The sequence below is a fragment of the Rhinatrema bivittatum genome, chromosome 10 (assembly GCF_901001135.1).
Source record: "Rhinatrema bivittatum chromosome 10, aRhiBiv1.1, whole genome shotgun sequence".
Lineage (NCBI taxonomy): Eukaryota > Metazoa > Chordata > Amphibia > Gymnophiona > Rhinatrematidae > Rhinatrema > Rhinatrema bivittatum.
Window position 1 is genome coordinate 118029795 of NC_042624.1, and position 72089 is coordinate 118101883.

Consider the following 72089-nt stretch of genomic DNA (forward strand, 5'->3'; position numbering starts at 1 on the left):
AGTTAATAAGCAGGACTGGTGTGGGGGAAACGGGCTTCAGAAGCAGATTAATGAGTTCATCTTTCGAGAACAACGAAAAGGAGTTAGTGGATGAATTGTCAGCAGAAAGCAAAACAGTGGAAAGGCAGGTAGAGCCAGAGGAACAGAGGAATGGATGATGTTAAACGTGTTTATGAAGACATGGTGGAAAGAAGCTCGCGTGAGAACGTGTTGCGATCCCCCCTGCTGCTGCGCTACAGGAGGTCTCTTACCTTCCTCCAGAGGCCGCTCTGAAGCCAGGGCCTCGCCTGCGCATCATCCAGGACTTGCTCCAGGGCCTGAGAGGCCTAGCCGCTCCTGAGGCATGCCGGTGGCTTGCAGCCTCAGTGTTTGGACTTCCTGTTGGGCGACGCCCTTCCCTAGGGGCTGGCCCGCAGCTCTCTACCCTAGTTATAGGACCAGCGGTGGGCGGTCCTGGCAAGCTCCTCCCAGGGAGTTGCCTTCTACCTCCAGTATTTAAGGACTTTCTGTTCACTGTGTCTCGGCCTTCGGATTGGGTTACACAGTTGCCTGTGGCCTCTCCCGATCCAGGTCCTCCGTGACGCTGACTCCTGCTTGTCGTCAGCCTGCCTTGACGCCGGTCCGTGACTCTGACTCCTGTTTGTCTTCAGCCTGCCTTGACTCCGGTCCGTGACTCCGACTCCTGCTTGTCTTCAGCCTGCCTTGACTCTGGTCCGTGACTCCGACTCCTGCTTGTCTTCAGCCTGCCTTGACTCTGGTCCGTGACTCCGACTCCTGCTTGTCTTCAGCCTGCCTTGACTCTGATCCGTGACGCTGACTCCTGCTTGTCTTCAGCCTGCCTTGACTCTGGTCCGTGACTCCGACTCCTGCTTGTCTTCAGCCTGCCTTGACTCCGGTCCGTGACTCCGACTCCTGCTTGTCTTCGGCTTCGGATTGTGCATTACAGTTGTCTGTAACCTTGCCGGTCCAGGTCCTCCATGTTTCCTGATGTCTGCCTTGACGTGTGCCTGTTGTCTGCTCCTGTTCCTGCCAGCCGAAAGGGCTTCGGATGTGAGTATCCCAGCATCGGAGTTCCTGTTCGCCTGGGTCTTCCCCGCGCCCTCCTTCTCAGCGTGGTCCGCGACCAGCCTTCCTAGGCTGTGTAGGGCGCGTCTGGGACAGGGTGGTCCGCGACTCAGTCCCACGGGCGGGCTGAGTAGGGCGCCCTGATGGACAGTGCTATGTTCCCGTCCAGCCTTGTCTTCAGTGTCTGCTTCAGCCCTTGTCCGGATGTCTACCTGTCTCTGCCTTGACCTGGTTCCTGAGCCTTCTGTCCTGTTGGGCCCTGGAGTGGCCAACAGGAGGGATTCGTCCCACGGGCTCTTGAGCTTCTGCCAGCCGAGGGGGCTTCGGATGTGAGTATCCCAGCATCGGAGTTCCTGCTCGCCTGGGCCTTTCCTGTGTCTCGCTTCAGCCCTTGACCTGATGTCTCCGTCTTGCTTCAGCCTGCTTCTGCCCCGTTTGATGTCTTCTGTTTAAGGACTCTGTCTGCCCTCGCCTCTGTCCGGCCTGCTGCCCATTGCCGTTCCCTGCGGCGGGTCCGAAAGGGCCGGGAACAGTCGGAGGACCGTTCATTAGTCAACTTCCCCGTGTTGGCTACCATGGGCATGCAGGTCCGGCTGAGGGTCGGACTCCCTGCTTCGGTTCCTGCCTGCCTGGCTCACCATGCCTGCTCAGCTCACCTCCCACGGTGTGGCCTTGGGCTCCTCCTGGGGTCCTGCCGTGGCCCAAGGGCTCACCACCCGCCCGAGACGACCGCGCCCGTGCGCGCTCGTAACAGAACGGACAGGATTGGAGGAGTTGTTCTGGGATTCGCTGTTTCTGGACAGAGAGTCTGAGATGCTTTCAGATTTGCCCCCAAAATTAATTTCTTTATACAAAAAAGAGCATATCTGCCCAAATAATGCATACATCTCAGTTTAATGAATTTAGCTGGAAAATGGTTCAAACATTTTTAATACCTAGGCATTAAGGTAGTTCATTTCAATTTTTAAACTGCTTCCTCGCTAAACAAAGCACTCAAAGTGGTTTACAATAGTACAACAATAAAACCAAATCATAGTAATAACATAAAACGGATAGAGCCTAATGATAATATCAGAGCAACATAAACAAAAACTTCACAAAATCTGAATACAAACAGCAGATTGTGAATGGTCTTTCCAGTCACATCCCTTTCAGACACCTCACCTCACACGTCTACTTCCATTAAAATAGCCAAGATTTATTGTAGTTTTGAAAGAAACCTAAAAATGTTTAATCATTCAAACATCCTTCAGGAGAATATTCCAAGTTTTGGGGGGTAATAACAAAAAACATTGATTTCTAGAGATATGTCCATAAAACATTTTTGGTTTGCTTTGTTCATTCGTTTCATTGGATTTTTATGGCTCATTATTTTTGTTTCATTATTTTGGTAGTTTATTTGTGCAAATGACACTTTGCATGCATAAAAACTGAATTTTATGGGCCTGATTTTCAAAAGCATTTATACACTTAAATCTGGGTTTTACACATGAAAATGCACTTTACCCATGTAAGTGGCCTTTTGAAAATTGCTACAATATATACCATTGAATACCCACTTAACTTGGGTAAGTTTCTTTTGAAAATTGCTACGTGTCTATCGCTAAAATGTATGATATATGAACACATCACATGAATGTAATTGGCTACCTATAATATTCATGTCATGATGTAAACCGTTGTGATCTTCACTTGGATCAATGGGATATAAAATGGCTAAATAATAAATATATACTATATTACTATGTTGCATTTATACACGTAACTCCTTTGAAAATTCACCTGTTAATGCATAGGTTGTACTTACATGCATGAAGTACAATTTGATGTGCCTAAAAAGAATATGGGGTAGATTTTAAAAGAAGCGCGCGCTCACATGTACGCCTGATTTTATAACATGCGTGCGCAGGTGCGAGCATGTTATAAAATCCGGAGTTGGCACACGCAAGGGGGTGCACAATTGTGCATCTTGCGCTTGCCAAGCCCACTCCAAGCCGCGCTACCTTCCCCTGTTCCCTACCCCACCACCCCACCTTCCATTCCCCTACCTCCCTCGCCCTTTCCCCCTACCTTTGATGACTTTTATTTTTATTTCAAAACTTACTTCAGCCCTGGGGCTGAAGTAAGTTGCGCGCGCCAGCTGACTGCCGGCATGCGATCTCTGACACAGCGGCACATTTCATATATAAGCACAATTGCAAAAAAATTCAAAAAATAACAATGACCTATGATTAAATACTAGCATAGTTTGGAATGCGCTTTTACACAAAATGACAATGCCCTATATGATGGTCATGATCTCTGAATAAGAGAGAGATAATTGTGCTGTGTCAGTTGATATTTCTATTGTTTAAGCTTTAAATGCTAACATTAAGAATTCAAATTAATGCATGCTTGAAAGGGAAGTCAATGGAGCTCTCGCAACAATCAGGAATTGGGCTTCCAAATTCTGGGCCATCTGCAGCCTCCTAATTTTGGGGCTGATGCAAAAAGCTGAGCGGTAAAACCATGCGCTGAAATTCAGTGCACACGTTCCCCATGCACAAGCTAAATGTTTAAACTCCTGATGTAGTAAACTAATGGTATTGCACTGCATCGGGAGTTAAAGAAAGCACGCAAACCAAGAAATAGGCAGACAGTAAAGTCAGCGCACAGAAAAACAAGTTTATGTGCATGTAGCGAGTCGAGACCCCTTGAGTCTCCACTAGATGGCCCTAGATCTCTGCCCTTGAATTTAAACAGCTAGGAGGAGAGATACCAAAACACTTTTAAATTCCTGCTCAGCCCAATGCCACAGTATAAAAACATCCTCAATATATCTCTTACACATTCCTCTACTATTGCACCAGTAAGAGGTGCTAAGAAAAGCCTCTCCAAAATGAACCACATATAAATTGTCAGTATCTGCTGCCAGGCTGGCACCCACTACTACCTCATGAACTTGCAAATAGAATTGTCCCTCAAATGCAAAATAGTTATTGTCAAACGTCAACTTAGCTAATTGTAGCTGAGGATGTTGTATGGTTGATTTAATAATCTAAATATAAAGAAGGAGCAGTGCTGCACTCCACAATTCGTAGCAAAATCCACTAAGGAGTGCAAGAAGACTCTAGGTCCAATAATTTCATATTCAACATTCTTTATTTATAATTTTAAATATTTCAAGGAGCCACTCCTGATTTCAAATAATGCATAGATAAATGACTGCTTCAGGGTCCCCCGACACGGACCCCGTGTTTCGCCCGAAGGCTGCGTCGGGAGGGACAGTCTATAATTTCAACAAAAGCTAAAAGAAGAACAAAACGTCAGTATTAGAGGTAATGGACCAATTTAAGGGTACAGAGTGTATATAATACCGCCGAGACACGTACCTTAAAGTCAGCTGAGGAATTCACACAGCTCAAAATGGCAAGGAGGGCGGGCGGCTAGACTAAACTCAGCGTTTTTAAAAGGATCTGTTTTGGCGCGTTTTCTACCACCAATCAGAGGAACGAATCAGCTAACCAATCAGGGCTGGACAACCTGCACGCTACAAAATGAGTGATGTCATACTACGCTAACTAATGTAGGGAAACACATAGATGAGAAGGTTTCTTTGGAAATGCATACAGAGGAACACGGAGAAAAAATATGTATACGGAGAAAAAATATTATGTATACGGAGAAAAAATATTTATAAATATTTTTGTTATTACACAAATTAATATAGAGAGAGCATGCAAATGAAAAAATAAAAAATAAAAATGAAAAAATGAAAAAATATGAAAAATATGAAAAAATATTGCCAATCAAAAAATTATTTATAGAAAGTGATTATGAAGAAATTCTGCCACTCCATCTCATACAGAGGAAAATTATGTGGTAAAATTATAAGAAATACTTATAAGCAGTATTTATAAGAAATATTGCCACTCAATCTCGTTATTTAATCCTGCCGGATGTAGGCTATTAAGAATAAAAATCCATTTCTGCTCTCTGCGGATAAGCATATCAGAAAAGTTTCCTCCCCGACTAGGAGGATGAAGCAGATCAATAACCAAAAACTTTAAGTCATCTTCAGAGTGCCCTGCTGTTTGCCAATGAGCGACAAGGGGAGCCGTGTCACGGCCAGTGCGAATATTGGACCGGTGCTCGATAATACGAGTGCGTATTTGTCTGGTGGTTTTGCCCACATATAATTTTGGGCAGGGGCACAAGATCACGTAGATTACTCCTCGTGAATGACAGCTGGAAGAAAATTTCAAAACAAATTTTCTGTGTGTAATCGGATGTTCAAAGTTATCGGTGGAGAGGACTAAAGGACATACTGAGCATTGTCCGCAGGATTGATGGCCAGAAAAAATATCTGGAGTGGTATTGAGATTAGGTTGAAAATGCGAGTGTACACGATTGGTTAAAGCCAACACGATTGGCTTTAACCAGAAATTATTTTCAATTCCAGCAAACCTTATACCAACAAGTTAAAGGCACTGCCATGGGGGCCACCATGGCCCCCAGTTTAGCATGCCTGTATGTCAGCAAGTTTGAGGAAGAAGTAGTATACATTTCTCCATTTTTTCAATTCATTAGTGCATGGTATCGTTATATAGACGACATTTTTTTGATTTGGACAGGGACAGACATACAGTTTTATTATTTTTTGGACTGGCTTAATCAGAGCAATCCTCATTTAAAATTTAACCATTGCATTGATCCTGTCACCATTTCATTTTTAGATGTACAGATACAGCTAAATGAAGGGATATTTAGTACGTCTATTTATCGCAAAAGCACAGACCGCAATACTTTGTTACAATTTGAAAGTCACCATCCCACTCCTTTAAAAATGAACATTCCAGCCGGACAGCTATTACGGCTTCGACGCCTCTGTTCATCTAAGGATGACTTTACAATACAAGCTAAGCAGATGATCCTCCGGTTCAAGGAAAGGGGGTACCCTCACCGGGTACTCCGTAAAGCCTTTAAAAGAGCACTATATGTAAACCGAGATTTTCTTTTCCTTCCACAAACCCGTACAGAGGATTCATGTATTAACTGTATTTTGCCGTTCTCCACTCATGTGTACACTATTACCTCTATTTTAAAGCGTCATTGGTCATTATTATCTCTGCATGAGGTCTTTAATTATCCATTACGTTTTTCTTTTTGCCGCGGTAAAAATTTGAGAAACATGCTTGTACACTCGCATTTTCAACCTAATCTCAATACCACTCCAGATATTTTTTCTGGCCATCAATCCTGCGGACAATGCTCAGTATGTCCTTTAGTCCTCTCCACCGATAACTTTGAACATCCGATTACACACAGAAAATTTGTTTTGAAATTTTCTTCCAGCTGTCATTCACGAGGAGTAATCTACGTGATCTTGTGCCCCTGCCCAAAATTATATGTGGGCAAAACCACCAGACAAATACGCACTCGTATTATCGAGCACCGGTCCAATATTCGCACTGGCCGTGACACGGCTCCCCTTGTCGCTCATTGGCAAACAGCAGGGCACTCTGAAGATGACTTAAAGTTTTTGGTTATTGATCTGCTTCATCCTCCTAGTCGGGGAGGAAACTTTTCTGATATGCTTATCCGCAGAGAGCAGAAATGGATTTTTATTCTTAATAGCCTACATCCGGCAGGATTAAATAACGAGATTGAGTGGCAATATTTCTTATAAATACTGCTTATAAGTATTTCTTATAATTTTACCACATAATTTTCCTCTGTATGAGATGGAGTGGCAGAATTTCTTCATAATCACTTTCTATAAATAATTTTTTGATTGGCAATATTTTTTCATATTTTTCATATTTTTTCATTTTTTCATTTTTATTTTTTATTTTTTCATTTGCATGCTCTCTCTATATTAATTTGTGTAATAACAAAAATATTTATAAATATTTTTTCTCCGTATACATAATATTTTTTCTCCGTATACATATTTTTTCTCCGTGTTCCTCTGTATGCATTTCCAAAGAAACCTTCTCATCTATGTGTTTCCCTACATTAGTTAGCGTAGTATGACATCACTCATTTTGTAGCGTGCAGGTTGTCCAGCCCTGATTGGTTAGCTGATTCGTTCCTCTGATTGGTGGTAGAAAACGCGCCAAAACAGATCCTTTTAAAAACGCTGAGTTTAGTCTAGCCGCCCGCCCTCCTTGCCATTTTGAGCTGTGTGAATTCCTCAGCTGACTTTAAGGTACGTGTCTCGGCGGTATTATATACACTCTGTACCCTTAAATTGGTCCATTACCTCTAATACTGACGTTTTGTTCTTCTTTTAGCTTTTGTTGAAATTATAGACTGTCCCTCCCGACGCAGCCTTCGGGCGAAACACGGGGTCCGTGTCGGGGGACCCTGAAGCAGTCATTTATCTATGCATTATTTGAAATCAGGAGTGGCTCCTTGAAATATTTAAAATTATAAATAAAGAATGTTGAATATGAAATTATTGGACCTAGAGTCTTCTTGCACTCCTTAGTGGATTTTGCTATGATTTAATAATCTGCAATGTCGGGTCCTGGGGGGAATATTTGCATAAAGGGCCTCAATATAACACTCAGCTGATGTCAATTGCCTAAGACCCTCTGCTGCATTCTCTATACAGGACAATTCTGCCGTATCCCCCTTCCTTTATTCATGGGTGAAAGAACTATCTCAGAAGGCTAACTTCTCATCATGACTGAAATTAAAATCTCTCTTAGAAAATCAAGATCACGTAAACTAATTCCTTGAAAGTGGCTTTGCAAGAATGAAAATCACTAGGCGGACCCCGCCGTGAGAGCTTTTTCACTACAGTGGGGTCTGCCTGCTCACAATAATTTTTAAGGGCACTAAGAGGCATACACAGACATCAACCTCCATACAGGAGGCAGCATGGCTTCAAGGAAGAGTGCTTGAAGCCTATGACATCATCTCAGATGATGCAAAAAATAGGAATAGTGGATATGTCAGGTAAATTGTTGATTAATATTCAGGAAGAAGTATTGAAGAAAGGAGTGGACTATCATTTTCTCCCACCTCCCTTCATGACCCATTTCAGTATTGTATTGACATACATAGCTTTATACAAAAATTACGAGTTACTGTCTGCCAATATGGTGGGTCCTGCATGCTGAGTGACAGTCGGCTTTCCCCCTTGTTCTAGTTTAAAAGCTGCTCTATCTCCTTTTAAAGTGTTCGCACCAGCAGCCTGGTTCCACCCTGGTTAAGATGGAGCCCATCCTGCCAGAATAGGCACCCCCTTCCTAACAAATCTAAATCCACGCATTGAGACTGATGTAAGTGTAAGACAGGGTAGAATGCAATATTTATTCTTGTTAATCCTGGCTCCCTCGGGGTAATGCCTCCTTCTGGCCAACAGATGTTCTGCCACAGTAAGACATTCCAGCTGTTATATTTTCTTAATTATCAATTATTGTCCTTTGCTTTTTTAATAACATTTAATTGTTATCGTTCCTCCGTAGGCAAGAGATGGAAACTTCCCACGGAAGAGTCTGCTTGCCGCAGCCTCCCGCAGAGCGAAGAGGTGAAAGGGCGCGAGCTCCTCAGTAAACGCAGAAGGCATTATCATCTCCACGAGGCAGCCTCTTCCTAAGTCTCAAGGTGGCCACGTTGTGCCAGCCTAAAAAGAAAGAACAAGAAAACCCGGATAAAAATGCCCTGCTCTTCCACATAATCCATCTTTTGAGATCGCTCCTATGCCCCCCCCCCCCCCCCCACACCGGTCCGGACTATGAATTACCCCTGTGCTTGGGGTGGGGAGGACCACATGAGAAATTATATTCACTAATACGATTTACCTTTGGGTTCATAGCCTGAGTGGGGGATGAGGCAGGGTCCCGGTCACCCCGATACCTCAATTCTGTGCCCTTCCCAAACCACAGAGCAGATAAAATCATCACAGCAGAATAAAACAGTAATTAACCCTTGTACTAGTATTGTGTAAGCAGACAGTAAATCCAACCAGAACCTTACATGGGAAAAATACAGTAGTGAAGTATAATATAAACCTGCAGTTTTCTTATTTTAAATCAAGCAATGCAGAAACAACACTGGGTGTGGCCTGTTAGCCAGGGCAACCAACATAGTCATAAGGATAATAAAAAATAATATAAGGAACGCTAATAGAGAAAGGTGAGGGGAAAAGCAGTGAAATACACAGCTTTCTAAAATTGTCTTTACGGGGGGAAATCAAGATGGCGTCCTAGAGGCAGGATGTGTGCACTCTGTGCTTTGCTGGCGATTACAGTATGGAGAGTCTGTCCTCCTCCTCCAACCCAACTCCCGGCCATTTGCTCTCGTCAATCTGTTGTACCTTTTTGCATCCCAGAGTCTATGGCCTCCTCTCTGCAGCCAGGGCCTCTTGTTGCAGGGGTAGAGAGAGAAGCCTCACCGTGGTCCAAGGCCGAGGTGCCCCTCAGCCCGGAGCAGCATGCGATTCCCCCACAAGCGGAGCTGGGTTGGCGACCTCCAGCGCTGGTTCCCCCATCGATGCGGCAAACCCAGAAGTCGGAGTGCTGCCAGGAGCCGCAGGGCACGTTTACCCTGATGGCTGTTACCTCCCTAGTTGGAACCAGGCGAGAGGAGCAGGCGGCGATCTCGCCGGGCATTTCTTTGGCATCAGGCCCTTCTGGAGCGGCTGGAACATGGGGAGGGCCTCTGACCATCTCCCCATCTCAGCTCCCGGGAGTGGAGAAGAACGAGTGCGGGGTGAGAGGTCACATCTCCTTAGAATCTATTTGGACAGCAATTAGTACCATGAATGTCATTATATCCCAGCGACTTGACAGCATTGACTCTCTAATGAAGGCCAACAAAGCTAATATAGAGAGAGTGGAGCGAGCAGTTACATCTTTTCCTGAGAAGGTCTTGGATTGTGAAAGACGGGTAACTTTGATTCAGTCTAACAGTGAAAGTTTGCAAAAGGATAACCTAAAACTTCAAAGCAAGCTGGAAGTAGTGGAAAAGAAATGAAGAGCTTTAGATCTGAGATTCTTGAATTTTCCACAGACATCTTTGATTAGTACAAGGGAGCTGTTTAAGAAATATCTACCGGAGGTTCCAAAGTTCACTCCGGAATCATTCCCACCGTTAAATACGATTTTTTTTACCTTCTACATAAAAAACGTGTCACAGCTCCTGAGGCGCAGGCACAGCCGAATGTGGATAGCTGAGAATGCGCAGGACGGGGCTCCCTCTCAGGTGACCTTCTTAACTTCCTTTGTTTTTCAGTCAGATAGAAATTCAGTTACACAGCTTTTCTTTAAATACAGAGATTCTCTGCTTATGGGTCAAAAGATTTGCTGTTTTCCAGCTGTGTCTTCTGAGGCTCGGGCTAGACGCCAGCAATTCCTGCAAATGAGGCCAGGAGGTGCTTGACATTAGGGCTGAATTATTTCTTCGTTTTGCTTGCAATTGTCTTGTGAAGTATAAAAATGAGCGAGATATTTTTTGACCCGCTATGGTTGAGAGTGTTTCTTGGAGCTAAAATTGCCTCTGGCACTTCTGCTGACCCTATCTAGATTCTGTTCATATGGACGCTAATTATTTTGCAGCCTCCAGGACTTCTCTTTCTTTTCAAGCTGTTTCTATGTTCTCTGGTATTGCTTCTCAGTATTTCTTTCCCCCTCTTTTTTTTTTTTTTTTTTAACTGTGGGCTTGTAAGAAATTGCAGTTTCATTTGTTTTATAGTTCTTGATTATTATTTGTATAATTGCTATGTCTCTGCATCTGTTTTCTTTACAAATATTAATGTAATGTTTATATTTGTTAAAAATTTGATAAATAAAAGGTTAAAAAATTGTCTTTAACCCTGAGTTCTCAAAAAAGGGGGGAAACAGATCCATCCCAATGTCACCAGTTTGTAAAGGGTGCACTCTGTCCCAAACACAAATTTGTGTGGGGAAAAAAACCAATAAAAAAACTGAAGAAGTCCCTCTTGATGGTGGAGCTGGCGAGATGACAAACCAAATAGATGAGCACTGCAGTGTGTGAAAGGTTTCTCTCTCTTCTGGGGAGCTTCCCCAGATGGTTTACTTGGTACTAAACAGAAAGCAGGCCTGGTTTCAGCCTCTTACAGAAAGACCATGGTCCATCAGCTTCTCTTTCCCTGCCCTCTCTCATGTGGCTGTGGCAAGGGGTTTATGCTTGACTTCGGCTGAAAAGCTGAAGCAGTTAAGATGAGATACTGGATTTGTGATAAAAGACAAGGAGATAAACCTTCTCCTTCCTCTGCTAAGATATTTTCTGTGCAAAGTTCAGATTACTTATTTAATTTATTTATTTGTAGACTTTTCTATACCGATATTAGTGGAGACATCATATCGATTTACAGCAGAACTATAGTATGGAAATTACAATGAACAGGTAATTTCATGGGGAGGGATCCTAAGAGACTTAACTTAGCCTCTTAAGAGGGTAATCTAGCCATGTGCTCCTGGGCCTGGATATATCTGGAAAGGAATCCTCTCAGCTCCTGGCTCGTCTAACCCTTGTTGGGATTTTACATGTAGCTCAGCTATGAAGCAAGTGCTGCTGCCTGTCTCTTTATTTCCTAGAGGGCAGACTTCTGTTTCTCTCTCTTGATAATTAGCTCTTCAGGAGAAAAGCTGATTGCAGAACTGCCAGATACACTCCTCTCTTCCTCGCTTCAGCTCCTGGCCATCCCCACCCCTCACACACAGACAGAGCCAGCCAAATTGTGTCTTTTCTTCCTTAAATGGTCTCCCAGCATTCCTTTGGGATCTTAATCTGCTGGCTATGAAGTGCTGTTCTCTGGGCAGCTCTTTTCCCAACTTGTTAACACTGTGAGTGCTGGATGCTGGTTCTTGTAGAACATTTGTCATTCACAGGAGAGTACACAGGGGTTTTCTCGCTTTTTTATATTCTTTCACTTTGGCTGTAGCGGCTTGTAATCTCTGCAGGGTTGAAAACCTGTTTTTGACAGGTCCAAAACACATCACTCAGATCCAGATGCAGCTCAGTCCACATTGTAAGGCTCCAACACACAATAAGCTTGTGGGGGCAGGGACCTGGTTTATAGTAGCTTGCTACCCCCCTTTTACAATAAACCTAGAACCGAAGTGTCTATTGAAAATGATTTGCCATTTAGGAGGCCTGAATGAAAATCAAGCAACATTTTCTCGAATCCCCACAAAAAAAAAAAATTCATTTGAAAGCGGAAGACTCGACATCTGCTTGAATGATCATTGGTGTTTTGAGAAATGGCTGGGTTCTTCTTTTCTGTACCTACGCTGAATCTGTAACGTGGGAGAGGAAAGGTGGGGCAAGAGGAAATAGCACCTTGGTTTTAGACATAAAAACTTTAATATTACCATCGTCACCTGAAGCAGAAAGTATTGTGGAAGTGCCTGCAGAGCCGGGCGACGAGCACTGGATGTCTGCAATCTCGGTTTATAGAGGGATAAAAGTGGTTATTTTACTAACATAAGTAGCTATTCATCTGGTCTGAGTCAAAATTGTAGTCATCTACTTACTTTTCACAACATGCCAGGTAATTCGGGCTTACTTGATCAGATTCCTTGTTCAGAATACAGATGTCATGTCACAGACTAGCAGACGCAATCAAGGGTATTAAGCAAGGACAATGGAGGTTCTTCAGTGGGAAACCTACGTCAGCTGAGGAAGCGAGAAGATTTCAGGCAAGAACAGAGTTTGGCACTGCATCGCGGTGCTTCAGCGTCTTTCCGAAGGGCTGGCGCTTGAAAAAGCACACCTGTTAGAAAATGAGAGGTTTATTTCAAAGCAGTTAAAAGAAATTTGCAGAGAAAAGGGAGAAATAGTGCAAAATTTATATAGCAGCAAGTAAACGTGGCTTCCTTCGCTGGCATTATCCAAGCTGCTTTCTTCTCTCGCACACCATTTTTCCAGAGCGTTTTCATGAGGTGTAATCATCGATTTGTAGCTCTTCACCAATACTCTTCTGCCCCCGCTGATAAGGAAGGAAAAAACACCAGATTTCTTCTCAGTTTCCTCTCTCTTTTGGAAGAAGGATCCCTTTTCTTTTTCTGAAAAAAAAAAAAAGTCTGCTTTTTTCCATAAAAAGGTCCCTTGCTTCCAGTGCCTTTGTACAAATCCTGGGTGAGGCCTCCTCTGGTGTTCAGTGTACGGAGGGTGAGCTTCCAAAACTGTGCAGTCTGCCTAAGGACCTAAATAAGAATAGTCGAGTGGTGATGGGTTATGATACAGACAATTATTTCTACCCTTGAGTAATGCAGAGCAGGTAAGGGCTTATCAGAGGAGAGAACATTCTAGAATAAGGAGTTTCTTTCACAGAAACACAGAACATGATGGCAGATAAATGCCTTTCAGCCCATCCAGTCTGCCCATCCACACGCTTCCTTGTCCATTCATTTTTAAATGAAATGAAAAAATGCCACAAAACACCCGTACTTCATTTAAAATCAAATCAAAAAAACCTCCAAAATTTATTTTTTCATTGACTCATTTCAGAAGGTCAACAAAAATCCTGAGATCTGCCAAAACAGCAAAATTACCCCCTCCCGTCCCCTCCCCCCCCACCACCCACCCTCTCAGAGTTCTCCTACTCCACTCCTGGGCTCTGCAAAGTGGAAAGAGGCAGGAGCGTTGCGCGGTCATTCCTGCCCTGCTGGGTCCCAGTTTGAAAACGGCGCTGGCCTAGGGGCACCATTTTGAAGCCGGCACCCAGCTGGGCAGCACCAGCCGAGGATTCTCCTGCCCTTGTGTACCTCACAGACTCCGGCAAGGGGATAAAAGACCTCTGCGTGTTAATTTGCTGTTTTGGGTGCTGGGAAGGGAAGAGGAAGTGTATTTTTGTGGTTTTTTTTAAATCATTTTAAAAAATCTAATATTTATTTTGGTTCAGTAAATAAACCAAACCATGAATTAAAAATCACCTGAAACAAAGTTTAGAAAATTTCTCTCAACAAGCCTTCTGCTCAATGTCAAATCCCTTCCTCTCCCTCAAAGACCCTCTGTGCTTGTGCCAGGCTTTCTTGGGTTCAGACACTGGTTTTGTCTCCCCCACCTCCCCTGGGAGGCCGTTCCGTGCAGCCACCACCCTCTCTGTAAAGAAATATTTCCTCGGATTACTCCTGAGTCTATCCCCTTTCCCCCTCATCCATTGACAGAGGCTCACCTCCTGTGCATGGAAACCGTGGAGGTATTTAAATGTCTCTAACATATCCAGTCTTTCCCTCCTTTCCTGCAGGTTAAATCTTTAATGATGATCATTATCCATTTCAGTGTCTTCTGGAGCGGCTCCATCCCACTCCATATCCTATTGAAGGTGCGGTCTGCAGAATTGTACATCACACTCCAAATGGGGTCTCTGCAGAGACTTCTACAAAGGCAATATCACCTCCGTTTTCTTGCTGGCTATTCCTCTCTCTAAGGACCTAAGCATTCCCTCTGGCTTTTGCCGTCACCTTATCCACCTGTTTGGCCACCTTGAGAGCATCAGGTATGATCACCCCCAGATCCTGCTCTTCCTCTGTGCACAGAAGAGCTTCCCTTCTCTGTACTGTGCTTCTCTCTTGGGGTTTTGCTGCCTAAATGCATGACTCTATATGTTTTAGCATTAAGTCTTAACTGCCAGACTCCAGGCCATTTCTCAAGCTTCACTAGATCCCTCCTCATGCTTTCCACACCTTCCAGGGTGTTTACTCTGTTGTTAATTTTGATCTCATCCACATAAAGGGAAATGTTTCCCAGCAGCCCTTCCGTGGAGTTGAAGAGAACCAGACCGAGGACCGGTCCCAGCAGCTCACCACTGGGTAACTCCCTGCTCCTTGGACTGATGTCCATTTACCACTGCCCTTATTCAGCTCCCACTCACCAAATCTCTACGTCAGTCAATCTAAGAGCACTTCATCCAGCAGGCTCCCCTGATCCAGCTCTCTGGTCACCCACTCAGAGGAACTGATCAGGTTCTTATGACCAGACCTCCCTCTGCTAATCCTCACATCCTGCCCTATCCTCTGTTTTAGCACAAATTCAATCAGTTCACGCATCACGGAGGTCAAACTTATTGGCCTGAAGTTCTCAGCCCCCTTTTTACGTCCTCTCTATGAAAAGGAGCCACATCTGACTGTCTGCAGTCCTTGGGAGCCGCTCCTGACTCTAAAGAAGCATTGAAAAGGTCGGCCAGAGTCACTGCCAGGACTTCTCTTAAGTTCCCCTTAATGCCCCTGGACGGATCCTGTCCGGCCCCCATTGCCAGCTCCTCGCGAACGCCGTCGTCTGAAAACTGTTTGAGGCGCCCTCACCTCCATTCCTGCTCCAAGCTTTTCCTCAGTGAACACTGAACCGTTAAGTGATTCTCCTCTCTCCTTCTCCGTTAAGAAGGTATTGAGTCACGAAAACATGATGGGATGCCAGGGCAGGTAACAGAGGAAAAAGCAGAAACAGAATAGAAGAAAGCTTGGGACAAACACGCAGGAAAGTTGTTGGCAGTGGGAAAGCCGGAGGATCATTGCGTAAATCTTGACCCCTGCCTGGCCCATATTTTACACGGTAAACAATCACATGCACGTCCTCCAAAACCTCAGTAAATACCATCGCAGACAATCGATAAATACTATATCACGACTCATACTTATTAAATCCAATCCTTTATTTTATAATTATGATGGACCTATTTATCTTACAAAGATGAAAACATTAAAATAAACTCACACGTCCTGCTAATTAATCCTCAAACCATCCCACCCATACCGCATCCCAGCATGCTTTACCCCAACATCATCACAACCATACCATCCACTCTCATTCATAACATGCATTCAACACCCCATAAAACCAATAGCTCTCGTTCATAACATGCATTCAACACCCCATAAAACCAATAGCTCTCGTTCATAACATGCATTCAACACCCCATAAAACCAATAGCTCTCGTTCATAACATGCATTCAACACCCCATAAAACCAATAGCTCTCGTTCATAACATGCATTCAACACCCCATAAAACCAATAGCTCTCGTTCATAACATGCATTCAACACCCCATAAAACCAATAGCTCTCGTTCATAACATGCATTCAACACCCCATAAAACCAATAGCTCTCGTTCATAACATGCATTCAACACCCCATAAAACCAATAGCTTATTCACTCTGAAATAACCTGATCTTAACAACCATTAAATCACATTCTCACATTACACTTTTGCCCTTATATATCTCTTCTAACAAATGTAATGGATCAATATCCTCTTAACCAAGTATTCCCTTATCTCAATCCAGTTCTTTCATTCTTATTAGCCAGGTCTTCTCCTGTCTGAATCCAATCCAGTCCTTCTTTTAAACAAATCTTCTCCAAGGTGAGCGGGAGGAGCCGCAAGTAGAGAGGTGTAGGCGGGGCGAAGCCGTGGAAGACCGACGGACGCAACAGCATGTTGCATTTTTGTAATTAGCATGCACTCGCATATATGCTATTCTATGTGCACGAGTGCTAATTTTTACATGTGCAATGTTTGAAAATTCATCTTTCAATTAACACAAAAACAAATCATCCTCCTTCCAAAACAAAAGAAAATAAAATCTCCCCCCCCCCCCGTACATGCCTAGATTAGGCGATAAAAACAGCGGATCATCTGCATATAGCAAGTCCTTGATTTCTGAGCCTTTAGTTTTAGCCCAGGAGCTCTCTAGTACTCTGGAGCGATCATTGCTGTAGAGTTTGAAGAGGGGTGGGCCCAGGACAGGGTTGCACATCCCTGTCTCACTCCTTGCCCTGTCTGAAGCTATCTAGGTGCAGGTTCTTTGTTTTTACCTAGCATCTAATGGATGAATACATGGATTTCATTCTATCATAGGTTCCCCCCTCCCCTAATTCCAGTTAGCAGCAGTTTAAAGTTGAGGCCAGGGTAACAGATAGAATCAAGGGCTTTATAAAGTCCATAAAACAGGTGCATGTTGAGATGTTGAGTGATTTGGTGCTTTGGGTGGATCCTGATCTGACGCTTGTGGAGAATTTTGCTGCTCATTGGGAATTGTAGCGTTTGCTGGGCAACAGCTAATGTTACTGTGGATGCAGATCTTTTGCTAATTATTTGGGCCCCTGGTAGCTCCATGCTTATAGATTAATGTGATTAACCCCCCTGACCAGGGAAATGGCCAGAATGTAGAATCGAGTCAAATATCCTGGACCTCTACGTTGCTGTACTGGAGCATTTCGTTCAGGATCCTATGGGGGAGGGGGGCATGCTTTTTGGGCTGTGCTGAATTGTTGCAGGCCTAGCTCTAGTGCTGTTTGATATTCTTTGATTAACCTTTCCAGCAAGTTTAATTTCTCTTGGGTGTCTTTTTGATCTTGGCTGAGAGCTTCAGGTTTGATCTCTTTCCTGGAAGTGTTCAGTCCAGATTTTTATCATATTGAATTGCTAATGCAGGTTTGGTTTTGGGTTCAGCTCTCTTCCCCATGCTGGAGAAGGAATTGCTGTTCATGGCTTTCTCAATTTCAGACAGAGATGTCTTCATGTCTTCATATTTTTTTCCATTTTAGGGTTGTCTTATAATTTCAAAGATTATCAAACTAGGTGCCGTGTACGTTTACTAATGTATTTATTTAAAAGTTCTTATATACTGCCTCTAAGGGGGAAAAAAAGACCATGCTAGGCAGGTTACAGCGGTGCAAACGCAATAAAAACACAGGCGATATGAAAGAAGAAATCTTCTCCGAGAGTTAGCGCTGCGGTTCTCAGCCGGTGTGTTACGGGCAGGGCTGTTGCACACTTCCCTGTGAGAGGCGGAGCAGGGCAGGAGAGCAGGAAGGAGCACTCAGCGCTCCTAGCAGCACGGTCTCTTCTTCCCACGTCCACCCCCTGGAGCCCGGAGGTGGACGTGGTGTGCAGTGGCCACGCGCGGGGAAAGAAGAGACCATGCTAGGTACAAAGTGCATGCAGCATCGCTCCGAAGGAGAGAGCAGCGCAGCCCGGGGGAAAAGGAGGACCAACGTCAGCCCCGCGGCCCATGGGACTCCTTTCTCAAGTCCTGGAGGAGGCTGCTGCTGCCGCGACTTGCTTTTTGGTGGGGGGGGGGGAGAGTGAGTGAGCGAGCAAGCGAGCATGTGTTTGAGACCCTGTGTGTGTGTGTGTGGGTGTGTGAGAGAGATAGCATGTATGAATGAGAACCTGTATGTGTGAAAGACAGCATGTGTGTAATTGTGTGATTGAGAGCCTGTGTAACAGGCCGATACAGAAACGACGCATAAAAAAAAGTGCGGCAGAGCCGGGCGCCCGCGATTTTGACGCGCGCACATTTTAGTTCGCAAGCCACTCGATTCAGTATTGAAATTAGACGCAAATCCAAGCGGTGGCAAAGGAGCGTCAAAAGCGCGCCTATGAAGCGGTAGGCATTCGCAATCCATTTTACTGTATAGAGCAGTATACAGCGCCTATACAGTATCCAGGGTGCGCTGGCGCCATACCTGTCATTTCAAATATCATTTCAAATGTCATTCCAGCAGGTAAGTGGATGCTTCTTTTCTACAGACCCCGCATGGACACCGGGGCCGCTGCCCTGAGCATCTGGACATCCTCTTGTTCGGAGGCCACCCCCAACCTTCCACATCTGGGCGCTTAAGGATGTGCAAGGACGTCCGGGCGTCTGTGAAGGTGGGGGCATCCGAGCATGGATGCCCGGAAAGAGACGGGAACGCTGCCTTCCAAACGACCATGGCCACTGCCTTGAGCACCCGGCTGGACTTCCAAGGTTGGGGGCTTCCGTTCATGGACGTTCCCGCTTCTTTCTGGGCGTCCATGATCAGAGAGGAGGCCCTGCTGCCTTACAACGTCCATGTCTGCTGCCTTGGGCACCCGGCTGGACGTCCAAGGTTGGGGCTTCCGTTCATGGATGCCGGAGGAAGGCCTGGCGCGGCTTCCATCTCTCCTGCGTCCGTAGAGGCGTCCATGTCTCTGCTGGACCCCCGGGGCCTCAGGACGCCTAGTATATGCCGGAGGAAGGCCTGGTGTGGCTCCCATCTCTCTGGCGTCTGTAGAGGCGTCCATGTCTCTGCTGGACCCCCGGGGCCTCAGGACGCCTAGTATATGCCGGAGGAAGGCCTGGCGCGGCTTCCATCTCTCTGGCGTCTGTAGAGGCGTCCATGTCTCTGCTGGACCCCCGGGGCCTCAGGACGCCTAGTATATGCCGGAGGAAGGCCTGGCGCGGCTTCCATCTCTCTGGCGTCCGTAGAGGCGTCCATGTCTCTGCTGGACCCCCGGAGCCTCAGGACGCCTAGTATACGCCGGAGGAAGGCCTGGTGTGGCTCCCATCTCTCTGGCGTCTGTAGAGGCGTCCATGTCTCCGCTGGACCCCCGGAGCCTCAGGGACGCCCAGAGATGGATGGTACCATTGAACACATACCTCCTCCGGTCTTGCTGCTGGGTTCTCCTTGCTGCTGGGCTCCCCTGTTGGCCTCTCCAATCTGCCTTGTAGAATTCGCTTGCTGAGCATTTCTCATTCTGCTTCTCAACCGAATGAAAAAGATCGCCAGAGCCAATATGTACATGTTGTCCATGACGCTTTCCGGTCCGAAGCTGACTGAACACCACACTAACGCCAGGGTCAGGGTAGGCGGTAAATATTGAGGTTAAAGACGCGGTAAATAAGCTGGTTAAAAACGCGATAATTTGGGCGAGCGTTACTGTATCAGGGGGAATAGCTAATCTGATCATCAAGTCAATATAAATAATCATTCTTCTGAACCATACTCTATTGCATCAGGCGTTCCACAGGATGTCATTATTTTTATATATGCTGAGTTCACAAAACCCCTTTTGGCCATAAATTTTTCGAAGTCACGATGGAACACAGCCAACATATTTGCACAGTGGCCAAACAAAATGCAAGTGGAGGCTAGCGGCAGAGACAATAGATGAGCAATGAAAAGTGATTAGCCTAAATATATGATGCTCTGTTGGCTTGCTGGCATATATTCTTCGTAACAGAATGTGAATTGGACACATTCAAAGTTTAAAAAAGATAAGTCACAGGACCCAAATTCACAGGCTGGAAACAGTCATGTCAAAGGCTTTCATTTCACAGGAAAGTGTCTGGAGTTCAAATGATGAGGAACAAAAAGATGGCACAGTTGAGTTTCTCTGTCATTGGCCTTACAAGTACTTTAGATCTTACCAAACAAGGGGTGACCTGTTTTGCAGTGGATGCTTTTGTTTTAAACGTTTCAATCAAATTAGTTCTTCTGACTGCCCAATCTATTTCCAAAATAGGTATTTTAGAGGTTTATGTGCATATAGAAGAAGACAAAAAGGCACAATTAACTCCTGCTGCTGTATTATGAACCAGAGACACAGACCTTACCGTAACAGCTTTATATGAAACTCCAAACCTTTCATCTGCTTCCTGTTTTGCAGCACACAAGTTGCCCTGAAGACTGGAGGATGATCCAGCAGGAACACGCTCCTTGATCACTTATTCCCCGAGGAGCCTGGGCCTGTTTCCTGCCAGCTCAGTCTTCCTACAGTCACTCCTGTGGTTACTCTTGTTATGAAATACCCTGCTGGTGCCAGACAGCCTCATCAAAGCAGCGATTTCACAGAAAGAATTTGCAATTTAGCATTCAGGTAATTGCCGCCATTTCTCTAATCCACCCTAATGTTAACATCAGGTGCTGGATTGAAAATCACCTTATGCAGGATGGCTTGCTGTTTACTCTGAGAGGAGCAGCCTATAAATTGGTTCTGAGAAAAGTGCACAGAAAAGCCTCTAACAATGTTATTTTCCCAAGAGAGGCCCATTCAGTGCATTTACCATTTCCTACAGGCAGACTCGGTTTCCCTGGGCACTGCAGAGATTGGTATTACTCCGAGATTTCTTTTGCCAGTCCAGCTGGAGAAGTGTAATCACAGCAACATCTTTGAGAAAATAAGAAGATAAGAAGTACCAGGCTGGGTCACACCAAGGTCCATCCTGTCCGTGACAGTGATCAGTCTGGGACACAAGTGTCCAGCAGATCCCTTAACTTCCTGCTACTCACTCCCAGGGATAGCAGTAATGAGTTATGGACGTTTCCTCCAGGAACTTGACCCCACCTCTTTTAAACCCTGCTATGCTCGTCGCCTTCACCACGTCCTCTGGCAGCAGATCCCACAGCTCGATTGTGCGCTGAGTGACAAAGCACTTTCTATGATTTATTTTGAATCTGATAGTTTGTTTCAAGGCGTGTTTCCTTGTTTTAGTATTTTTTGAAAGGGTAAATACCTGAGCAGTTTAAACCTGAGCCTCTGATCCTCCCCTCCCCCCCCCCCCCCCCCACCCCCGGCCCCTTGGTCGCAGCTTTCTCCATTTCTCCCCCTCCCCCCCCAGCTTCAAACTGGCATCAAATTGTTGGTAAGAAACAAGAAAACATCACAAGAAATGTGCCCTCTGCACCATCAGCACCGTCCCTTCCTGCAGTTAGACTCCGTCTGAATTCAGGAACATCGGCACCGTCCCTTCCTGCAGTTAGACTCCGTCTGAATTCAGGAACATCGGCACCGTCCCTTCCTGCAGTTAGACTCCGCCTGAATTCAGGAACATCGGCACCGTCCCTTCCTGCAGTTAGACTCCGTCTGAATTCAGGAACATCGGCACCGTCCCTTCCTGCAGTTAGACTCAGTCTGAATTCAGGAACATCGGCACCGTCCCTTCCTGCAGTTAGACTCCGTCTGAATTCAGGAACATCGCACCGTCCCTTCCTGCAGTTAGACTCCGTCTGAATTCAGGAACATCGGCACCGTCCCTTCCTGCAGTTAGACTCCGTCTGAATTCAGGAACATCGGCACCGACCCTTCCTGCAGTTAGACTCCGTCTGAATTCAGGAACATCGGCACCGTCCCTTCCTGCAGTTAGACTCAGTCTGAATTCAGGAACATCGGCACCGTCCCTTCCTGCAGTTAGACTCCGCCTGAATTCAGGAACATCGGCACCGTCCCTTCCTGCAGTTAGACTCAGTCTGAATTCAGGAACATCGGCACCGTCCCTTCCTGCAGTTAGACTCAGTCTGAATTCAGGAACATCGGCACCGTCCCTTCCTGCAGTTAGACTCCGCCTGAATTCAGGAACATCGGCACCGTCCCTTCCTGCAGTTAGACTCAGTCTGAATTCAGGAACATCGGCACCGTCCCTTCCTGCAGTTAGACTCAGTCTGAATTCAGGAACATCGGCACCGTCCCTTCCTGCAGTTAGACTCCGTCTGAATTCAGGAACATCGGCACCGTCCCTTCCTGCAGTTAGACTCCGTCTGAATTCAGGAACATCGGCACCGTCCCTTCCTGCAGTTAGACTCCGTCTGAATTCAGGATCATCGGCACCGTCCCTTCCTGCAGTTAGACTCCGTCTGAATTCAGGAACATCGGCACCGTCCCTTCCTGCAGTTAGACTCCGTCTGAATTCAGGAACATCGGCACCGTCCCTTCCTGCAGTTAGACTCCGTCTGAATTCAGGAACATCGGCACCGTCCCTTCCTGCAGTTAGACTCCGTCTGAATTCAGGAACATCGGCACCGTCCCTTCCTGCAGTTAGACTCCGTCTGAATTCAGGAACATCGGCACCGTCCCTTCCTGCAGTTAGACTCCGTCTGAATTCAGGAACATCGGCACCGTCCCTTCCTGCAGTTAGACTCCGTCTGAATTCAGGAACATCGGCACCGTCCCTTCCTGCAGTTAGACTCCGTCTGAATTCAGGAACATCGGCACCGTCCCTTCCTGCAGTTAGACTCCGTCTGAATTCAGGAACATCGGCACCGTCCCTTCCTGCAGTTAGACTCCGCCTGAATTCAGGAACATCGGCACCGTCCCTTCCTGCAGTTAGACTCCGTCTGAATTCAGGAACATCGGCACCGTCCCTTCCTGCAGTTAGACTCCGTCTGAATTCAGGAACATCGGCACCGTCCCTTCCTGCAGTTAGACTCCGCCTGAATTCAGGAACATCGGCACCGTCCCTTCCTGCAGTTAGACTCCGTCTGAATTCAGGAACATCGCAAGGCTGACGTGCAAGCTTATTTAGATGCCGACTGTCACAATGAAATGTTCAATGAAGCAATTTTTGGTGGAGTTTTGAATGTTTGCAATTCTGGGGGCACACAAGACATCTCGGACACTTTGCAAGGAGTACAGCAGTCCTGAAAGGTTGAGAACCATCACGGAAAGCCGACATTTATGTCACTGATCAGAAGCAAATGGAAACGTTTCCTTTACTCAAGAGTGGAGCAATTTATGGTAACCACTTCTCCCATGAGCGCATGTTTACCCTTAATCTGCATCTAATATACAAGTTGTGTTGATTTCACGCGGCATGTGAGTTGCACCACCCTCATAGTGAAAATAATATTTTTCCATATTCCTTCCTTCAGCTTCATTTCAAGACCCCTTATCCTTGAGTTCCTTATTCAATGGCAAATCCTATTTCTCCTTTCCCTCCTTGCTCTCTCTCCTTTGAAGTTTCTCCACCTGGTCAATGTCCTCTTGGAGATGTGGTACCCAGAACTGGACACAGGCTAGTACTGGCACCATTTTGCATGGAAGAAAGTATTAATAATGCCGACCTCTGTCTGCCAGCACCATTTGAAACAGCGGCAGGGCAGGCATAACCAGGGATCTCTCCTGCCCCGTTTAGATTGAAATGGATTTTAAAGACTTCATGAGGGTTAAAGTATAAACATTTTTTATAAATAAATAAGAGGGGTCCGGGAGAGCTCGAAGGAATTTTAGTTTTATACATTTTTTGCTAGGTGACCTGAACATTTCTTTGTTTTATTTTATTTTTATTTAGTTTTCTCTTTGGTTTCTTTTTGTTTCAAATAAATGAAACACAACAAAAAAAACAAAATGAAAAAAAAAATACATCCGTGCATACCCACTCATTTTCAGGGCAACCAAAAATCTGGAAATGTAACTGGGTCATCAATTATATTGAAGCCCAGCTAATGAGGATGAATTGTGACTTCTCTGTACTGTACAGCTGCTGTGAGTGAGCCAGAAGGATACTGTCCTAATCCCAGCTGCAAAGCACTTCCCGATACTGGTGCCTGAACAGGGACATGAATGTGCAGTCAATGAGAAATCGTAGGGTCCCTATTCAAACGCATTAATTTATTGTTTTATGTTAATTTATAGTTTGTAATTTTGTTAACTTATTGTTCAATTACTTAATTCTGTCCTATCTTCCGACATCCATGTTTTTACTCTCCCTGTTTTAATGTAACTTCTCTTTTCCACTTATACGTTAATTGGTTTTTCCCCTTGTTCTAATGTAAACCGGTACGATAAGACCTGGTCTTGAGTGTCGGTATAGTAAAAGAAGTTAAATAAATAAATAAATAAATTTAGCCAGCTAAATGAATATTTGGGCACTTATTTCGCTAAATTCTAGTTAGTTAGTGGCTAGAATTTAGCCGGATAAGTTAGGGCAATTCTGGAAGCTTAACTGGGAGGAGATGAGTCAGCTGACTAAGTCTAGTTGGGCCAAAAAGCTATCCTAAAATTAGCTGGATAACTTTAAGATATCCGACTCTATTCAGTAATGCAGCTTCACTATTGCATATACCTCCAAAGTTAGCCGGATACGTTTATCTAGCTAACTCTGCTATCCAGGCTGTGTCTGAATATGGACCTCCATAAATGCACACAAATTATGTTAAATTGCCTGTGTTTATGTGCTTGGTGGCAAACATTTCTTTAAAAAAAAAAAAAAAAAGCGAAATGTATTTGTTTTTTCTGTCCGTGCTGCATTCATATGTGACCTGTATCAGTGTGTTACCTGCATGGGGCTCTGAGGAAGCTCTGCTCTTCAGCTGTCTGTGCTGTATTCAGGCTTTCCATGTTAGTGCGATGTCTGCATAATGCTCTGATTGAGGATCAGCACAGCAGTGACCCAATTTGATGGCTTGCTAGCACTTCCTATTTAAATAAATGACGCTGTCTCAGAGGGTCTCAGGTTGCTTTGATACTAGTAAAAAACAGAATCAAGCAGACATTTTTGCTTTTTATTTTTTAAAGAAAATGTCACTAGCTAGGCATGCATAACTTTCCTACACAAATTAAGATGTTCATGGTTCTTTTATTTCTTTTAGTAAGGAAGCTTCAAAAAGATAAATTACCTTTCATATCAGATGCCTTGGAAGTTATGAAATCACCTTGAAATTGGCTATTCTAATATTTTCTTGCTAAGAAAAAAAATCCTTCAATTTTCAGTGTAAATTTATTCTGATATCAAACATACAGAGAGATTTCCCCAACCTCTTCCCCAAGCTCCACAGCACCACACACCCACACTGATATGATTCGCAGCTCGCACTGCTGTCCAGCGAGCCGACTCCCTCAGCACGACGCTGCTTTCAAGTTTGCACGTCGCCCACCCTTGACCTCAGCCAAGAACACTGCCAGGACTTCTCATTCGAGCAGCACTGCCAAGCCTCCCATGCAGCTCCCATGCTGCCGGCTTCCTGCTCCTTCCAGGCCCCACAGGCACACATGCGCTGCTCGGCAGCATTTAAAGGGCCAACGGCGGGAAGAGCCCTCTGGCACTCAATGAGGACATCAGCGGCTTTCTCCTACTTCAGCATGCCCTGCTGTCTTTGTCTCAGCAACGGGTCTCCTGTTTTTGAGTAATGCACGTTGCTCCTGCCTTGGTTCCTGTTCCTGTCTGCATTCCTAGTTCCAGCCTTCCTTGTCTTCTTCAGTTCTATCTTGTCCAGCCTTGTCTTGCCTCTTTCATTCATTCATTCATTCATTCAACCTTGCCTCGTCTCCCTCATCTAGCCTCACCTGGCCTGTCTGTCTTGTCCACTGTCTCTCATCTGTCCTTGGCTTAACTCTCTGGATCTTGACTCCTTGCTTGAACCTGTGCACGATTGCTTTCTGACTGGATCTGTCTCCTTGCCTGGACATGACCACTCTTGCTAGCTGTCCACCTTGACCTTGGCCTGATCCTGACCTCAGAGTGCTTCTGGACTTCTGTCATCCTCATCACCTTAGGGACCTGCCTGACTCCTGCTGGCCACCAGAACTCAAGGGCTTATCCTGCGGGGGAGGTGGTTGGTAAAGGTGAAGCTCCAGACTGTCCAGCTACAAGGCGTGTCCACCAACTGCCTCTGGGATTCGCCCTTGAGGTTGCGTCAACTACGCACACCGCTACCCTTCACACACACACACACGGTGCATGTACTGCCCTCGGTGTTCGATGTCTAGCTAGAACCCCTATACAGCCAGCTAAACTTCTACCCCGGGTGTAGATATCAGATAAACTCAGTTCTTGGTTACCAAAAACATTTATTTGAATGAAGAACAATTCAACACTCACAATAGATAAAAAGGTCCAAGAGCAGATAAACAGGTTGATGAGACTAATATAGTTGTAATAGGTTTGTCTAAAAGTTGACAGTAACTGTCAACTTAATAGTAAATAAGAGGTAAAAAGATGATACCTCTCAGAGTCTGAAAGAGGATGAGAGAAAGCTGCTAGTCTGCCAAGATCCTTCTTCCAACTCAGAGTCTCTGCAGCAAATAACTGTCCCAGGCAGTCCTTGGATGAAGAGACCAATAAGAAGAGAAGAAAGGCTTAGACAAACAGCATAGATAGAGCAAAACAGGAACAGATCCAATAGGGAGCTCAGAAACATTCAAATAATAACAAATCAGGAAGAAGAGCTCAACAACCTGCAGAGACTCTAATCTAAGCAATATCTAAAGATGCCACAGGGTGGCAGTGTAACAAAGAAACATACATACACTGCGGAGGCAGAAGAATGCAGATAAACTGGGTTGTATATCTTTAGCTTTTGAAATTTAAATTTTTTTCTCTCCCTTATCCTCAGGGTTGGTATAAGGTTTCTGGCTGCACTAGGCAGCTTCAAAATTTGCTGCTGTCTCCTGATAGACACCATAGCTGATTCCATCCCCCCTGCTGTCCAACATCAATATTGATAATGTACACCATGCAGCTTCTTGTCAGGCATCCACCTTTGCTGACACACTTGCTCATATCATAGAAGCATAAGAAGTTACCATACTGGGTTAGACTGACGGTCCAACAAGCCTAGCATCCTGTTTCTAACAGTGGCCAATCCAGGTTACAATCACTTGGTATGTACCCAAATATTAAATAGATCCCATGCTGCTAATGCCAGTAACAGCAGGTTCTGGTCCCTAAGTCATCTTGATTAATAGCAGTTTATGAACTTCTCCTCCAGGAACTTATCCAAACTTTTTTTAACCACAGCTACACTAACTGCACGAACCACATCCTCTGGCAATGAATTCCAGAGCTTAATTGTGCATTAAGGGGCGGATTTTAAAAGGAGCGCAAATAGCCTACTTTTGTTTGCGCTCCAGGCGCAAACAAAAGTACGCTGGATTTTAGTAGATACGCGCGGAGCCGCGCGTATCTGCTAAAAACCTGGATCGGCGCGCGCAAGGCTATGGATTTTGTATAGCCGGCGTGCGCCGAGCAGTGCAGCCTACCCCCGTTCCCTCCAAGGCCGCTCCGAAATCGGAGCGGCCTCGGAGGGAACTTTCCTTTGCCCTCCCCTCACCTTCCCCTCCCTTCCTCTACCTAACCCACCCACCCGGCCCTGTCTACACCCCCCCCTTACCTTTGTTGGGGGATTTACGCCTCCCAGAGGGAGGCGTAAATCCCTGCGCGCCAGCGGGCCTCCTGTGCGCCGGGCCACGACCTGGGGGCGGGTACGGAGGGCGCGGCCACGCCCCCGGACCGCCCCGGGCCGTAGCCACGCCCCCGTACCCGCCCCAAAACGCTGCCGACACGCCCCGAAAACGCCGCAACGACCGGGACCGCCCCCGACACGCCCCCCTCGGAGAACCCCGGGACTTACACGAGTCCCGGGGCTCTGCGCGCGCCGGTAGGCCTATGTAAAATAGGCTTCCCGGCGCGCAGGGCCCTGCTCGCCTAAATCTGCCCGGTTTTGGGCGGATTTAGGCGAGCAGGGCTCTTAAAATCCGCCCCATAGTGAAAAAGAATTTTCTCTGAATTGTTTTAAATGTACTACTTGCTAACTTCATGGTCCTTGCTAACTTCATGGTCCTTCTGTTATCTGAAAAAGTGAATAACTGTTTCACATTTACCCATTCTAATCCTCTCATGATTTTAAACACCTCTATCATATCCCCCCTCAGTCGTCTCTTCTCCAAGCTAAACAGCCCTAACCTCTTCAGCCTTTCCTCATGGGGGAGTTGTTCCATCCCCTTTATCATTTTGGTTGCCCTTCTCTATACCTTCTCCATCGCAATTATATCTTTTTTGAGATGCAGTGACCAGAATTGTACACAGTACTCAAGGTGCGGTCTCACCACGGAGCGATACAGAGGCATTGTGACATTTTCCGTTTTATTCACATTTCCCTTTCTAATAATTCCCAACATTCTGTTTGCTTTTTTGACTGCTGCAGCACACTGAACCGACGATTTCAATCCTCTATGCTCCCTAGTTCTTTTCCTTGGTGGTAACTCCTGTCATAAAACCTAATATTGTGTAACTACAGCAAGGGTTATTTTTCCCTATATGCATCACATTGCACTTGTTCACATTAATTTTCATCTATCATTTGGATGCCCAGTCTTCCAGTCTCGCAAGGTCTTCCTGCAATTTATCACAATCCGCTTGTGATTTAATTACTCTGAATATTTTTGTGTCATCTGCAAATTTGATCACCTCATTGATCGTATCCCTTTCCAGATCATTTATAAATATATTGAAAAGCACCACTTGTTGCGTGTGTGGACCCTTGAGCCGAGACGAGGTTGATGGCACCAGGGGAAGGCCCCCAATGGTCCTCTTTGTTGGGAGGCAGTGCAGTCTGAGAAGACCCAACAGGAGCTTCAGCTTTACCAGCCCACGTTCCCCGCAGGTTGAGTCCTTGGGTGCCGGGACCGGCAGGACTGAGGTGCGGGTCTCTCACATCAAGGAGTACAAAGGAGAAGGCTAAGCAGCGTCGGGCAGGCAGAAGGCGAGGCAGGCGGTGGACAGACGGAACCAGGAAGAGGCCAAATGTCAGGACGGGCAGCAGGCAGAAAACACAAAGAGACAGACAAACTGGAGGTCAGGGCAGGCAGAGGTCACGCGAAGTCAGAGTACCAGGCAAGGGTCAGGCAGGCAGAGAACAAGTGGAGACGAGATACCAGGCAGAGGTCCAAACCGGGGAGTCGGTCCGAGGCAGGAGCGCAGGATCAGGAACAGCAGACTACGCACTCTAGATAAGAGCAGGACCCGTTGCTCAGGCAAAGTGCTGAAGGTTTTAAATACCCGGCCGAGGTGACGTCCTCTCCCGAGGCTACAGCGAAGTTTCCCGCCGAGGCCCTTTAAATGAGAGAGAACGGCGCACGTGCTGAGGCCGAGCCGGCAGCTTGTCATGCCACATGGGCAGGCTGCTGCAGCGGGATTCGGGGCCTGGCCGCCCCCTGTGGTGGAGGAGAGAGCCGGGACTGGACGCCTGCCGGAGCAAGTAAGAGGGCTGGCCATGGAAGGGAATCCTAATACCAGTCCCAGTACAGACCCCTGAGGCACTCCACTGTCCACTCCCTTCCACTGAGAACACTGACCATTTAATCCTACTCTCTGTTTCCTGTCTTTTAACCACGAAAGGACATCGCCTCCTATCCCATGACTTTTTACTTTTCTTAGAAGCCTCTCATGAAGGAATTTGTCAAACGCCTTTTGAAAATCCAAATACACTACATCTACCGGTTCACCTTTATCCACAGGTTTATTAACCCCTTCAAACAAAATGTAGGAGATTTGTGAGGCAAGACTGTGTTCCATTAAACCAGGTCTTTCTATATGTTCTGTGATTTTGTTCTTTAGAATAGTTTTCAATATTTTTCCTGGCACTGAAGTCAGGCTCATTGGTCTATAGTTTCCTGGATCTTCCCTAGAGTCCTTTTTAAATATTGGGATTACATTGACCACCCTCCAGTCTTCAGGTACAATGGATGATTTTAATGATAGGTTACAAATTTGAACTAATGGGTCTTAAATTTTATTTTTGGGGTGTATGCCATCTGGTCCAGGTGGTTTGCTACTCTTCAGTTTATCAATCTAGCCTACTAAATCTGCCAGGTTCACCATGATTTGGTTCACTTCATCCGAATCTTCTCCCTTACAAACCTTCTCCAGAACTGGTATCTCCCCCAATATCCTCATTATTAAACATGGAAGCAAAGAATTAATTTAGTCTTCACTAAGTGCCCCTTTATCCCATTGATTATCTACAGTCCAACTGACTCCCTTGCAGGTTTTATGTTTTGATATATTAAAAAAAAAAATTTATTATGAGTTTTTGCCTCTATGACCAGCTGGACTGCACTTCTAAGCTGGTATTTTTAAACAATGGCCTTGCCTGTTGCACACTCTTAACCTTTGCAGCTGCACCTTTCAGTTTTTTTCTAACTATTTTCCTCATTTTATCAAAGTTTCCCTTTTGAAAGTTTAGTGTTAGAGCTGTAGATTTACTTATTGTCCCCCTTCCAGTTATTAGTTCAAATTTGATCATGTTATGATCACTGTTGCCAAGCGGCCCCACCACCATTACCTCTCACCAAATCCTGCGTTCCACTAAGAATTAAATCTAAAATAGCTCCCTCTCTTGTTGGTTCCTGAACCAATTGCTCCATGAAGCAATGATTTATTACATCCAGGAACTTTATGTCTCTAGCAAGTCCTGATGTTACATTTACCCAGTCAATATTGGGGTAATTAAAATCTTCCATTACTGCACTGCCAAATTTATTAGTTTCCCTGATTTCTCTTAGCATTTCATCGTCCATCTCATCATTTTGTCCAGGTGGACGGTAGTATATTCCTATCACTATTCTCTTACTCAACACACATGGGATTTCTACCCATAGATTCTACTGAGCATGATCTTGTATGATCTTTATCCTGTTGGACTCTATACCCTCCCGGACATAAAGTCCCACACCCCCAGCAAGTTGATCCTCCCTATCATTGCACTGTCCCATTGGTTATCCTCCTACCAGGTCTCTAAGATGCCAGTTAGGTCTATCTCATCATTCACTGCTATACACTCTAACTCTCACATCTGGCATTGGCATACAGACATTTCAAAGTGTGTTTTTTGTTTGTATTAACTACCTGCTTTTCAGAGATAGGGATAATTTGTAATCCTTTTTCTCAGGTGAGTCTTTATTTATAGGCACAGGGACTACATTTGCTTTTATTGGAGCCTCTCTGTTGGGATACCCTAACACTCCTGTTTCATTAGTATCCTTCAAAGATACATTCCTCTGAATCACCTGAGTGACTGTCAGCTTTCCCCCTTGTTCTAGTTTAAAAGCTGCTCTAAGTATCTCCTTTTTGAAGTCAGCAGTCTGGTTCCACCCTGATTAAGGTCGAGCCTGTCCTTTCGGAAAAGATTCTCCCTTTCTCAAAAGGTTCCCCAATTCCTTACAAAACTGAATCCCTCTTCCCTGCACCATCGTCTCATCCACGCATTGAGACTCCGGAGCTCTGCCTGCCTCTGGTGACCTGCAAGTAGAACAGGGAACATTTTAGAGAATGCTAACCTGGAGGTAATGAATTTCAACTTTCTACCTAAAAGCCTATATTTGGCTTCCAGAACCTCCCTCCCACATTTTCCTATGTTGTTGGTGCCCACATGTACCACGACAGCCGGCTCCTCCCCAGCACTCTCTAAAATCCTAACTAGGTGATGAGTGAGATCCACCACCTTCGCACCAGGCAGGCAAGTTACCAGGCGGTCCTCAAATCCTCCAGCCACCCAGCTATCTACATTTCTAATAATCAAATCATCAACTATGATGCCCGACCTAACCCTTCCCTCCTGGGCAGTAGCCCTGGGGGATTTGTCCTCAGTGCGAGGGGACAATACATCACCTGGAGAGCAGGTCCTTGCTACAGGATCACTTCCTGCTACACCAGGGTGGTGCTGTCAGACCAGGAGATCTTCCTGATCCATTGCAGCACTAGGGCTGCCAGCCTGGAGTTGGGAATTGGCTACTATATCCCTGAAGGTCTCATCTATATACCTCGCTGTCTATCTCAGCTCCTCCAGTTCTGCCACTCTAGTCTCCAGGGATTGGACTTGTTCTCTGAGAGACAGGAGCTCTTTGCATTGTCGTGCACACATACAACCTCTCATCAGTGGTTAAAAAATCATACATGTGACACTCAATGCAAAAGACTGGAAAGCCCTCCTCTTGCTACTGGACTGCTGCCTTCATCTTAATTTTGTTGAGTCCTTAGATAAGTTTAGGTTGCTACAGGAGTAGGGATGTGTACAATTAGAGTCCGTTAAATTTATTGGTGTAGTCACTATTAATCTGGTAGTGACTTACAAGGGGATAATTAAACTTTCTATAAGGGCTGGTGCAATAGTGTGATTTAGATAAGAGCCTGATTGATTTTTAATGAGAAAGTGTCTCTTGCCTATAAATCAAAGAATGAACTAGGAGTAGGTGGGAGGGAGGGAAAGACAGGCCCTAGAATTAACTCCCTCTGGCTTGTTTTTTTTTTGGTTTTTTTTTTTTATCTCGGACACACACAAACTCTTAACAATTAGCTCCCTCTGGCTTGCTTTTTTTTTTTTTTTTATCTCGGACACACACAAACTCTTAACGATTAGCTCCCTCTGGCTTGCTTTTTTTTTTATCTCGGACACACACAAACTCTTAATGATTAGCTCCCTCTGGCTTGCTTTTTCTTTTATCTCGGACACACACAAACTCTTAACGATTAGCTCCCTCTGGCTTGCTTTTTCATCTCAGACACACACAAACTCTTAACGATTAGCTCCCTTTGGCTTGCTTTTTATCTCTGACATACCCACAGCACACTAAAGAACATACCCTGTTATGTCAGCTCTCCCCAAACTTTTTTAAGTCCTAAGATTTCCCAAAGCAGTGTTTACCAGTCCTCTTCAACCACTAGCAAAATAATCTTCTCCTGTCCTTAGAGTTATGCTGGGTGGCTATGCAGAGCCTGCAAGCCGCTGCACACTTGTGGTCCCCGCAGTGCCATGAGACCCCTGCCAGCCCCTTCTTTTGGAAATGCACCCAGGAGATGGAGGAATTGGGATCACAGTGCCAGAGGGATTCTGATTACATAAGCGCCTATAGTCCATGGGTGCAGAGGTTGCTATACACGCGTGACTGCTCGGCCTGGCTGTACAGAGCTGGGTGTGGGGGAGGTGGCACTGTGAGAATAAGGAAGCAGGGCAGTAGTGCGGAGTGGGTATCACAGAGGTAGGTGGCAATAGAGGCCTGCAGAAGCAATTACTTTGCCACTCGTTTCAGCTTGTTGCCCTGGGCGATTGCCTGTGCTATATTCTGGGTTGCCCCAGCCCTCACCAAAAATAAAACACGGAAATATTTCAGCCTTCAGCAATTCTGCTTCTTTCCTCTCCAGTTAATGCACATTCCAAAACCGTTTGATTTAAGATTAGGTGGGACTTGACAACATTCATTCCTCCGCTTGCAAAACTTTGAAATCTCTCAGGATTTAACAGGATGAACTTGCAAAATACCCATGGCAATTCCTTCCATATCTCAAAAGAAGCAGCTGCAACAGCAGTAAGGCGTCCAGGTGTTTGCCCCTCTACACAACCTTGAACAAGCCTGACTTGGAATTAAAGGTCTCCTGATATGGCATCAGGGAGTTTTGCAATTTAAAGAGCTGCCGGCAACTCAAGGGAAGGAGAAACCTTTAAAGAGAATTCAGAATTATTTTTAATGGCATCACGTCAAATCCCTCGCCGCTGCACAACATACCTTTGAGATTTTCTACGATGCACTTCTTGAACGCCATTCAGTTCATTAGGAGTGAGGTTAATCACAGACCCGGTTTTCTTATTCCGTGCCGGTTCTGTGTGAAGCTGAGCCAGGGCGCCTGCATCCTGATCCATGGCTGGAAATCAGCTGAGGCTGAGAAGCATTTTTACTGCCATAATAGAATTTTTCACAGTTCTCTTCCCCTAAGCCCACGCTGTTTGCACATCTTCCTCCAAAGAACGCTCCTAATTCCCTTGTTTTGGAGACTAGATCTGTCATCGTTATAGAAAACAACAAAACACATGGAGCAAATCCAGAAATCTGTAAAGAGTAAAGGCAGATGGCAGTGCCTATTTATAAACTAAAATCCAAAAAGATCTGTAGCAAAACGGAAAGGCCAAGAGGAATATTTAAGCTGTACTTGTGTAGATCTCACCCCGGGATACAATGGAATCACAAAACTCCAAAACAAATGAACCGACCCCATGGCAGAAAAAGCTGAAGTGTAGAAAGTGAGTAGTCAACTATCAAAATGATCTTTTAATCGGAACAGGTAGGTGCTTGAGAAGATAACCTAATGATCCTACAGCTTCTGGAAGAGAACCTCATGGCAGAAGAACAAAGTTAAAAACTATCAACCCCCCCCAACCCACTCCAAACACATCTATGATGGGCAATGAAGCCACAACAGCGAGGTATCAGGCGAGAACTGCCCAGAGAGTCCCGACTCAGCTGCGACTCCATCCTGCATCAGTATCACTTCATTTCGGTTTCTTCTCAGTCTGGAGCGGAAGCACTGGGGCAGGATCAGGCACCTGCTGCTTGGATCGGTACCACAGCTCGCCCTGCTGCCCTTCAAAAGAAACCAACATGGAGCAAACGCACGGGCGCCTTGTCAGAAGGAGAGCATTTTCAGAAACGCATCCGTAACTGGTACTTGGTTTTCTCTACTGGGCAAGGGGCCAGGGTCATGGAAACGTTGACTTGGACCACCTGTGTGCCTTTGCCACACCCAGAATTGCTTTTCCCAAAGGTTTGCATCATTTATTTTGGAGGTGGAGATGCTGCTAGCAGTTACAACAGATGGAGATGGTTCGGTTTATTCACTGTCAGTTTGCCTATTAGTGTCAGACAGGTACATTTTTTTGGAAGGTGTCAGAAGATCTGAACATAGGGCTTTGAAAGTCTAACTTAGCCTCCTGTCAAGACAGCACCCTAGGAGTGTTTGCCTGCCCCACCGATCCTGAATGTGCCCCACAGTTCTAGTGGTCGGCGGAAGAGGTTGGAGCTTTGTATTCCCCACCAAGCCAATGGATCAGCTGCAGACTGTCCACAGGCTTTTTATGAATTACTAAGGGAGACCGAGGGGTAGGTGCTCATTAATTAGTAGTAATTACTCACGCAGAAAGAATTCAGAGCACTGGTCAGCGGGGAGGAGCAGAAGGTCCAGTTTCTGACTCAATGTGTTTTCCCTGTGATGACAATGACCAGCAGATTGATGCCAAGGCCCAGACGAATTTCCAGTGGGGTGAGAAATTCTTCACTGAACTGAGTTGGAGAGGGCATAGCGTATGATCATAAGAACATAAGATTTGCCATACTGGGTCAGACCAAGGGTCCATCAAGCCCAGCATCCTGTTTCCAACAGTGACCAATCCAAGTCACAACTACCTGGCAAGTATCCAACATTAGATAAATCACAAGCTACTATTGCTTATTAATTACCGTAATAGCAGTTTATGGATTTTTCCTCTAGGAACTTATCCAAACCATTTTTAAACCCATTTACACTAACTGCACTAACCACATCCTCTGGCAATGAATTCCAGAGCTTAAGTATGTGCTGAGTGAAAAATAATTTCCTTTCAGTTATTTGAAAGTCTGTATCATATCTCCCCTGTCTCTCCTCTCCCCCAGGTTCTACAGTCCTCGTAAGTCTTCTGGTGTAGACCCCGCACCATTTCGGTCGCCCTTCTCTGGACTGTCTCCATCCTGTCTCTCGCCTTTTTGAGAGGAGGTCTCCAGAACTGAACACAGTACCTGCAGGTGAGGCCTCTCCAAGGACCTGTACAAGGGCATTATCACATCTTTTTTTTTTGCCGATTATGCCTTTTCTATGCAGCCCAGAATCCCTCTTGGCTTAGCCGGCGCCTTGTCACATTGCTTCGCTGCCTTCAGATCATCAGACACTTATCACCCAGAGGTCTCTCTCCCAGTCCGTGCATGTCAGACTTTCATCCCCCAGCATATAGAGCTGCTTCGGACTGCCATGCCCCAACTGCAGGACGCCACATTTTTGGCATCGAATCCAACTGCCAAACCTTCGACCATTCCTCACGTTTTCCTAGGTCGCTTCTCATTTTCTCTATTCCTTCAGGTGTGCCCACTCGATTGCAGATGCTGGTGTTGTCTGAAAAAAAGACAAAACTTTGCTTTCTTATCCTAGCTGCTCAAGATAGCAAGAAGATCAGACGGCATTTTCAACTTGCTTTAAAGACTTAAATTTCAAATTAAAATAATACAGAACTCAGAAAAACAGCACACAAAAGGAAAGCCATTGTTGTCCTGGTTGCATTATTATCCATGCCAATGTTCAATTTATTTGACCTTCTATTTCAGGTTACCAGTTTGAGTATCCAGAAAGTGGCACCTTAAATAACTGTATTAGTCTTATCAGTACACAGTGACAATTGTAAGGTGTCCTATTCTCACAGATCTTGTAAAATATGAGGGAGTGTTCTCTATCTTTGATGTTTTTCAGGAGTCTGGATCTCTGACCATGAGAAGCTGGAAGACCCAGGAGGATTGTCACCCAAACATGGGAATCCGAGATGTGCTGTGGAGCTGCTAAACATGACTTGAACTCTTTATATGTAATGTGTATTACATGTCTGGTGGGTCTAACTTGCTTTTTATGATCCAGGCTACAAGCCAACAATGGAGACCTGGGAGAGCAGCTGGCAGGAGAACGGTAAACCAGGCAGGAGCTGCATGACCCGGGAATGGGCATGAGATGACTGCATGAGGTGTACAATCTGCGCGTGTTGCACGATGGTGACGAGTGTGCTGTAATTATTAGGGTCTTCCCTCTGAGCTTGCATAATGATAGACAGCTGTACATACAGCAAGATGTATAAAATGGTGGCAACTGTGCTAATAAGTGCTTACACCAAAGAGAATTGTACACCCGTCATGTACCTTTTCAGTGGTTTTAGATGCAGAAATCACAACTTTTTTGCACAGAAAATTTGATTTGTGCACATAACACAGCAACCATCAGCTGGGAAAGAGACCAACGTCTTGAAAACCATCAGAGTGAGAAAATATTCAGGAGGAAGGGAGAGGCATTGCCAAATACGAGAGAGAGCTCCCTGTTAGTCTGTGTCCCAAAGAGTGTGCCTGGACGACACTAACGGGGCAGGAGGATCCTGGTACCCAAAGCGCAGGGAAGTCAAAGCCACAAGCTAAGGAGGGTCTTGGAGGATGTCCCTGGCTATGCACGCCTGACCGTGAGAAGCCACACGGGTGGCCATGCTGTCACCCATTCCCTGGGTTTGTGTTTAGAGCATCCCAGAGGATGCACTTGGAGACTGGAGTCAGTTCTGAGAATAAATTGCAGTGAGGATTCCCCCTGCCCCCACCTTTCATCCTTTCCTGCTTATTAACAGCACCACTGAGTGCTTCCCCCTCTCCACTGAGTATGGGCAACAGGCCAGCTTGGCTGTGCGGCGTTTGGACTGTGTGTACTCAGTGTCAGCATCGCGGGGACCTCTGTCTGCCCTCAGCTTTCCCATTTCCAATCTCCCGTCCAGAAAGTGAAGCAATTACTATCTCCTAATGACCTTTGCTTCTCTTCCTCAGCCTCAGCTGGCTCGGGATGCACCACTGCTTGTTACGGGATGCTAATCTCTTCCGTACAGGAGCGCGCTGCTGTTATTACATGATTAGTGGAATTCTGATCGCTTTCAGATAGCAACTAGGACCAGATTTGTCAAGGGTTTGTGTCACTATTTTTGTCCATGGACAGAGACAGACCTCCTGCTACATCCATCGAGCAGCAATCATCAGCTGGACCCTAGCGGTAGAACAAATGAAAATGCCCTAAAGTTAAAGATGTATATGGAACCAGGAGAGAGGAAAGAGACTCTCATAGGAGGCTACAGAAGTGGCTATCTTAGTGGTTATCTTAGGGTTAATTACTCATTGTTAAAATAATGAATAACTAGACATACTTTACACCTCTTATGGAAGAGAAACAGAGAGCAAGAATGAGTGTGTATGTGAATATTGAGGAGTGTGTGTGTGTGTGTAAATGATTGAGGGAGTGTGTGAATGAATGACATGTGTTTGTGTGTGTGAATGATTGAGGGAGAGAGTGTATGTGTGTATAAATAAAATGACTGAAGGTGGGTGTGTATGAATGACTGAGCTCAGGTGTGTGTAAATGACTTACTGGTGAGTGTGAATGAATGTCTGAGCTCAGGTGTTTGTAAATGACTGATGTGTGTATGTGTGTGTGTGTAAATGACTGAGGGAGTGTGTGAATGAATGACAGGTGTTTGTGTGTGTGAATGATTGAGGGAAGAGTGTGTGTGTGTGTGTGTGTGTGTGTATGTGTGTGTGTGTAAATGACTGAGGGAGTGTATGAATGAATGACAGGTGTTTGTGTGTGTGAATGATTGAGGGAAGAGTGTGTGCGTGTAAATGACTGAGGGAGTGTGTGAATGAATGACAGGTGTTTGTGTGTGAGAATGATTGAGGGAAGAGTGTGTGTGTGTATGTGTGTGTGTGTAAATGACTGAGGGAGTGTGTGAATGAATGACAAGTGTTTGTGTGTGTGAATGATTGAGGGAAGAGTGTGTGCGTGTTTGTGTGTGTTTGTGTGTGTGTGTAAATGACTGAGGGAGTGTGTGAATGAATGACAGGTGTTTGTGTGTGTGAATGATTGAGGGAAGAGTGTGTGCGTGTGTGTGTGTGTTTGTGTGTGTGTGTAAATGACTGAGGGAGTGTGTGAATGAATGACAGGTGTTTGTGTGTGTGAATGATTGAGGGAAGAGTGTGTGTGTGTATGTGTGTGCGTGTAAATGACTGAGGGAGTGTGTGAATGAATGACAAGTGTTTGTGTGTGAGAATGATTGAGGGAAGAGTGTGTGTGTGTGTGTGTGACAGATCTTTTGTAGGCTGTGTTACAATCATTGTACACTGACAGCAGGGGAAGGACAATCTGAGATGGGTCTGGCCAGGTGATTAAGTAGTTACCCGGAAAACTGCGCTCCTCACAGCCAGTAAAAAGGAGGCCACACACTTTCACCAAGCACTCAGGTCTAGTGGGGTTAAAAAGAGGTTGTTCCAGGCAGTGGGGATAAGTCAGGGCAGGGAAAGGACAGGTGTGCATTGGATTGCGTGACTTTGTCCTACTGCCTACAGAAGAAGCAGGTACAAAGTACAGTTCTCAAAATGAGGTCCAAAAGTCCTTGCAGTTAGGCAGGCTACTGACTCCCCCACCCACATAAATTAACCTGAGAAGAATCTTATTGCATTTTATAGACTGGGAGCTCGGAAAGGTGCCTGCACGCCAGCTCCCAGAATCTCTGCCCTCTCAGAGCTGTGTGCCAGGTCCAAGCCCCCAGTGGCGTGCCAGTGCTGCCCCCACACTTCCCGGGTTCTGACCCATAGACGTGCCAGTGCTGCCCCCACACTTCCCAAGGCTCTGACCCCATAAGAACATATGAACATAAGAAGTTGCCATGCTGGGTCAGACCAAGGGTCCATCAAGCCCAGCATCCTGTTTCCAACAGATGCCAAACCAGGCCACAAGAACCTGGCAATTACCCAAACACTAAGAAGATCCCACGCTACTGATGCCAGTAATAGCAGTGGCTATTCCCTAAGTAAACTTGATTAATAGCAGTTAATGGACTTCTCCTCCAAGAACTTATCCAAACCTTTTTTGAACCCAGCTACACTAAATGCACTAACCACATCCTCTGGCAACAAATTCCAGAGCTTTATTGTGCGTGGAGTGAAAAGAACTTTCTCCGATTAGAATTAAATGTGCTACTTGCTAACTTCATGGAATGCCCCCTAGTCCTTCTATTATTCAAAAGTGTAAATAACCGATTCACATCTACTCATTCAAGACCTCTCATGATCTTAAAGACCTCTATCATATCCCCCCTCAGCCGTCTCTTCTCCAAGCTGGAGAAGACGACACAGGACAGAGAACAGGGGCTGGAGTTTTCTTGCAGATCTCACCCGGACTCTGGAGCCCAGGCCGCTGCCTGCTCAGCGCCCCTCACTCACCGATCCTGTCCCCAGCCCCTGCCTCCCCTGCGGCACGGCCGATTGCACACTCACTCGCCGGCACTGGTTTGCAACGAGAGTGCATGCACGCCTCTTGTGCACAGCGCCTTTAAACGTGGCTTTTATGGATTAGTACATCCTCCAGCCTCGTAAGGGGAGGCATGGGCGCTGGGCAGAACCCCTCACCCCTTGGCTAAAAATAAAAGCATGCAATTACTGAAAGTAAATTGAAGAACAACACATCAAGATGATACGGCTCCCTCGAGTTAAAAGCTGTTATCCGTTCAGTAGCAAGCGTGCCCTTCAATCCTCCCTCCCTCCCTGCCCCTGAGGCGCACTCTCGGGTTATGAGGAGATTCTTTCGGCAGCTTTAAGCAAGGGTAGGGGGAGGCAGCAACACACAACACGGGGCAAAGCAGCTTCAGAAAAGAGGGCATTTACAGCTCCGGCAGGGCAGCCTGACTGGGCTGTGCCACTGCTGCCCCCTGCTGGTTACCCCGCAGTCAGCAAACCCTCCCCCCCGCGCCCCCCGCCTGCGTTTCCTAGAGTCACAGGTCTGACTGCGCCTATCCCGGACGTTTACCACTTTCTCAGGGAAACGTTCACCTTCCCCGTGCTGTCCCCTCATCCCTTCCGTCCTCCAGCGAGTGCACTTTCAGTATCTTCAGCTTTTCTACCTGGGGTTAGTGTGGCGGGCCTTCTATTGCTTTAGTAACTTTTTTCCTGCAGCACTTCATCAATATCCTTACAACGGTACTAACGGGGCCTCACAAGTGACTCACACGGAGCCAAAACCTTTTCCCTTTTCCCTGCTGATAATCTCGCTCCTTACACCGACGGGATAACCGGTATCCTTCCCACTTGCTTTTGTTACGGAGTTTTGCATCATCGGCAAAACAAGCAGATTTGCCCTTCAAGTTCCTCAGCAATGGAAAAGAACCAGTCCCAGTCCCACGCCCTGGAGGGCACAACTGGTCCCTTCGCTTTCATCAGTGGTTTCCATTTACTCTGTGTTGTACGGCTCAACCTCACGCAATTCACAGCTTTCTTCCCTACTCCCAGAATAGCAAGTCTCAAACCAGAAACCCTCCGAGCTAAGGGAACAAACCTTCAAGATTAGCCACAGGACTGGCAGATCTCAAAACACCTTGATAGTAATTATCTGGTCTCAAAAAAGATATAACAGATTTAGTAAAGGTACAGTGAAGAGCAAGCAAAATGATAAAGTGGATGGAACGATTCCCCTATGAGGAAAGGCTAGGACTCTAGATGGCTGAGGGGAGATATGACAAAGGATCCATAAAATAATGACAAGAGTGGGACAAGTAAATATAAATCGATGGTTTACTCTTTCAAAAAGTACAAAGACCAGGGGACACACAATGAAGTTACTAGATGATACATTTAAATTTAATAAGAGAAAATATTTTTTTACTCAATGCATGATTAAGCTCTGTAATTCACTGCCAGAGGATGTGGTGAAAGCTATTAGTGTAGCTGCATTTAAAAAAGGTTTGGACAAGATCCTGGAGGAAAAGTCCAAAAACCATTATTAAGGTAGGGTTGCAGAATTCCACTTCTCAGTCTTGGGATAAGCAGCTTGCAATCTACCTACCCATGGGATCTTGCCAGGTACTTGTGACCTGGATTTATCACTACTGGAAACAGATTACTGGGCTTTATGGACCCTTGGTCTGACCCAGTATGGCAAGTCTTATGTTCTGATGTTCTTACGTGGCAGGGGCGGTTCACATCCCTGGAAGCTCCCGATTGGTCTAATTTTGAGTGTGTCCCCTGATTGGAAGCTGTATATAAGGAGATCCTACTCGACACACCCTCATTGCTCCAGTCTTTGCAGGTTTTGCCTGTGGAAATGCTGTCCAACTAGCCCCTGACTTCAGATCCACGCTTAGGCCCAAAGTCTCAGGCTAGTTACGCCCTCAGGTGTTGTGCAGCCTGCACCACAGGACTGAACCCCGTAGGGAACAGCCGCAGCATGGGGTGAAGACACCGCCAGGGCCGTGCGTATGGTGAGTTAGATTGAGAGGCTTGGACCGGCCCAGCTCAGGGAGCCAGGATGAGTGTTTCCTGTCGGCTCCTCGTAGCTTGCGTGAGTCATGGGCTGTGTCTTCTTCGTGTTTGCGCAGAAGGATTGCTGCAGGGGCTTCATCGGATGGCGCTGGTCTGGCAATAAACGGTTTGGTACTGTCAGAAACGTTAAGAGCGTGTGCTTGCAGAGCAGTCTCTTTCAGTTTACAGACGGCTTCCTTGCGCACAGGGATCCTTTCCTACTGATTGTTCTTTCTGTCCAGTTTGTAAAGTGGTGCAGCTTTGCTCCATTATTGAATCAACTTCCCTCGAAATAGCATATACCCTTGTGGGGGGGAGGGAAGGGAGGGGGTGGCCACCGGATTTGAACACCGACAATACACCGGGATGGTGTATGATGGAGGGTGAGGAGGGCACGGCCCCTCAGAACCTTTAAAGATATTTTTTTTTGGGGGGGGGAGGGAGGGAGAGGCCCTGCTATCTTTATTTGATAGTTGTCCATTTCTGACAGTGCTGCTTAGCCCGATATCTTTAAAGACATCCAGTTAAGTAGCACGAGGCCAGATAACCTTAGAACCTAACCGGCTGAATTCAAACGTAGCCAAATAACTTTCAGCAACTACATTCAGTGAGACATTTATCCCGCTGAATACACGGGACGAGTTATCCGTCTAACTTTCCCTGGATAACTTATGCACTAAGTGGCCTGTTGAATATTGACCGCCACAATGCACAGGCCGGGGCTATTTGGACCTGAATCCTGATCTCTGCAGGGGTCCCTACACAGGAGAATCTAAAGAAGGGTTAGTCAGGTACTCAACTCCACTGCGCCACAAAAGGACGGGTTCCCTCGCTTCTGCATTATCAAGGCTGGAGCACGCAGGGGCGCAGGCAGCGACTGCCGTGCTGGCTGGGCCTGTGCAGCCCAAGGAGAATCAAATTACATCCAATGATTAAAACTAATAAGGATTAAAAAAATCTCCTGGGGGTCTTTTGATTTCCACTCACCCCGAGATCTGTTGTGTTTGAGGCGTTGTGGACCCTTGGTTGCAATGGAGATGACTCCGCCCACGGGGAGGGGCCCCGTGGGGAACCACTGCGATAGGCTGACACACGGGCCGATACAGTAAAAGTCGCGGGAGAGCGGGCAAGCACCCGCTCTCCTGTGCGCACTATTTAGTATCGGCCCGCATGCAAATGAGGGCCCGCCTCTTTTTGGACAGGAGCGGCGGCTGTCAGACAGTTTGACAGCCGACGCTCAATTTTGCAGGCGTCGGTTCTCAAACCCGCTGACAGCCACGGGTTCGGAAACCAGACACTGGCAAAATTGAGCGTCCGGTTTTCAACCCGCGAGCTGCGGGCCCATTTAAAAAAAAATTTTTTTTAAATTTTAAGTTATTTTTAACTTTTGGGACATCCGACTTAATATCACCATGATATTAAGTCGGAGGGTGTACAGAAAAGCAGTTTTTACTGCTTTTCTGTGCACTTCCCTGGCGCCGGCAGAAATTAGCGCCTACCTTTGGGTTGGCGCTAATTTCTGAGAGTAAAATGTGCGGCTTGGCTGCACATTTTACTTACTGTATAGCGCGGGAATACCTAATAGGGCCATTAACACGCATTTGCATGTTGCGGGCGCTATTAGTTTTGGGGGGGTTAGACGCGCGTTTTCGACAGGCTATTACCCCTAAATGAATAAGGGGTAAAGCTAGCTGTCGAAAACGCGCGTCCAAATGTGGGTTAACAGTGCGTTCCGATAGAGCGCACTGTACTGTATCGGCCTGACAGATAGCAGACACAGAATGGATAGAGGCTTTATTGTACTGCTGTAGATAGATGGTGAAAGCAGGAAAGTAAGGCACTGATGCACGAGGTGCCAGTACACGCAACAGGCTCAGAAGCATAGTCTCACCCAGATGTTCACGATAGGCAGGAGCCGGGCCTGGATGCTAGAATAGAAAGATAGAGAGAATAGAGGAACGAGAGAGGCAGGAGGTAGGTTTAGGAGCTGGGTTGGCACATTTATGCAAATTTATGCAAACGTGGGTTGGATCAGGTGCCTTTCCTCTCCCTGTCATTGCCTGTGGAAAGGTTGGCAGCCTGGCCGGGGGGAGGGGGTGAGGAGGAACGGACCTAAGGGCCCAAGCCCCAGATCTTTGAAGTTCCTCTGATTAATGAGCTCCTGGAATGCCTGCAGGCTCCCCAGATCTTCCCCAAACTGCATCTTTGGAGGGCTTAAATCCCATCTGAGTGGAAAACAGCCTTTGGCGCCCGCTTCAGCCATTTCAAGTATTTAGTAATGCACACACAACTTTCCAAATTTTGGTAAACGGGGGTGATTCCGGACATGGGCGATCCTCATTTTCTGAGGCCCTGGCCCAGCATAACCAGCATGCAGGTTAAGTCTTGGATCACCTGAGGCAACTCGGACTAATGCCAAACTTGAAAAAGGTGCGTTGAATAGGCGGAGCGTAGCGATTATCAGGGTAGATCACTTCAATGGAGGGCTTACGCACGGACGCTCGCAAGCTAACGACGAGCTGCCCTGCCCCTAAGAATATTAAGGACCATACACATTTTCTTGGGATTACCGGCAGGCTACACCAGAATTTCGCCAAAATAGCAGCCCCACGGACCGAGGTGTTGAAGAAAAACCAATGGCCTTTGCCAGCTGGAGGAAGGCATTCCACTCTATCCCCAGTTTTGCTGCATCGATTCAGGACTCTAACATCGAGAGGAGCCATCGGAGAGGATGGGCCTGGGAGTCTTTTCTTGAAAGCTAACACTTGCCGAGCGGAAGTGCTACATCTATAATAAGGAATCATTGGCAATCAAAAGAGCATTTCAGGAATGGTGGCATCTCCCGGAAGGAGCGTAGCGTGAAGCTTACGTTTCCATCGACCAGCGTGGAGGGTATGGCAGGCGCTGCACACAAGACCCGAGATCCCAGCGGTGGGGGCGAAGGGGGTAGGGGTCAAACTGCGGCGGCACGACTATTTATTTTTAACTTTGGGTGGGGAGGGGACAACTTTATCATTTTGGGGGGCTTGGGGGATCTTTGGGGTGAGCGGTGCGCAGGATCAGGCAGCCGGGCCCTCACAGGACATTTTTCTTTTGTTAACCCTTGCTTAACCGGCGATATTCTTTGAATATCTGGGTAAACCTACCTGGATATTCAGATTTAGCCAGTCAGATTGCAGAGTTATCTGGGGAGTTGGCCTGGATGACTTTATTCAGGGATACTCAGCAGGCCGTTTGTCCTATAGCCGGAGTAGTTTAGCTGTTGGAGGCTTCTTTGAATCTTGGCCTGTAGAAGAGAAAATGTATAAGACTAGATGGACAGTTCTACATCGGCCATTTCTTCTTTTGATGATGGGAAGCAGAAGACCATGCACTGAGTGAGATGGACCTTCAGTCTGATCCAGTTTGCCAAGCCTTCTCTTCTCTCTTCTGCGCAAAGCCTTCAATGGGTTTCCTAAAACGTCTGGGCCTTTTGGCTAAGATTAAAGTTTAGAATTAGAGCCATGAAATGAGTTTGGCCTTTTGGCTAAGACTGAGAACTTGTACCCTATTAGCTGGTTGGGGGGCGGGGAGAGGCGGAGGCTGGTGCTTTGTCATCTGACCCCATTCCAGACTTGAAATCCTTTGAACTTTGTCCGCACCTGAAGGATTAAACCTCCCTCAGTAAAATAAATAAATAAATAAATAAAGAGTTCCCATAATTATTTGTGCTCCTGGCTGCCCTATCAAACATCTGGAGGTCCAGATTCCAGATTCAAAAGCATTTAGGCAGCCAACCCAGAAGTTACTCAGCTGAACCAATATTTGGGCCCTTATTCAGCTAAATTCTACCCAACTAATTAGATAGCCAGCCAGAGGAGACCAGGGCGCAACTGAGAGGAGCTGAATTAGTAGGCTACCTCCGATATTCAGAGTTAGCATAGCTGCCTAAGTCTGCTCGGGCCTAAAGTGAGCAGGTTAAAATGAATAGCTGGGTATATCCCATAATGCTGGGTATATCCCATAGTGCGGCTGCACTTTTGCACCTGCCTCGGAGTTTAGCAGGACCCTGCCTGAATATGGACCTCCTGAAGTCCTGCACCAGAAGAATTCACCTTCCTGAACTAAGAGAGTGGCTCTATAACAGGAGCTGCTATTTATTTAGCAAACACAAATCTGTGAAATGCAGCTCCGGTGGCAACCTGGGAATTTGCATAAGCAGCTGCTGAAGGCAGAGGCTTTACAGGCACAACGGATCTTACTCTTCATTGTTTTCTAAACGAGATGATTACTGGTAATCAGACAGCCCCCAAATGCAGTTTAGAAGGCTATTGTTTGGTTTACTGCCGAGGCTCTTCTGTAAAATTAGTGTCAGCACCTTCAATAAGTCACCAGCTTTCAATGGGAGGTAAACAGATGACAGGCTGAGCTCTTCCGGCTGCACTCAAAATGCAAATGGCTTTTTACTGCCCCTTTCAGAGGTAAGGTCAGGCCAGGAGGGTTTAAAGCGACTTCCCTCTTAAGAGAAGAGCTGACCTCATTGATTTCAGCCGGTGCTGAGCATCCTCCAATCTCATGCAGTGGCATTAGAAGCGCCTGCCTCTGCCACTACCCGGGGATGCGGACCCCCACACCCCTCACCTCTGAAAGTGGCGGCTTTCTTCCTGCCCTCTGGGTTTGTTCTTCTGAGAGACACTGTGACTGTCTGAGCGCAGTCCTTAATTCAAATATGCACGCGGGCATTTTATCCTCTCATCCTTCTCGTCTGAGGTTGAAGAACAAGGGCACAGATACGTACCTAGATAGATACTGAATATAACACTGAACTGATGGCCCATTCCTAGGAAGATACGCCACCTCCTTTGGGCTGGTGGGAAACTGTTTTAAGACTCCTTGCCTTCCTTCCAGCTTCTACTATGACCTCAATGGAATGCTAACAAATAAAAAAACAGCCTTAAAACGCGACTCTTAATGAAGACTTTGAGTTTAACACCTGTGCAGGTGCGCAGAGGCAGCCCAAGTATCCTGCATCTTGTGGGGGGACCCCTGCTCCTGGTGAGGGATGTGCAGAGCCCACCGCAGTCTTGGACACTGGGTCCTGGCCCTGCTAACGAGGCGAATAAACGTAGTAAAGTGGGTTGCAACCGCCCGTGCTGGAGGCAGGGGCTTGTGCTGGGAGTAGTAGTCCCTCCATTTGCAGGGGAGTTTCAAGCAGTCAGTGTGGGCTTTCCATATGATATGGCTCTCTTATTTTACTGCACTCTGATTCTATCTTTTCTTCATATCATTAGTGCTCTATTGTCCGTTCATTGATTCTGTACGTCACCCGGATCTTTTGCTGGTGAACAGGCATCTTGCAAATATGTTAAACAAATACATCAGAATGGCTGTGGAAAGCAGAAGAACGTGTGCGCTTACTACTTACAGTTTTCTCTGAACTCCAAGCAAAGGAAGTGGCGACTCCAGGACTTCAAGAGAACCCCAGATTTCCTCTGTGCTCGTCTACGTTCATGCACCTTGCAAAATTAGACAACTGTGACCATATTTGTGGGTCTCGTCACAGTTATCCATGATTTGGTGACCAGGAGAACCGGTTATTGTGATCCACGTGATCAGGGACATGCCACTTGGCTCACTGGGGTGTCTGCAGTTCCTCCAGAACCCGGCCTCTAGGATCCTGGTCGCTGCAAAAAAGCTGAGATCATTATCACGCCAGCTCCGGAGGAGCTGCACTGGCCCCCACCAAGTGGAAAATGAAATATGAGGTCTTACAGTTTGTATTCAGATGTATTTTAGGCAAATGGGTCCACAGACCCTTCAGGATTTGCCACCACTCTCCAAAGAGGGCCTTGCATTCAGCATTGATGACCATGCCACCGCCTTCATAGATAAAGCTAGGAGTGGCTTGTCAAGGGGCATGTACTTGTTTGACTCCATCATTACGTCTGAATATTCGTTTGAAGCCACAATATTTGGCCTTTCAGTTTAAAGCAAAGACCTGTCCATTTGAATGGGCGTTCCCCATGGAGACCTCTGCAATTTTATTTTCGTAAGGGATACTGGTTGATGAAGATAAGTGAGGGCTGATAATTTGGCATTAGTATAGGCAGGGAGTAAGAATTATGAGGAAAGCAGTGTTGGGTTTAGGAAAGGATTTAGGTATTGATTTTAAATTTGAGCTATGACGGCCTGTAATTCACTGTTGTATTTTATGTGCCGTAACCCGCTTTGAGGTTGATAAGGCGGGAAATAAATAAATAAGCAATTAAGCTGCCACACTAATCGGTGCATGCTTGGAGGTGGAGGCTCGGATGACTGAGGCCCTTCCAATCAGCCAGCTCCAGTGCAAAGAGTGTTGAGGCACCTTTGCACTAACACTGGAAAGTGAGCTGAGCGAGCCCCAGGGCAGGAAAGTAGGGGGGTACATTTGCATATATAAAAAAAAAGAAATCAAACAAAAATATGTTTCTATGCATACTCCTACAGAACATGTCCCTTCTAGGCCATGGGGGGAAGGGCCGGGAGTTGGCTTATTTGCACGCTCATCTCGCCAAAGAAGAAGACAAGAAAAACGGAGCCGGACCAGGGTGAAGCCGCTGGGATATAACAGGGCAGACTGCTTGTGTCAGTTGCCTTTATCTGCTGGCATTTACGATGCTGGGTTACATCAGTGTCGAAGGAGACTGAAAGAGTTTGCAAATGGGTTTTCATTTTACTTGGGTGTTCAGTTATTTTTCTTTTCCAGCCTCGGGAGAAGTCTCCCGAGCTGGACTGAAATGATTGCCCCTGACTTTATAAACTCATCTTGCTTGGAATGTTTGGTTGGCTGGTTTTGGATCACTTTCAGCTTCTGCTGAGGTTATTAATCCTGGGGCCATGTTTTCTTCCTGCTCTAGCGTAACATGCAGGGATACTTTACCAGAGCTTCTCTACACAGCTTAAGCATTTTTTATTTTTTAGAATTGCCTTTTTTTACAATTACTTATACGTCACCACTTTTGAGTGGAGAGGATGCAAGCTCAGAAGACAACTACCCACATGGCGTAGGGCTTAAGGAACCTAAAATATGCTGAGTTATGATAGAAACATTTACACAGCTAGCAGACTTGGATTAAAGTGCAAGAGGGTAGAGTTTTCAATACAACAGAAGCTCAAACCAAGGGTCACATCCAACACAGGGGCTCAAGTGGTCTCAACAGCTCATAGAAACATAGAGATATGATGACACAAAAAGATCACACAGCTTATTTAATCTGCCCATCCACATCAATCTCTCTCATTCCCTCAGAGATCCTCTGCATTTATCCCAGGCTTTCTTGAATTCAGTTTCTATCCTTGCCTGCACCACTTCCACTGGGAAGGCCGTTCCATTCATCCACTACCCTCTTTGTAAAGAAATATTTCCTTAGATTACTCCTCAGTCTTCTCCCTTTCACCCTCTCCACTGAAAGAGACCCACCTCCTGTGCACTGAGGTATTTAAATGTCTTTATCATATCTCCCCTCCAGCGGCGATGACGACCGGCCCGAGGATTCGCCGCCCAGGCCGGCCCAGGAGATACCACGTGGTCTGCCGAGCGCGGCTCTGTCTCGGCCGCTCTCGGCAGACCACGTGACTAGCGTGACCGGCCCACCGGGGGATGCCCGATCCCCCGATAGGCCAATCCGCCCCTGCTCCCCTCTCTTGCCCTTCCTCTAGCAGTGGTTCCCAAACCTGTCCTCCATAGCTTGCACATTTTATCTCCTGCATAATCATTGTGGATATCCTGAAAACCTGACTAGCTGGGGATTTCCCAGGACAGGTTTGGGAACCTCTGTGAGTATATTTTGAAGTCAGTCCTTATATATTTTACAATAAAGACCACTGACCATTTCCGTAGCTACCCTCTGGCCTGACTCTATCCTGCTTATATCTTTTTGAAGGTGGGGGTCTCCAGAACTGTACACAGACTTCCAAGAGAGGGCTCATACAGGGTCCTATACAGGGGCAATATCACCTCCCCATTTTCTGCTGATCCTTCCTCTCCCTGTGCAGCCAAGCAGCTTTCTGGCTTTGGCTGTTGGCTTCTCCACCTGTTTGACCACTTGATACCTCAGATACAAGCACTCCCAAATCCTGCTTTTGTTTCATGCAGAGAATTTCACCCCCTAAACTCCCTTGTGTTTTTGCAGCCAAAATGCATGAATCTACAATTTTTAGCACTAAATCTTAGCTGCCAGTCTCTAGACCGTTCCTCAGGCTTTTGCTAGATCTCTTCTCATATTTTCCACACCTTCCTGGCTGTCCACCCTGCTGCAGATTTTGGTATCATCCACAAGACGACAAACCTTTTCTGATAGTCTTTCCGCAATGGCATTTATGAAAATTTGGAAAAGAACTGGTCCAAGGACTGATCCCTATGGCACAGTGCTATTAACACCCCTTTACCACTGTCTCCTCCCACTCAACCATTTTCTCACTCAATTAATTACTATAGGGCCCACACCAAGGGTGCCCGATTTATTTGCATAGAAACATAGAAATTACGGCAGAAAAGTACCAATGGTCCATCCAGTCAGCTTCCCATGGCAGTATCTGCCGCGCCGTGCAGGTTACCCCCGTGCATCAATCAGTTATGCTTGACGTGCTTTGCTTGTGGACTTGGCTATAGAGCAGTCCTGTGTTTTATTTCCTTAATGACTTTGCATCAGTACCCCAGACTGTAAAAACGTCAGGGCTCGTGTTGGTTGTCCCTGGATTCAAGTTTCTCTTTCCTTTCAGCTCCTACCACCTCCTTAGAAGCAGAGAGCGATGTTGCAGTTGCATTAGAAGCCTCCAGGCTTATTGGTTAAGGGTAGTAATCCCCATGCCTTCTGATAAGGGCAGTAACCGCTGCTCTGTGCCGGTTACGCCCATGCTCCTCAGTTCCAAAGACCATAAATATCAGGGCCCCTGATGGTTGCTGTCTGAATCCAATTCCCCGTTACCCCTGCCGTTGAAGCAGAGAGCAATGATGGAGCTGCATCAGAAGCATCAAGGTTTATTGGTTAAGGGCAGTAACAAAGCTTTCTTTGTTTCCTTTAGGACTTGGCCGTAGAAGCCATCCTGTGCTTTTTCCCTTGTGTCTGCGTATCAGTATCCCAGACCATGGAAATTGAGGCCCTCGGTTGTCGTCTGAATCGTATTCCTCTTATCACCCTCCGTTTAAGCGGGGAACAATGTTGCAGTTGCATTAAAAGCCTCAAAGCATATTGGTTAAGGGTAGTAATCTCCGTGTCTTATGCTAAAGATAGTAACCGCCGTACCAGCAAGTTACCCCCCCCTGCACACTTATCTCATTTCCGTCCTCCAGCCTTTAGAGATCCACAGGGTTTATCCCCTGCCCCTTTGAATTTTTTGACTGTTTTCTTCTTCACCACCTCCTCCAGAAGGGAATTCCAGACCTCCACCACCCTCTCAGGAAAGAAATATTTATAAGTTGCCTATGCGGAACTGAAAGCCAAAAACATATATCCAGCACTCTCCCCTGATCCAACTCTCTGGTCACCCAGTCAAAGAAATTAATCAAATTTGTCTGACAAAATCTACCTCTGATAAAACCATGCTGCCTCGAATCTTGTAATCTGTTGTGTTGCGGAAACTGCACTGGATCCCAGATGATCAGAAACATTGTCCCCCCCCCCTGGCAAGCACCAGGTCTAAATATCAGCCCTTCCTGCAGGGGGTCCATTAGCAGCTGATGGAACCGTTCTTCCTGCACAGAATTCAGTGTCTCCTTGTTTCTAGAAGACGGACACTGCACTGAGGGTTTCCCAATATCAACATCTGGCAAGTTGAAATCCCCTAGCAATAGCACCTCTTCTTTGCTGATCCAAATAAAGGCATCACAACCCACAAAGATTCCGGTTTATTCTAGGAGCAGTGCAGAACAAGGGAAGCTCAGGGGAAATGTGAGACAATACTTTTTTTACTGAGAGAGTGGAGAATGCCTGAAATAACCGACCAGCAGAGGTGGCATCAACCAAAGTGGTGACAGACTTCCGGCATGTTGGGGGCAGAGAGAGTATCAATGAGGGTAACGAGGGTCATGATCAGCTATTGAGTAGAGATTGTGATGACACATGAGTCAGGGTCAACTGAGAAAACTGAGTGAGCCAAGACCAGGAGTCATCATCTGACAACAATTACTAATCTTCTCGAAAGCTCTGGAGGGAAATGTCTTAATTCACCATTGGGAAGAGATGGAAAAATTGTATATATTGTGGGCAAAATAAAAGACTACGTATCCTTGCTAAAGAAAGATAAATAGAGAGAGAGAGAGCTGATAATTTTGCCATTGGATGACTTTATATGGACAAAAATGAACTAGATTATATCCTCACTATTATGATGTCCTAGAATCTATATGAATATGAACCGGAATACAAATTTATTGTGATTTTAGCCCAGAATGTGAACACACAATATTTGACTGTTGTTGACCAAGTATAGGAATGCTGATATTGTAAACCCTTGTGATCTTCATTTGGAACGACGGTATATAAAATGCCTAAATAAAATAAATAAATAGGGGCTTAATATTTCCAGTAGTTTTGGGTTGCTGCTAATGGACTCTCTAGGGAAGCACCTGTCACAAAGGACTCCTAACTTGTCAAACATCTTAGAAGAGGAGCCTTTTTTCTAATGACCTATGACAGTTTTCAGTCTTGTTTATTGGAAACAGTGGCGGTTACCTCAGAGTTATTCATCTATTTTGCACGTGGATCACCCAGTCTGCTCTGTGGTGACCTGAATGTGCGCCTAGGGATGAAGATTTTGTGTGTCTTGTCCATGGGGATCGATGATCCCCCCCCCCCATCTCTCTCCATTGATTTCAAGCTCTTGTTGTGGTTATTAAGGCTGGCAACCTTGCTTAGTAATAACAGCATAGATCTTGTGACATTAAAGCTACATCCTCTCACCACTCATGCTTGTTGTGATCCAAGGCTACCACAGCTCCAAGGAGATGCTGGCCACAGTGCCAGGTGTGTGCCAGGAATGAACTCGAAAAGTTAATTTCACGTCATAGAAAATGTCTCCCCTCCATAGAGCAAGATTCGTTTAACGTTGGAACAGTGCTAAGTCAGAGGTAGGGCAATACGTCGCCAGCATCTTTAAATCCTTCCAAATGCAAGACTGAATGGTTTGAACTGAGCCATGATAGAAACATAAATTCAGTATTTTATAGCAGCGGGGGAATAATTTAAGCAAGACCTTTGCCCTCCCTCTGCTTTCCCGTTTTCTGTCTTGTGAAGCACTTTGCAATTTGCTTTGTCTGAGAGGCACTCACGGGTGCAGTTTGGCGTCCAGCATGGTGCAAATCACCCCTTCTCTCCCTACGATCTCTCCACTGAGCTTTCCTAGTCACTCAGAAATCTACTCCGGGACACGTCACTCGTTTTGCATTCACTCTCTGTTTCCTCTGGACAGTAATTATTCAGGTGCACAGTCCCTGGGCCGCACATGTGAGGACGACATAGAGACTTGGCTCCAAATTGGCCTCAATTAGCTGTGAGGTTGGATGACAGCTCCTACAGACCATGAATTGCACAACGGTATTTCAGATATTAGCTTAGGGTGCTGAATGGTCGTCCTTAAATTGGATGCCGAGACAGAGATCCTGCCCTGCATGGAGATATTTCTGAAATTTGCAGTATAATTGGATGGTCAGTGCACCGGGGACTTTCTCTCACTGTTGCTTCTTGTCCCTCCCACCCACCTCCTCAGTCACATACCCTCACCATTCTACCACCTCTGCTGGGCCTGCTCGCAGGAGTGGGGAGAGATGGATCGCCCCGAAGCACCTCCGAGTGCCTCCACCTTCCTCAGGGACTTAGTGCGCCAGTCTCCTGAGACCCCCAGTCAGACTGACTGGACGCTCCCTCTCAGCATCAGCTCCCGAGCAGGCCAACCTGTGTGCAGGAGCCCTGATGGGAGCTGAAGCTGGGATGGGCCCCTGCATGGCAGGCTGCACGCCCTGGATATTCTGGTCCTCCATCCCCCAAGTACAACAGAGATCTAACTGCACCAAAAGACACTGGGCTGAGAGCTAAAGAGAAAAAATCCAATTCTCACTCATTAAACTGGATCCGATGAATGCAGTGAACGTTTATATTCTGTATATACACACCCCCATGCTCTTAAACGAAGGTCATTAGAGCCAGGTGGAAGTCGTCTTGTGTTTCTTGCTAGATCATGAAGGTCATGTCAAGAAGGTGGAACAACGTTCTCTATACCATGGTGGCTGCATCTGGGTGAGATGGCGCCTATAGTCAAGACAGTCTTTATATTTGGGTTCTTGATATTTGGTTCAGGGCACTGTACATACAGAGAAACTCCTTGATTTATTTCTCTGAGCATCGAGATCCCAAATCCTTTTGTGCTTCTTGCATGGCTCGATTTGTGGCACTCGGCTTGTTCGTGTGCGCAGCACCGAGCCCGCTACTAAGTTTTACTGTGAAACCGGAAGACCCTGTACCTCCTAGTTCATTTCTTCTCTGTAAACCGATGTGATATGCCAGATCGAATGTCGGTATTCAAAAATAAACCAATAAATAACTCTTAACATCCTTTCCTCTTATCCGAAATCGGTGCGTTTCCAAGGGAAAGCCAGCGCTGACTGATTTGGGTGATCCCTAAGGATCGGTTTAAACAGGGCCCTGTCTGTAGCTCCCAGGGCAGGACACGTCCTTAACGGGCAGGTGGATGTGGAAGAGGATAACGGAGGAGATTAAGGAACTACAGCCTTCAGCTTTGCAGGGGTACAGGACAGGAAATCAATATCCGCTCTGAAGGGCCTGAAAAAGCTGATGGATGGAGGAAGTAAGGAGCTATGGCAAGGGAGGGTCAGGAGAGGGAGAGCTGGCAGGTCCCTTAATCAGCAGTGCAGGAGCCCCTCCCGCCCTGCCTCCCCCCACCTTTACCTCTGATTTTCAGCAGTGATCGAAGCACATGAAACAAAAACACAGCCGGGGGCACCGTAATAGGAGCACATTCGGTGCTGAGCGGCTTCGGATGGCCCAGGCCTGAGGAAACCCGTCGCAGACATGTCCTGATGTGAGGCCCGCTCCGGAGAGGGAGAGCCAGCTGCTGCCTCCCTGAGCTGGGAGTAAGCCAGGAGTGCTTCAAACAGATCCAGGCCAGCGCACTCCCTCCCGACTGCCCAGGAGCGGGGCAGGACAGACAGAAGCACTCCCACAGGCGCTTGCAAAGAAGCAGCCGACCTGTTTCCTGGCTGCCTTGCTGTCCTGTCAGACGGAAAGATGAGTTTATTAGCACAAGGGCGAAACGTGCACGACGGTTCCATTAAAATGTAATTCCCAGCCTGAGAGGAGGAGAGATACTGCTAGGACCTGTTTCACGCCGAGTTATTGTCCTGACATTTTGATCCAAGTTCTGTTTGCATTAAGTAACCCCTGGGCTGGCGGTCCAGCACAGAAGCTCCCAAAGGTCAAATCTCCAGTGCAGTCACTGAGGGTAAACGTCCCTCTTACATCCAGTATGTTATGAACCAGGGCGGGGATGGTAACCTTCAAAGCCCTCAGCATTGCAATAATGAAGTCCCAGTTCTAAGTTCTTGTATAGGGCAGTGATGATAACAGCACTGATGAGTGTTAATGTCACTATGCAGCAGGAAGCACACTGGAAACTGACTTGGTTTCCAGCATTGCTTGTACTGATGTTCTGAAATGATGAAAATAGTCCTTACAGCTGCTGCTTTTACTTAATGATGTGACAAGTCAGCTTCTAAATATATTTGTGACGTCTTAGAGTTTTATTTAACTTTAAGACAGCAAAGCCAATTTTCTTCTTTTCTTACCTTCCTAATGGTTTAGAGAAAAATTTGGAGTTTCCCTCTCAGGTGGGTGGTAGACAGAGGTTATAACCCAATTTAAAATGTCCAAATGCAAAGGCTCGTTAACTCCTACCTCCCCAATTCTTTCTCCTCCTAGTATTAGGTTGATACTGATTTTATTCCTCTTCTCCATCCCAAGACCCTTCTCCCCTTCTCCTCTGGATACAGATGATCCTCCGGTCCCTTCTCAGTGAAACTACTTCTCCCTTGTTTTGTAGGTAGCAAAACCAATGACTGAGCCTCTAGATAATGGGACCCCAAGAAAAATAGAACAAAAATATTTTTACAGGAAAACAAGGGAAACTTCATGAGGCCAGGAGTATGGAAGAAGGTCTTTGATCCGCTAAAGGAATATGCAGCAAGCTACTATAAACCAGGTTCCTGCCCCCACGAGCTTACAATGTGGACTGAGCTGCATCTGGATCTGAGTGATGTGTTTTGGACCTGCCAAAATGGGGTTTTAATCATGTAGAGACTGCAAGCCACCACAGCCAAGATGAAGGAATATAAAATTACATCAAAACCCCTGTGTGCTCTCCTGTGAATGACAAATGTTCTGCAAGAACCAGCATCCAGCACTCACAGTGTTAACAAGTTGGGGAAAGGGCTATACTGTTTAGCCTGCCCAGAGAACAGCACTACATAGCCAGCAGAGGAGGAAGCCAAAGGAATGCTGGGAGATCATTTAAGGAAGAAAAGGCACAATTTGGCTGGCTCTGTCTGTGTGTGAGGGATGGGGATGGCCAAAAGTTGGAGCTAGAAAGAGAGGAGTGCATTTGGCAGCTCTGCAATCAGTTCTTCTCCTGAAGAGTTAATTATCGAGAAGGAGAGATAGAAGCTGTGCTCTGAGGAATCAGAGAGTCAGACAGCTGTCCATGCTTCATAGCTGAGCTACATGTAAAATCCCAACAAGGGACAGAGGGGCCAGGAGCTGAGAGACTTCCTTTCCAGAGATATCCAGGCCCAGGAGCACATGACTGGATCACCCTCCTAAGAGACTGAGTTAAGTAATCTGAATTTTGCACAGAGAGTATCTTAGCAGAGGAAGGAGAAGGTTTATCTCCTTGACTTTTGTCACAAATTCAGTATCTCATCTTAAGTGCTTCAGCTTTTCAACCAAAGTCAAGCATAAACCCCTTGCCACAGCCACATGAGATAGGGCAGGGAAAGAGAAGCTGGTGGACCATGGTCTTTTTGAAAGAGATTGAAATCAGGCCCGCTTTCTGGTTAGTACCAAGTAAACCATTTGGAGAAGCTCCCCAGGAGAGAGAGACCTTTCACACACTGCATTGCTCATCTAATGGTTTGTCATCTCGCCAGCTCCACCATCAAGAGGGACTTCTTCATTTTCTTGATTGGTTTTTTCCACACAATGTCAAATGCCAGTAAATCATGACACACCCTTCAAAAAAACTAAAATAGGGGCCAGCCATGACATGTAGCCCCTAGGAAGGGAAACTAAAAATTCTCGCATGGGGGAGCTGCCTGCCCACATGTCTACTATGTTTCCTCTCCACACAAATGGAATATTCTGCATGGATTCTAGAAGAGATCTAACAGGACCTCTATGATATTTTACGCCCTTAGTGCAGCCTGGTGCTTGCTGTCCTGCACACTGCTTTGTGATGGGCATCAAAAATCAGGCCTGGCATAGTCAGAACGTGCAGGCTGACCTGGAAGTCACGTCAGGCGCAGAAGGGAATCTTCAGAAGTTATTCTCTGCCTAGGTCAGTTCATGGGAACAGGTAGTGCATCAGAGGCCTCATTTTCCATATCTTGCACACCCGATCTGCTCCTGGCTTACTGCCCCGGGCATTTAAGCGTCTAACCTGGTCATCTCTGGGACTTTCGCCCAATCCGTAAATGTAGCCTTTTCAGGTAAAGCTCCCACAACACTTTAAGCAGATTTTTTTTTTTCCATCAGGGCTCTTTTTCTGTGCAATTTCTTTTCTTTTCTAGATGTTGCAGAGAATAAAAGTCTTGGATATAAGATTCTTCCATTTCAAAACTGTGAGAGTGAAGTGACTTGAAGGGCAAAGCAGTGAAACCTGGGCCCCCAGGGAAGGGAAGAGGGAGCTCGAGAGAGAGAAAGACTTGTCATGCTCGGAATATACCGTGGGTATTTCCTCCAGCCTCTCTCAGACCTTTTCTATTACCACCTGTATCCCATTTCTATTTTTCCACCCTCCTCCCTGCAGTGCCTTTTTTAATGCAAATCCAGACGTGTCAATCTCTGAAATTGGTGAGAAGCGTCTCCCAGTTCTATTGTGATAATTCAATAGCTTCTTGCTACAGAAGGATAAAGGCTCCTTATCGCTGTCTTGTGGCTACTGATTCAATATTTCCTTAATAAAATTAACATAAAAAAAAAGAGCTCAGGAGAAAGCAGAGCAGGGGAAAAGAGTGCAATGTCTTTATTTGAGGATGCTGTTGGCACTGTTGCATTGTTGTGGGCCCATGAGAGGCCTCTCTACACGCATCCCCTGAGAACTGAAATTAAGATCTAATTTTATGCAGGCCTTTGGGACAGTAAGGGCTTTTGGTCACTATAGACATGTCCTCAGTGGTAATCTCGAGGCGGGAGGCTCCAGTCCACTGACTGTCCCGTCTGCCTGTGTCCTTTCTCAGGCTGACCTGTCTCTGTTCACCAAACCCACTTTGCTTTGTTTCTAGCACCAAATCACAAAAGAAGAGGACACAATTAGCTGGGGAGAGGAGAGGGCTGCAGGTTCACTAGTTGGGTGAAAGCAGGGAAGACTCAGCTTGCCAGAAAGTGACTCTGTACCATGAGGCAATCCTCCGACTTCAATTTGCATAGCTTTACTGCTGCACCACAGTTGTGAACAAACAGCAGCCAGTTTCACATTCACATTATTTCCCCAACTCCAAGAGTTTCCATTCGGCTTCAGACCGGGTCGTTTGCTTGGCCACACAGGGCTTAATTCTCACAGGCTTTGAGTAAAAACAGAGAGTGAACCCGTCTATCCATCATTATTTATCATTTCACAAAAAAATGCTCAGAGTGGCGCACCACTATTTAAATAAGCACATTATGCAATTCTAACAGCAGTAATCGGATAAAACGTTATGAAAACATCTGTTTATAAAACAGCAAAATGCATTAGAACAAGAATACAACTTTGGTCCCTAAGAATATAAGAAAACCCAAACACACTGGCATGAAAAAAAACAGAAGGCAAACTAAATCAGCAGCATCAAAAGGCTCAGCGATCACAGTGAAATCTCCCAAATTAAAAGCCTATTGGAAAAAAGAGCTTCCTTAAACACAAGGGGTCTCAGCGTCTGGCTTTGGACCTCAGGTGAGGTCACAAGTGCCCCGAATGGCAGCCTTCTTCGGGTGCATTCGTAGTTGAAGTCAGCAAGAGGCCTGTGAGCTAGAGGATGTTTAGAGAAGGGGCTGCTTGAAGGGAGGGAACAGATGCAGGAGGGTTTTGAGGGATCCATCAATTGGTGAGGGCTTGGCTGTGAGGGGTAAGAGAGGGGGATGTAAGAGGGGATCAGCTGGGCAGGATGTGAGAGAGAATAGGCGGTGGGAGTTGAGGGGAGGGGGGATGAGGTTGAGGAGGGGGTGGGGGTGAGAGGGAGGGGATGACTGGATTAGTTGTGAGTTATACGAAAGGGTGAGGAGGCTTAGCTAAGGGAGTGTTGAAAGGGGCTGGAGGGGGTGAGAGAGGGGATGGGCTGGAGGGGGTGAGAGGATCTGGGGGGGATGCAAAAGGGGCAGAGGGTGACAGAGTGAGTCCACCAGAGGGGAGGAGGTCTCGGGGGGGTGAAGGTTGAGAGAGGATCAGCTGGTATGCGGGGAGGATGAGGGTGGAGGGGCTGTACTACTGCTGGGTTGTTTTGGTCATCCTTTGGGGCTCATGGGGGTTACCCCGGCTGAAGGTCCGTGAAGCTCTGTCCTAGATGGCAGAGTTACATAGTCCATCCCTGTCACCACTAGGGACTGAAATCACTGAGATCTAATAGGGGTTTAAAGATAGCACAAAAGACGTAGTTTGGGGAATGATGCCCGCAATGGGTCAAAAGCTACTGTTTTACCAACCTAAAGCACACCTGCTTTTTTTGGGGGACGCTGTAATCCAGTCCTCATCCATGTTGACATTGATTCAATCTGGCCACACTTTCCTTAGTTATTCCTCTATAAAGTGCACAGACCCCAAACTTCCTAATAATATCGCACAGTAAATCTTAAACTGCCTGGGCAGATAAATGGAGTTTTTGGCCGCCAAAAAGCACGCGTTGGATTTCTTGTCCTGGGTCGTTTGCCCTCCAAAGAAAAGAGGCTTTCAGGCTGGGGGCGGTTTTGGAAGCTAGGCACCTACATCTGGGAGGAAGGGTTGAAAAGCCAGCGTTCTTGCCCTCTGACTGAAGTCCGCGTGTCCCTTGTGTCTCTCCGCGGGTTTGCTTTCTGCGCCACTGAGACGGGCGCTCGCTCCATAGACCTCTGCTCTCTGCCCTGTCTTATCACTGAGCCCTGGCACGCTGCCAGCTTCTAGGTAGCCAAGCGCGGAAGAAGCGGAAAGCTTTCCCCATGAACACGGGCGAGAGAGTGGCTGAGAAAGCCAAACAGAACCGAGAAGAGGATGAATCATCCACTTCCGACTTACTTGATGGATGCCTTGCATTGTGCATTTCCACCCAGGGAGAATAAACCCAGAATTATAAATGAGTTAGAAAATGTGATTATTTACACTGAATCACCGAGCGTCTCATTTTCGCTAACCATTCATTACCCGCTGATGCATTTAACAGGAAGAAAAAAGGTAGCAAGAGCTGAAAAGTCATCACTTAATGGTGCACAGGAAAGCAGAACGGCATCATTCCATCAGAATTGCCGAAAACTGGACTCACACGGGGAGCTTCACACTGCCTGCAGACTGCCAGACCTTAGAAATAGATTTATTCTTCCAGCTTTCACTCTGTGTCCTGTGGCATCGGCTCTCATGGACACGAGAAGGGCTCTGCAGGGTTCCCTTCCATCGAGGGGGGAGAGGTACCAGTCATCCTCAAGCCCTGAGTGTAAATCAAGACACCACACACTGCACGTAGTTCTCCAAGGAGTTCTCATTTTACTGAAAGCTCAAAATAGCAGAGAATGATCAAATTTTGACAGAATGCACACAGTTCATACACAGTCCATCCAGAATCAGTGGACAACCAGCCACTTTTCCATGAAATTTATGCAGAACGTTCTGTCTAAGGTTACGTCCAGCCCCAGACCTGGAAGGCTCCTTACACTTCAAATAGATGCAAAGATGCCATTGTCCGAACTAAGACCGTTCAATATTTTATAAAAAAATTATTTCTATTTCCCCTTTCAGCACTTCAAACTTCTTCCCAACCCAAGAGGTCAGATCACTGACCACCCAAGCACTCCTCTTGGATCAGTGCCTTGGTTCCAGATCAGAGCTGCAGCAGACTGGATTCAGGGAGGAATTATCCCACAAAGATCCCATATCCTGGAACCTTTCTCCAGGAATCGGGCTGACCCTGCCAAGTTGGCAGGTAAGACCCAGCAGTTACCTAGATCCAAGCAAAACAGAGTATGAACTGATTTAATCAGACGCTCAGCTCACTGCCCCAGCACCCCAGGCAAACTCCTTAACTCCTCCAAAATCCTAATGTGATCTCAATGTCCCTTTGCAGGGGCACTTACCAAGCGTGCCCGCTGGCACAGGGCGGCACAGACACAGGGAGATTCCAGCACAGGGCCTCAGTAGGAGGGGTAAGGGCAGAAAAACGCCGTTTGGTTTTGTTTCATTTTTGTGTGCAGTAAACCAGGTGCACTAACATGAAGCAACACGAAAATGCTCATCCCTAGGTCTTTATCTTATTAAAATGTGCTAATCGCTTACACCATAGCCCTAAGCGACGTAACCCCTGGATGGGAGAGAACCCTGATTCTGTGGCCAAAGGCACAGCGAAGTAAAGCAGGCCCTACCCGCAACCAGCTCTCCAGGGAAACCTTTCACTTCTGAGGTCCAGGGCTCCCTGTGGGGGGAAGCATAGCCAACGCACTCAGCCCTCTTCCAGTCCCTGCACAAGGCACTGATAATCTCCACGGTCAATAAGAGCAATAATCACACTGGGAGGCAATGTGGTTTCCAGTTCCTTTACTGACAGAAGATTCTCTATAGCACTTAGATGTTAAATAAAATTGATGAAAATTATGTTTAATAGATGTGTGACCTCACTCTTCTAGTAAAGTCTCTGAATTTATGGAAGCCAATTCCCAGTTGATCTCCTTCTCCTTTCCAATTGCTCAGACTGAAGAAAGCATAATCCTTCTTCCAACTCCAGCTTTATCTCAGTTAGAAGTTAGTCCCAGTTACTCAGTAGATACACAACAACCTCTCCTGCACGCTCCTTAAATCCCTTCAGCGCCTTCCCTCTGGCAATGGACAGGGGTCCATTCCTCTCAGGTGAAACCTGCACTCCCTCAGGCGCTTCCCAGGTGAAAGACATTGGATACTGGGTACCTAGAACCAAGGACACTCAGATCCAAAAAAGAGCACAAATAGACTTTAACTCCAAAAGGAGGAGAAAGGAAGAGACGGGAAGGCCGGAAAAATGTCCTTGTCTCCCAAAACGAGAGGATAGTCATCGAAGAACAATAACTCAAAGTGAGACCCCTCTGCATCGGGGCATCGACTGATAGCAGCAGCAGAGCCTTCCCTACCCCTTACACAGGGACTCCCCAAACCCTCCGTGAAGGGGCGCCAAGGCTCTCACAGGGAAGGTTTCCAAAAATGGATCAAGAAGGGTAAATAAGCCAAAATAGGTCAAATGATTGACCCAAGGAGGGCAAATCAAGAGAATCTAACAAAAATGCACAAAGCAGATCCACTGACGTCTAACTGCAATCCAACCAAGAATCCACACCCTAAGTTGGTGGTAGGGGTTTATATGCTGCTAGAGCACACCATCTGCAGCTCCCATTTGGGGGGCGTCAAACCCAAACCTCTCTTCACTAAATCTCTCTGAGCCTTCCCAGCTACCATAGTTAGTACATTCCTGAGGTTCCTTACATATGTAAAACAGCACAATCACAGCAAAGCAAACATGTCATTATCAACAGCCTTTAAAGCTCTCTCCCGCTAATCTATAAAGCATAGATATAAAAACACACAATAACCTCAGACCTTACCGAAGCATGAGCCTGTCGAAAAAGAAATGTTTTCAGCATGCTTTAAAATGTTTTGGAACATCCCAAAGGCGCTAAGCTTCCGAAAGAGAGTTCCATAAACTGAGGGTCGCGGTTGAGAAGGCAGATTCTCTCATTTCAGCGAGCTGGGCCTGTTTTACAGAGGCTACGTCAAGGCGGCCTCTCTGAGAAGATCGTAGTGATTGTGCTAGGTGATACAAGTGCAATGAAGCATCTGCCCAGGGTAGAGGCCCAGGATTTACAAGCTTGAGCACCATGGTTGGAAGCTTGTATGGCACTCGATAATGTACAGTAAGCCAGTGAAGGTCCATCAGCACTGGAGTAATTAAGCTCCCAGCGGCTTTCTTCCCACTGGACTCTCCACTAGGGTGGCCAACTCAGAATACCCCAAAAAGAGGATATTCATCTCCAAAAAAGCGGACAAAATTAGCATTCAATCTGCATATATAATTAGCAGAAATGAATTTGAATAAGCAATAGTGGATAGATACATCTATCCACTATTCCTAACACATCATACGGTCCGCCATCGCATCTTACTTTTGATAATCATCAGATCCCCATTGTAACCCATGCACGAAATCTAGGCGCCATTGTAGATTCAAAACTAATCATGTCAGACCACATATCCAAATTAGAAAAAAGTTCATTTTACAAATTTAATCTTCTAAAAAGTCTAACCCCCCCTTCTCTTTCCAGCAGATTCCAGAACCATGCTTCAAGCATCATTCTTTCAGCTTTAGACTATTGCAATTTCTTATATATATAGGCCTTCCTGAATCAACAATCCGTCCACTCCAACTTATACAAAAGTATGCAGCTCGCCTGCTAACAAATACTAAAAAGAACATATTTCCCCTGTTCTTCTCAACCTCCACTGGCTACCAATCAAATAACGTATTCAATATAAAATTCTAACAATAATTTTCAACTTAATCCATAAACCTTCATCTATTTGGTTTTGCACTTCATTACATTTCTAGCAGCCTTGGCGACACCTAAGATCAATCGATAAGCATCTTCTTGAGGTCCCGCCAGTCAAAATTGCCAGATTAGAAATGACCAGAAAACGTGCCTTTTCCATGGCAGCTCCCCTGCTCTGCCACTCCATTCCAACCACATTAAGACTTATAAACAACCCAAAAGAATTCAGGAAAAAAACTAAAAACTTACTTCTGCTCTCTTGCTTTTCAGCTTAATAACCCTGAATAATGTCTCTTCACAACCACTTTTTTCCCTCATTTCTGCTGCCGACTTAATCGATTTGTGTTCAGCCAATGTTTTTATTTAATATTTATTTTATGTTACATCCAATTTGATTGTACTTTCTAGTCTTATTTTATTTTCAACTTTATTTGATATTTTTATGTTTTAAAGTTTTGTCTTCTTTTTATTTATCATATTATGTATGTTTATGCCTGTAAACCACCTAGACCTCAACCCGTGTATAAGCGGTATACAAAAATCTTTAAATAACTAAATACAAATTATTGCACTAATTTAAATAAAAGTACAACTCACCATTTTGTACGACTGATCAAGTAACTTGGACGCCTGCTTAGTCCCCTATCTGGCCTGTAGCCAAACCCTTCTCTCTCCCAGCCAGGAACAGGTCCTCAATCCCCATCCACTTCCCCCCCTGTCCAGCAGTAGATCCCCGAGCCCCCCCCCCCCCCCCCGGCCAACAGCAGGTTTACTGTCCCACCTAGGCCCGCACCAGAGCCCCTCCCCAGATCCCCCCCTCCCTCTTTTCTCTCCCCTTAAAAATCATAAATGTGCAATAGAAAGCCGGGAAAGCGAGAGCTGCAGCCAGCCGGCCAGGTGAGCCCCCACCTCCTCATCGGTGGCCTGGAGCTTTACCACTCACACACTTTGCAGGCTCTGGTGGTTGACAGTCGAAATCCACCAGCTTGGCTGATTGGGGGCTCTGCTTCCATACCCCAAGGCCCAAGTGCAACCTGCTCAGCTGCAGCCCCGCAGCACCACCAGCTTCCGCCTGTCCTGTCCCCTGAATCTGGGCCCTGCAGGCGCCAGCACCAGCGCCACGATGGAGCCAGAGCTGCTCCCCCCAGAGTAACAGCAGAGGAAGTCAACACGCTGGGCGTGGTGGGCCCCCTACACCCGCCTCTGCTTCCCCTACCCCAGTCGTAATCACAGGGGGGCTGCAGACTTTTGTGCCAGTGCCTGCCCATTCCCTGACATCACTGCAGAGATAACAAGGGAGAAAGAGCCGGGAGCCGGTGCTGGATTCTTCATCCGACTGTGAGATTTTATTTTTTTTTTTTTTGCTGGGGTGGGAAGGCGGGGGAGCCGGACACCTGGAGGCAGCACGTGCAGAAAAGCTGTCCAGCACGAAGCCGGACAACCTGGCCGCTCTGACCAGTGGCAAGGGCCTGCTGTGCAGCGCAGCGTAGATCAGAGGGAGGAAAGCAGGCCCTAAGCCCTGGCGAGGAAGCAAGCTTCGGCAGAGAGCTCTGCTGCTGGTCACCCGCAGTGAGCTGATTCCATCCACAGGCAGTGTCACTGTAACTTTCATTATTAAAACAGAAGCAGCAGCAATCAGCACCCGCCAATAAAGACACTCAGACGGACTAGGCCCAAGATGAGTGCAGGCTCTCAGTCAGTCAGGGAGGACGTCCGCAGTTCTGGCTGAGATCCCTTCCTTCATAGGTTGATGGGGGACTCCTTAAGCACCAAGGCCTTTGAGCTTGGAGACCACGATCCTCCTTGAGGAACAGCAGAGAAAACAGTTACTCACAGTTCCTAGATGATAAAGCAAGACATCGTTCCTGGAAGGACGGAGGCTCTGCAGGGTGTACTGCATCGTCAGGCTGCCAGGGCACTGGATGGACGTCTTCATGCTGGCTCAGGAAGGCTGCAGAGTGAATGTTTCCTTGCAGCTGTGCTCTGCACTTTCTATGCCAAGGCCCTCTTATCCTGCACACATAATTTGAAGGCACGTGCACTCGTTGGCTGCAGATTGCACCAGAGCTCTCCGGAATGTTCTGGAGCACCTGATTTAGGGTGTAAGAGCTCTCCGGAATGTTCTGCAGCACCTGATTTAGGGTGTAAGAGCTCTCCGGAATGTTCTGGAGCACCTGATTTAGGATGTAAGAGCTCTCCGGAATGTTCTGCAGCACCTGATTTAGGGTGTAAGAGCTCTCCGGAATGTTCTGGAGCACCTGATTTAGGATGTAAGAGCTCTCCGGAATGTTCTGGAGCACCTGATTTAGGATGTAAGAGCTCTCCGGAATGTTCTGCAGCACCTGATTTAGGATGTAAGAGCTTTCCGGAATGTTCTGGAGCACCTGATTTAGGATGTAAGAGCTCTCCGGAATGTTCTGCAGCACCTGATTTAGGGTGTAAGAGCTCTCCGGAATGTTCTGGAGCACCTGATTTAGGATGTAAGAGCTCTCCAGAATGTTCTGGAGCACCTGATTTAGGGTGTAAGAGCTCTCCGGAATGTTCTGGAGCACCTGATTTAGGGTGTAAGAGCTCTCCGGAATGTTCTGGAGCACCTGATTTAGGGTGTAAGAGCTCTCCGGAATGTTCTGCAGCACCTGATTTAGGATGTAAGAGCTCTCCGGAATGTTCTGGAGCACCTGATTTAGGATGTAAGAGCTCTCCGGAATGTTCTGCAGCACCTGATTTAGGATGTTAGAATCCAGTCTTCACTCAGGGCCAGTTTACACCTAACATCAGAAAAGCAGACAAATCTGAGCTGAGAAGGCCTATTCAGAATCAGCTAAAGAAAATCTGGGGCTAATTTTTTTTTAGGCCTTTTCTTTTCATCTATATTGTTAAGATAACATAAAATACAAGTGGGACAAGATTACATCACAAGTTGTGCAAGGTGAAACAGAACTGCTAATGTGCTTAATAACTATTGCATTGGTTCTAACAGTTCAAGAACCCGGGCCCAGGTCACAGCATGACAAGCTTGTCTGCATGCAGGGGGAGCAGAAAATCTTCCCCCTCCCCGCTCCCTCTCTCCCCCTCTCTCTTCCTTCTGTAACCCCTGGGTGGGAGGGATCCTTGAGCTGGCCCCCCCAGGGGCACACAGGAAAGAGAGACGGACCCGCTCTGCGCACGACTCCTCTGAAAGCTCTCTCGCTCTGTTTCTCCATGGATAGCCCTTTCCCACTCTGAATTCCAGAATTCTCCCTGGGGGACGAACGATAGCTCTTATGCCGCCCTTATCCGTGCTCCGTACACTGCACTGATAATCATCACTGTCTCTGCAATCCAATAAACCCACTGAGAAGCAGGGGGTGGTACCCATCTTCCATTGCTGATAGTTGTTGAGATGGCTGGATAATATTTACAGCTTCAATTCGTATTTCAATTAAAGTCAATAAATAATAAGGCAGCAGAAAGATCAATCAATAAACGTGCAGCTCTGCTTCTTTAGCAAAGGCTCTCAACATCTTCGGGAAGCACTTTTATGTACACTCTAATTCCTTCTCCCGCAATTACTCCAAATTCTCTGCTTTATCAGATTGAAGTTAGTTCAATCATCCTTGCACCTTAGACTTAATTCCCAGCTCTCCTCACTCTAGGTGGTTAGAATTCAGTCCCAGTTTAAATACATTTTCCCAAATCTTCTTACAACATAGCAGATGGGCACCCTGCTCTCCCCTGTGTTCTTGTTACCTTCAGCTCCTCGCCACTTTCTGTTCTCCTGCTTCCTTCCCTTTACGCCTTTGGCTGGGATCCTCTTCTCCAAATGAATTCCTCCACAGGGTGAAAGGCACCAGTCTCCCCCGGGTACCAAAGGCCATCAGCTCTCAGCAGAAGAAAAATAGTGTTTGAACCCAAAGAGAGGAATAATCAAGTCAGAGAGCAGGAAGGTGAGAAAAAAACGTCCTTGCCTCAAACTGAGGAGAAAGTCACTTAAAACGGGCTCCTTAAAGTTGAAACTTCTCTGCATCAGGTCACGGACAGGTCTATCCCCTGGAGGAGCGATAGAAGACTTCCGGAATCTTCCCTAACTCTTGACCTAACCTTACACAGGGACACCAAGGCTCTCACAGGGGAAAAGCCTCCAAAAACAGGATCGCAAGAGCAAAACAAGTCCAGAGAGGGTCAGGCTGGCAGGTAGATCCTGAAAGGCCAAAAATAGAATCCACTCCTCCAAGAATTAGGAAAACATAAATGGCAGGAGGCAGAAAGCTGCCGACCTCTTGGAAGTCTAACTGAAACTCCACAAGCTGAACTAAAAACCCCCGAGGATGGACGGTGCTGGAGGGCGATAAGCAGCTAGGTCCCGCCATTAGTCACCCCACATGGGGGAGTAAAATCCAAACCTCTCTTCACTAGTTCCTGCAATGAACCTCCCCAGATGAAAGAGATCCCACACTTCTCCTGCTGAGTCACTGAGAGAACTCTCATGCACTTACCACTGCTGTCTCTTTCATGAGAGATCCCACCCTTCTCCTCCTGCTGAGTCACTGAGAGAACTCTCATGCTCTCACCACTGCTGTCTCTTTCATGAGAGAGATCCCACCCTTCTCCTCCTGCTGAGTCACTAATGAGAGAACTCTCATGCTCTCAACACTGCTGTCTCTTTCATGAGAGAGATCCCACCCTTCTCCTCCTGCTGAGTCACTAATGAGAGAACTCTCATGCTGTCACCACTGCTGTCTCTTTCATGAGAGATCCCACCCTTCCCCCTCTGCTGAGTCACTAATGAGAGAACTCTCATGCTCTCACCACTGCTGACTCATGCAAGAGGGAGACCCAACACTTCTCACCCCTGCCGAGTCCTTTAGAGGAATCCCCCTATCTCTTCTCTTGCCAAGTCGCTAATGAGAGGGATGTCAGCCTTCTCAGCCTGCTTAGCTGCCTTTGAGGGAGAGTGTTTGTGACTTGTAATAGCAACGCTGCTATTTAAGCAAGCGACGCTGTTGCAGTGCGCAGAGAAGAATGACTTGGACTGCCTGGGTCACTCTAAGAGGAGAGGGTGGGTTACTGTCACCGACACAGCACTGAGAGGAAGGATGGTGTGGAAGTGCAGCCTGCATACCGGTGTTAATAATCACAGGGCTCAGGGTACAGGATATTCCATATAACCATTTCATTCTGATACACTGTTTAAATAATGGTGATTGTTATGGGCGCTAGTTAGTTTTAGATAGGAAGCTTGGCTTTTGAAGCAGCATCCATCTGGCAGCTTACAGCCCAGGAGATCCCTAAAGGTTGGGTAAGAAGGAGCAGGAGACATCACTTCTAGACAGCTTAATTTCATTTCAGTCAGGCTGATTGTGTGAAATGGAGCATTGCTCTGGAGATTAAGCATGAAGGATTCGGTCCAGGAACGGTCCGGTGGCTCAGTGGCCACGCCGGAGAGCCAGGTTTGATTTCTGAGCCTGGCTTCAGCCCCCCCCCCCAGGCTGCTCGGGGCTGGGTATGCAGCGGAGGCTGCGCTCACGGCGCCTGGGGAGGGAGCCTCAGTCTGAGCTCAATGGCACCACCTAGTGGTCAGACTTGGGGGTGCACGCTGACCATCTTCTGGGGAGAGCTGTGGCTTTGCTGGGTCATGGCCCCCAGGTAGTTGTAGCTGATGGCTTATGGCACCGTAAGCCCAACAGAGGCTGCTTCTGACCCAGCTGAAAGCCCAAAGAGGCAGGATGAGACTGCCGGCCCATAAGAACCAGAAAAGAATAAAGAAAGAGGTGAAGGCGGTGAATTTGCTCCTCCTGCTTCCCGTCCTGGCCTCATGCCCTGAGAGAGAGAGAGAGAGACTGTGTCAGTGTGTGGCCGGGCGCTGTCACTCCTGCTCTGCTCCCTTCAGACACGCCTAATACAGACTCACTTCACAAATGTCCCCGCAGAACAGAAAGGTGCAGACTTGTGAACTTTTGTTTGCCAGATGTGCCACAGGGCAGCTGTTTGCTTTGCACATCACTTTACGACCTCAGACCGGACACAGATCTGATGAGGGCCTCCGGGCCTAACTTCATTTCCCTAAAAGTGACCACAACATTTGTGCTAAAGCAGGAGGGGCCTTTCCTCTGATACCAAGCACCAGGCATTAGTGCACAGGAGGCAGGGGGCTTGGGGAAAACTGCTCGCAGGGCTGGATTCGTGCACAGGCCAGACAGGCACCTGCCTGGGGCGCACAACCCACAGAGTGGGACTTCCCCTGCTGCTCTTTGATTTCTGGGTGCAAAATCCCGGCAGCAGGATGCGATCGGAGCTGGCTCCACCTGTCCGGGCGTCCCTAACCCGCGGCTTCCCCTGGGGAGCTTCAGCCCGCTGGTATCTCCAGCCACGCAGTGATTCCTAAGCAGCCAGCGCCTACGTCCCCGGGGAGCCACAGGGCTGTCATTTTATTTATCGAGACTATGGTGGGAAGGATACCGAAGGGCGCTCTTGTTCATCAGCTCACGTCCTGTGCGTGGCAGCTCGGCCACCGCTCGTTTCATTGCTTCGGAGACGGGAAGCTTCATTGAATTGCCTTGCGCAATCAAAGAGCCAACGCTCCTTTATTCTGGGGTTACTTTCATTGTTTGTGGGCGGAGTTGGGTTGCAGCTCTGTGCCAGCCGCACTCGGGCCCTTGTGTGTTTCACAGGTAATCTGGGAAGGGCCCCGCCGGCTCCTGCGGCTCTCGGCTCAGATCCAGCCCCCCTGGGCTTGAAAAGCTGCCCAGCCAGAGGGGCAACGAGAAGCGTGGTGGGACGGGATTTCCGCCCGCAGGCCTCGGTTCTGACTGCCAGCACGACAGCCGCTCTCAGGCTTCTCCAGGGCTACTGCCGTAACAAGGGGCTTGCTCCCAGGCTTCCTCAGCAGTCGGCACAATGGCAAAAAAAAATAAAAAAAATCCTCAGAGCTGCAACATTACTGGCACAATAGAAAGTAGGTTATAGCAGTGCTGTCTTACAATAAGACCTCGAGTTTGTAAGGCACAGGTAACTCAAAGGCAGCGTCAACAGTACCAACAACTGAGGATTAAGAGCAGGGTAAACCATTTCTCGGTTTTGGAGCACAGGAGTGCCAGCGGCCTGCAGGTCAGCTTTGAGATCCTGCCTCATTCACTCATTGGAGATCCTGCCCTGCAAACTCCTGGAGGCCACAAATCAATTGCACAGGAAAAGAGAAATCAACAAAGCAAAATCCTCTGTCAGATTTGGATTTGTGGGACCCCCCATGTCCCACTGCAGCTTCCACTGCTTTGGGTGTAAGGTGACCTGAGCCCTGGGTGCATGCAGCAGCACTGCAGGGGCAGCGGTAAAGATGCCTGCGTGAAACCTTTCCTGGATTACTTTCTACAGACTCCTAGAAACATAGAGGTGAGGGCAGAGAAGGACCTAACGGTCCATCCAGTCTGCCCAGCAAGCTCCTGGCAGCTTCCGCCGCACCGTGCAGGTCACCCCCATGCTTATCAGTTTCCCCGTTACCCCCTGCCGTTGAAGCAGAGAGCAGTGATGGAGTTGCGTTAACAGTACATAGGCTTATTGGTTAAGGGCAGCTACTGCCGCACAAGAAAGTTACCCCCTGCACTCTTTTCCTCATTTCCATCCTCTAGGTTTTAGGGATCAGTTTATTCTCTTTCTGGGTGCTTATTTTTCGACACTCTGCCACTGACAAAGTTGGACTCTTCATATGTAGTGGTACCACTGCATTTTTCTCTGTGTTCTACATGAAATGTTTATAATACTTTTTAGCACAGATCAAGTGACTTTATCTGGGTTTCTTCTGCCCTTCCCACCTGACATCAGGCTCATTTTTTGCTGCTAAACCCTTTTCTGGCCTATCCTAAGGAATAATGAGAAGATGCAGCAGTGTCCGGACTGCCTCGGGCCCCTTCCTCAGACGAAGCTGAAAGGCGCAAATCAAACCTTGATGTTCAGC

General features: G+C 46.8%; 1 long non-coding RNA gene across 1 annotated transcript; it reads right to left on the reverse strand.

Moving 5' to 3' along the window:
* Positions 1–7568: 7568 nt before the first annotated feature.
* On the reverse strand, positions 7569–34060 carry LOC115100250. Its single transcript, XR_003859010.1, has 3 exons — positions 33822–34060; positions 12555–12793; positions 7569–8680 (listed from the first exon to the last, which is right to left on the reverse strand). It is a non-coding gene; the product is annotated as an uncharacterized LOC115100250 (long non-coding RNA).
* Positions 34061–72089: the final 38029 nt, after the last annotated feature.